The sequence below is a fragment of the Cygnus atratus genome, chromosome 3 (assembly GCF_013377495.2).
Source record: "Cygnus atratus isolate AKBS03 ecotype Queensland, Australia chromosome 3, CAtr_DNAZoo_HiC_assembly, whole genome shotgun sequence".
NCBI lineage: Eukaryota > Metazoa > Chordata > Aves > Anseriformes > Anatidae > Cygnus > Cygnus atratus.
The window spans coordinates 93,759,239-93,816,631 of record NC_066364.1 but is presented as its reverse complement, the minus strand read 5'-3'; the positions used below and the strand labels follow the sequence as shown (position 1 = coordinate 93,816,631).

At 37.1% G+C, this 57,393-nt stretch overlaps 1 protein-coding gene across 2 annotated transcripts; it reads left to right on the top strand.

The window, feature by feature from the left end:
* Positions 1-299: 299 nt before the first annotated feature.
* PLEKHH2 (pleckstrin homology, MyTH4 and FERM domain containing H2) lies at positions 300-56,061 on the top strand. 2 transcript variants are annotated; one of them, XM_050709984.1, is made up of 30 exons: positions 300-378; positions 4,551-4,680; positions 19,964-20,026; positions 20,614-20,763; positions 21,196-21,279; positions 22,727-22,808; positions 23,263-23,445; positions 24,991-25,979; positions 26,990-27,065; positions 27,533-27,627; positions 28,269-28,413; positions 30,738-30,874; positions 31,976-32,086; positions 32,339-32,425; positions 32,949-33,107; positions 33,814-33,894; positions 37,070-37,249; positions 38,166-38,274; positions 40,767-40,879; positions 42,472-42,651; positions 44,488-44,585; positions 45,049-45,226; positions 46,233-46,388; positions 47,769-47,866; positions 48,262-48,403; positions 49,144-49,289; positions 50,881-51,010; positions 51,865-51,951; positions 53,672-53,809; positions 54,867-56,053. In XM_050709984.1, the coding sequence occupies exons 1-30, from the start codon at positions 308-310 to the stop codon at positions 55,047-55,049; spliced, it is 4,581 nt and encodes a 1,526-aa protein (XP_050565941.1). In that variant the 5' UTR covers positions 300-307; the 3' UTR covers positions 55,050-56,053. The 2 variants fall into 2 exon arrangements, with proteins under 2 accessions (XP_050565941.1, XP_050565942.1); XM_050709985.1 differs by lacking the exon at positions 19,964-20,026 and having other exon boundaries at positions 309-378; positions 54,867-56,061.
* The last annotated feature ends 1,332 nt before the right edge of the window (positions 56,062-57,393 follow it).

The following is a 57,393-nucleotide window of genomic DNA, read 5'->3' as shown; positions in this document are numbered from 1 at the left end:
TCTGGGCAGCCTGTCCCAGCTCTGTCACCTCACAGTACAGAAGTGCCCCCTCATATTGCGCCGGAACCTCCTGGGCTTCAGTGTGTGCCCGGTGCTTCTCGTCCCCGGTGCCCGCCCGGGACACGCCGCCCTCCAAACCCTCGCCCCCGCTGCCCCTTCAGCGCCCCTTCCCCGCCCGGAGCCGCCGGGCTCCCCCCGCCGGGCTCCCCCCGCCGCTCAGGCCCCGCCCGGGCTCCCCGCCGGGGGCGGCCCCGGCTCCTCAGTGGCCGCGGCGGCCGTCGCTCAGGCGGTCTGCCTGGCCGCGGGGATGGTGGGGCGGGCAGCCGGCGGCGCCCACAGCCCGGACGGCGCCCGGCGCGGCGAGGCGAGGCCGGCCAGGTGGGAGCTCGCTTCTCCGGCCCCTTCCCTCCCTCCCTGGGCGGCCGGGCGGGCAGCGGGGCGGGAGGCGCGGAGCCCGCGGGCAGCTCCGGGGGGCGGTGGGGGGTGGGGGGTGGCGTCGTGTGAGGGCATGGCGGGGGGTGACGACATGGTGGGGGGGGGGGGGGTGACGTTGTGTGAGGTCATGGTTGTGGGTGACATCTCGTGTGCTCATGGTGTGGAGCCCATGGGGGCAGTGGGCTGTAGGCTGGCGGGAGGAGGGTGCTGGAGGTCCCTGCTCGTGTGGGGCGGCTGGCAGAGCGAGCCCCCTGAAAAGGGGAAAGTGGGAAGAACGCAGCTTCCCGTTGTACTTAATAAAACCCAATATTTTTAAAAAGTCCTCCTCATCCAGCCTTCCAAGTCTCATCCAAAAGTTGCTCCTTGGCGTCATGCCGTGACCTATCAAAATTGCAGCCACCGAAATGGTGACATGAGGTGGTTTTGCATGGCGCGGTGACAGTGACCACATACATCCAAGCGTGCTCCATGGGCCGTGCCACCTGGCCACCCCCCTGAGACCCGCAGTGAGGGGATCAGAAGGGCCAGAGCGGGGTCCCGCAGCACACTCCTTCAGGGGGACTGGCCCCACAGCATTGAGCAAGCAGCAGGAGAATCTGTCCTAAATCAGGGTTTGAAGGCCGTTTTCCATAGCTTAGGGTACAGTTCGTCTGGGCACGGAATTATGCAAAATGAGTCGAATGGAAAATAAAGTTCCCAGTGTTTTAGGTGAGTTTTGCCTGGACAGTGACAAACCTGAAAATGGCTTCCGTGATTCCCAAACAGGTCCACTTTGTGTCTCATCATTTCCTTTCTCCAGCCCAACCTTTATGGCTCCAAAAATAATTTGGAAGTGCTGCGTTTGGGTGGAGGAAGGGCCTGCAGTCCGGGGCCCTTGGGCTGTAATGCTGTAGGATGGTGCTAGTCATGGTAGGCAAGCCAACAAGTACAGCACAAACCCACTCCTGGTGAAGCAGGAGGATTTATCAAGCTTTCTCCAGCAGAGAAAGGACGTATGGAGCATATGGACAGAATATGAAATGTTTAGTTAAACACAGCATTTTGTTAAAAACAGAGCAAAACACTGACAGCATGATAAGGAATATGTAAATTTTTAACATGCTTCAAAAAGCTGGAACATCGTTCCCTCCTTCCCCCTCAGATGTATTTTGATAATTTCCAAGAAGACAGCAAAAAAAAAAAAAAAAGGAAATTATTTCCATCCCTTTGGGGAGAATGTGACATTCTGGCTTCTCGAAGCCTATGAAGAGGTTTATAAACTTAAAAAATGAAAAAGACAAATTTAATCTTTCCAGACTTGTCAAACTTGTCTCAATTAATTTTTGATGACATAATTAGAACTTACCACTTTAATGTGTGCTTTTTTAGTTTACTTTTCAAAAGATTTTATTTTTAAAGACTGCGAAGAACGGAGGGCTTTGCAGTGGGAACTGGAGCAGGAAGAAGGGGAGGACTCTGTAGGTTAGAGTGCTGATTCAGAGCACTCTCTTAAGCCAAAAGAGATGAACTCATTTTTTTTTCCTCCCTTGGGGAATCAAACACGAAACAGGAAGTCATTGATTCAAAGCAAGATCATTCACTCCACAATTGTAAACAGTGTATTATGTGTCTGTAAATATTTCCAGAACCCATTGGCTTTTTGGAAAATATGAAGTAAATTATAAGAATCTCTAACAAACATCCCACAATAAAAAGAGTTATTCTCGAACTTTTTATCTGCAATGTTTATACAGTGGAATATTAATTAGCTTGGACATTGAGAAACTACTTGGCTGAACGCATTGTTCACTGCCAGAAATCCATCTACTCAAATGTTTTGTCTGTTGAAACACAAACATTTTTAGCTCCACCCTGTAATATTGCGCCCTACGAAAAAGCAAAAATTCTTTCCCAACTTTATCCATTTGTGTTTGTGGTGGTGAAAACACTGAAATGTCCTACTGTTAACCAGATGTTGGCTGAGTTCGTCTCTGTCTTACGTAGCTGTGATTAGTCAACAAGGAAGAACACTAAAAAAAGTCATAAATAGACAATCTAATAGGAAATTGTCACTTCTTATTACTTAGGAGACCAGACTGTCTGCCCAAATCAGTCCATGCTTGAAGCCACTGCTTCCGTCGCGAAGTAGAAGAAGCTGCTGCTTGGAAGTGTCCCGGTGCATGTGGGGACTCCGCACAAGGAGAGGGGATCAGGGATGGGACAAGGGGAGGAACCTGCTTCCCTGACAGTCCTGGGAATCTTCTGGCAAGCTTAACACCGTAGGGGAAATGGTAAAAGATGCCAATCACCTAGAAGGCTTGCAGTTGAAGAAATGCTTTTGTGCTTAAAGTTGAGAATTTGAGTGTTGCAGGATCCATTCAGGAAACTATTTTAATAACATGCTTAAATCTCAGCAGTTCCACAGGGATTCCTGAGCTCCTGAGTAGAGGATTCCTGAATAGGGATGGTTGTAACCTCATGCTTAACAGATTGAACCACAGCCTGAGAGACCAAGAGAAAGAGAGGGTCAGGAGTGGAGCAGCTACCTTCAGGCAAACAATTATGGCAAAAATACTTTCCTCTTTTTACTTCTAACTTAGATATGGAATGAAAGTAACAAAGAAGTTAGGGTGTGGGAAAGGAAAGAAGTCGTGACAGTTTTTCACCTGTTTAGCTATTGTAAACTTGAGAGTAATCTGAGATGTTGAAAATTCAGGAAAGAACTAAAAAATACTACTGGGTGTATTGCAAAAATAGTTAAGGACTTTTTGGAATCCTCCTCGTGGCTTTGATTTCTCTTGCAGTGCTTTGCCTTTTTTCTTCTTTTTTTACTTCTTTTTCTTTTTTTTTCATTTTTTCTTCTGCAGCTGGTGAGCGCTGTGCAGGGGGGACCTGGGGCTCGCTCCTGTGACAGCAGGAGGTGGGGAGAGATGGAGATGCACGTTCTCCATCTTGGCTCTTCTGTGCTGGTCTCTTCTGTGACGCTGAGTTGTGGCCACGTGCCTGTGTTAGCATCGCCTTGTCTGTGGTATAGGTGACCGACACGCAGCATGGCTGATATTCTTGTGTTTGTTCTGGTCTTTCAGCTGCCTTCCACTGAATGGTGCTTGCTGTCCGGTTTTTATGTGTGAGATAAATTGAATTCCCCTGGGGAATTCAAGCATTATTTCACAGCCAAACCTACGTGTTCGGATCCCTGTAAAGGCCGGGGCCCTCACTCACAAGGAAACGTCTTGAACTGAGTGATTACATTCAGCCCTCCGCTTACTCTCTGTTAAGCTGTCTACAAATAGCTGGAATACAACAGAGCCCAGTCCTTCTGCTTACACACAGATGATTTTCTTGGCTTCTCAGACTCTAACCATGACGAGCCAGCTCTCATCCTGAATAATTTTTCCAGCAGTGCTTGTCCAAAAGGGCACAGAGCTTAATTTTCAGAAGGCATGAGCAGTTAAATGTAGATAAGAGCACAGGTTTCAGTGGACTTGAAACACAGATGAACCAGGATGTTCTGAGATCTCCTACAGCTGATACAAGGGGATTGTTTTCCCTGGGGGGACCTATTAGGGGCCATTTGCTCACCTAGCTTTACACCTGAAACCATAAGCTCCAGCTTGCATCTCATTAAGGAGACTACATTTTCAAGGCAATCTGATTAAGCATATTTTAAAACACTTTACTGAATCACCTGCCAATCAGTAAACCAGCATAAAACCAAATGTGCTGCTAACTTACGTGGAGTTACACATATATAAGGCATTTTCTTAACAAGAGCTCAGTTCTCCAGAAAGCCTCTCTATGCAGGAAGGGATATACACAGGAACTGCAGGTTAAAATACTTGACTTTTCACTGCTTATGATGAAAAACACATTGCAGACCTGAAATAACTGAAGAAATTAAATTAAGGTACACCTAAATATTATCAGCACAGATATCAGAAATAACCCCTTTACAATAAGGGCCTTTGTAGGCTCATTTATTTTCTTTCACTAAGTTTTATGGAGTTGTGCATGTACTGAAGCTGGGGATATTCTTGAGATTTATATAAAACAGGTTAGTAGTGCATATGTTAAGAAGTCAGACATTTAAAACAGATTCAATTTGAGGTATTTTTTTTTCTTCTTCCTTTTTCCAGCATAAATATGGCTGATCTGTCAGAGCCAGAAGGTACTGTAAACTGGAAGGAAAGATGTTTAACTCTGGAGTCACAGTTAATGAAATTTCGTCTCCAAGCAAGCAAGATCAGAGAATTATTAGCAGAAAAGGTAGGTCTCATGGTATGAATTTTAATACTGTACAAATTATTTTATTAGATGATGGGGGCTCATCACAGTTCGTGATTTAAGACTACTACCACTAAGATTTTTTTTTTCCAGGAGGAGAAAAGAGCATTTTAAAACAAAAAAAAAAATGCAAAACAGATCTGTTTTAATGCTGTAAAAGAATTTCACACAACAGATTTGCTAGCAAAAATGTTTACTTTCAAATGAAAACACCCAGGCAAATCTCATGCAGAGAAAAATATGTATCCAGTAGTCAAGTTTATGACATTACTTAGGGAAATGTGTTAAGTATTGACAATATTTAAGATCTGATTTAAGACATAAAAACTGTTGGAGAAAAAGATCCAGAAGTATTATTTTCGTTAGTGTTCCTTATCAAATCATATAGTTCAGCAGACTCGTGTATCCTGTAAGACATCTCCAACTGTGGAGAGTCTAGGGACCTTGGAAGTTGAAAAGTATTATATAATTTAATTTGGAGAATATTGTTTAAATATATACTTTATTTTGCAAGAGAGAAACATTTCACGTGACATGTTTAAATACGTGGATCCCAACAGACAACTGCAAATGAACCCAAATTTGAAATACTTAAAACAAAAAAAACAACAACAACAAAAAAAAACCACCACTGTTGTATTTACCAGGTTTAACACTTCCAACAGAACAAGGCAATTAAAAATAGAAGGGACAAAACATTTTAGAGAATCTTTGGATTCTCTATGTCATCATTATTACTGACTTCAGTGAATTCCTAGTTAAAAAGTTACTTTGTGGAAACTGCTCTATTTTTCCTTGAGCTAAATCTTCCACCAATTGCTTCCCCCCCAAATAAAATTCATGTCCTTTTATATTATGTTAGAGGGAAGACAATTTTATTTTGAATAGATTTCTACATTTAAGTTAGCGCTTCTCTTTTGTAAACTTATCTGTTCTCACTTTGAAGCCATGCATGCATTTAGCATCCACACTCAGTCTTCTCTGAATCGTTCCCATTTTACTGTATTTTGGTGGCAACCAGAACTAAATAGTATTCCAGCAGGAAAAATATGTATTGTTCATTTATGAAAAAAAAAACCACACATGGATGGTGTACACAGTTATGTGCTCTGTTCCTTTCCTAATAATGCTTAAGGTTTTGTTTACTTTGCTAAACAAATTGACCATCGTGTACGTTTTCATGGAGGTATCTATAACAATTCCAAGATCTAGTCAAAGTCCTTTAGATTTCTATGTTATGCTTCATTTGTTTTTATCTTATTGACTGGTCACTGAAACTTGTAAAGACCTTTTTGTAAGTCTTTCTAGTCAGAAAGATTCCATTATCCTGAATAACAAAATGCCATCAAAAAACCTTGTTGCTGCACTGTGCAGTGCCCATTACAAAATGTGTACAATTGTGCAGGCATCATAAGCCATGAAAAAATCTCTGCAGATCTCCCCTGTTAGTCTCCCATCACTGTGTGAAGTAGCCAACCCTATTGTCTTTGTTGCTGAGCCAATTCATGGAGGAACATTCCTTTCTACCCTGTGGCTGTTTGGTTCCTTTAAACAGTTTCCAAAATATGAATTATATAAACCAGATCTCTCTTATCTGCAGTCTGGGTGATTCCCTCAAAGAACTTCAATAGCTTTGTGACCTAACAGTCCTCTGTAGAAGGGCCACTTTGACTCTTGCCTAGCCTACCACCATTTATCCACATGCCCCCTAATTCTGCTCTTACAGTTTCCACTGAGTTGCCAACTACAGATTACAGATCAATAGGTGGTTCAACTGTCTCATCCAGTTATTGACTGGATATCCTTTGGTCCTGGCAGGTCGTTACTGTTGATTTTATCTGTTCATGCCCTTCTCCCTTCTAAGGAGGTAGAAAACTTAAACTTAAGATGGAAAAAATGGGGAAAAAAATACTTTCTGGATCAGACTTTTTTTCATTACTTAGGTCTTTTTATTAAAGTTAGCATTAAAATTTACAACAATGTAAAACTTTTGTGTAATAATATCGAGTTCTGTTGGCACTGAATTTTTAGAGTTAATACTCCAAATATCTTTGCCCTGGCGTGACCGAAGATATTGCTGTTAGAAATCACTGTAATTGAAAACTCTATTTTTTTAACCTAATGGTAAATTCTTATTGAACAGTTATTGCAGAGTATAGGGTTTTGAAAGAATGTCCAGTTGCACAAATGCCATCCTTTGATATCTCATCTTAAAAAGAAAAGGGAAAACTTACTGTGTCCTGCATTCCAGTTCGCAAGACCCAGTCATGTCCATCAGTCTTGGAGGAGAACATCCATCAGAGTATAATGCCCTCTGTCGTAACACTCAACAGATTATTGGCTGCTTACACAGTCAGGGCTGTTAGGTGTCTATATATGTCTTCTGCCACTTTACCCCATTTAGATCACTACTGTTTGGAATGGAATTCAAGCGGCAAAACGCTAGACGTGACTTTCCTAGGGACTTTCCAGCCTCCATAACTACCATTTCTTATGCAGCTGCTGATGATTATAATTTTGGCAACCAAAAAGTTAAAATGCATCAACAGCATTTCACAAAACCATCTGTGTTAAAAAATAAAAATGGAGATTTTAGAAGTAACCTCTGAATTCCTTCTTTTTGACTTTTCACTTTGTTCCTTTACAGTTTGCATTCCCAAGCTCTTAGCTGCTAGAAACATCCTCTTAAATTCATAGAAATGCATGCATTATTGTATCAATTTCAAAGTCAGCATTAAAAAAAAATACACAGAGTGCAGGGATAAAATCAAGAATTTTCAGCACTGTGCCTGAATCAAAGTAGCCAAAGGAAAATTACTGATTTGCTCTCAGCTGTGAAAAACATTACTCCAAAGTTGAAAAGAAGAGTCTTAAGAACTTGTCATGTTAGTGCCCTCTTGTTTTAGTTTTCCTTAACTTTCTGGGAATGTTTACAAAAAGCAAAGTGTTTACAGGAGTTGAAAATAGGAGAAATATTTTCATTTGAAGAGCATGGGTCCAACAAGTATTCAGTTGGGAAAATTTGATATATTGCTCTCTAGAGAAGAGCATTAATAGCCTTCATTAAAAAATGATCTTTCTCTTCACTTTGTCACTTTGACTTTTTAATGTGAATCTTTCATTCATAAACTGGAAGTCATTTAGGACATGCATCAAAAAGGCTGGTCAGAGCTTGACAAATTTAGACTGTATCCATCTCTAGATTTATCAATGTTGCACGACTGAATACCAGCTGTTTGCACTAAACCCTTAGTGGTATTTGTTTCCACGTCGGTTTCATTTGTAATGATCCAGTGGCTATTTTTCACATATTTCTATTTTAAAAATTCTAAGGTACACAAACAGCTCTCAGTATTTGTAAAGGGAAAGATACGTACACACAATTATGACATTAAACTGCATGGAATTGTTACTCAAAAATATATTTGGAAAACAGCAAAGGAAATACTGAAAAATTGCTTGGCCGGTACTTGATCCTGGTGTTAATGATAAGAGAAGAGCACAGCCTGTGTCAGTCCTTACAGCTACTCCCGAGACTTATTACCTGTTGTAGAATGAAAAAAGTTGTAATTTGCAAGGCACACAAATATTCACACTCTTACTTTGTTTAGTGTGGGCCTTTCTTTGTGGTTTTGTTTACAATCATCTCTGTGCTATGAAGTGTGTAGTAAAACATTGAACAATAGCACTAGAGAGTGTTCTACTTCAAAATAGAATGAGAAATCTCAGTCCTATAGCATGACAGATCTAAAGCCCTCATGGGTATTAAATTATGTAATTTATGTAATTGTCGCAGAAAACAGAGCGAGAGTGGTATTGTGACTAAATAGGAGGTCTCTGCAGAAAGGTAATATAAATGAATTACTGTGGTAATTCTCCAGCCTTCTTCCTCTGCGTGTAATTGAGACATCTTCTCAAGGCAATGAATCAGGAAAAGAAGTTTACATCCTGTTGCAGTATGTGTGTGACTTGTCATAAACTGCCATTGCTTTTTTTCATTGTGTGTTCTATAATTCAGTCTAAAACCAGATTTTCATAAGGGTTTGTTTAAGTTTATCCTTTTCTAATAGTTGTGTCTGCAATCTTTGTGCTTTTGGAAATATATGTGGGCATTGAATTAATTGAAAAACTTTTCTTATACACCCAAAATCAAATACCTTTGCAAAGTTGTTTTCTTTAATAGTGGTTTTGCAAATAAATGATCTATTAACATGGAAATCTTCAGTACATTTTTTCTAATAGATTTGTTCTAATTTAGAAAAACAAACTACTTAATGTTTTTTTTGTTTGTATGTTTGATTGATTTTTTTTTTTTTTTTTAAGTCCATCAAGCACTCTTCCTTGAACCTCAGTGGCTGAGAAGTTTGAGAAATTTGCATTATAATTACATTTCAGCAGTATGGCTACCAGTACTATAATTCTGTAGTGAACTCAGGGGAAAGGAAGAGAGAGGAGCAGAGGAATATACAATGTTTTCAAAGAACTAATCCATTCACTGTTGTTTATCTGTTTGGGTTTTTTATTTGTTTTCATTTTGCCAAGAAAGAGTCTGTATTTATAAATCTAACATGCAAAGAAAGAGACCTTGTTAGAGTTTTAAGCAGAAGCTGCTGCTGTAAATGGGAGAGGTCTTTAAAGGAATTTAAGGAATGATGTAGAAAGTATCCCTAGTACGCCAAATTTAGGATGTGTGTGGAACTGAGTTTTAAGTAGATGCCTTTATTTTAGTGCAGCTTGAATCCTATGCATATGAAGAGTTTACTAAAAACCTTCACTGGTTAAAAGATTACAGTATTTGACTGCAAGTTTAACTCCTAGCTAGCATTTCTTGTCAGAGCAAAATTCGGTGCTCTCATTCTTTTCATGACAAGTACATTTTTCACCTTAACTATGCGTGTAACGTGAGGTGTAAAGTTAATGTTTTTCCTATCACTAAAATCACGTTGGTTACAGAGCTGTGTTAAACTTGCTCTTGGGCAGCCTGTACTGAATTTCATTTTCATCAGACCCTGTAAGGGTTTGAATATGGCACTATCCCAAATGTTGCATTATGGGCCATCCAGTAACACTCAGCATTTGCATGAATGTCTCCAAATTTGATTCCTTGCTGAGGATCATTATTTTGTAGTTTGAATGACTTGCAACAAATATAAATGATCAAGATAGAGAATTATTTTCATATATGTATTGATTTGCTCACTTTTAATCTGTCCATTTGAGTACTCTCTGTATAAATGCTCAGCTGGCAACTGAGTATGTGACAAATACAATAATATTAATACGTTCTGGACAGATTATGCAAATTGAATGACACTTGATTTTTAGGCCAAGTACTGTTTCCAATATATTCCAAAACAGAACACATTCATGACTTCAAGGTTTACAAACCAGCAGCGAAATCCACATCCTTCTGTATTTGTATTCATTTTGGAGACCTATTTATGTTATTTAACATTTCAAAATGAAACAGATGGAGTGTGCTTTGTTATCTGTGGTGGGACAGTCTAAAGGTTTATGTTTTCAGAGGTGAAGTCCGTAATGCATTTAACTTGTGCAGTGATTGCCAATGTGAAAATTGTGAAAAAGCACAATGAGTAGTTGCATTAGGATTCAAAGGATTATGAAGAGTGAAGTAAAAGGGAGCAAAATACTGAAAAAAAAATAAAATGAAGGTTATTTTTCAGTATTTCAGTTGGCTCTTCAAAAAACTCTCTTTTCATGGAAGATAATTCAGACAGACAACACCTAAATGAATTAATAAACTCCCTACTGGTCCCTGTGTCCCAGTTTTCACTGCTGATGGCTTAAACCAGCGTATAAAGAGAGTACAAGAGTGCTTCCTAGGCCTCTGGTCGTGCACTAGACTCCATTCGGGTAAGCCCCTGCTCATATCTGTGCACCAGGGAATGGAGCTTTGCAGAACGTTCACACAGGGAGGACTTCATGTTCATTTGTATGATTTAATAATTAAATCTATTGTAAGCTAATGTGCAACTGGGAAGATAGAATCAGGAGAAAGCAAGGAGAGTTGAAGAGAATAAAAGTTTAAATTTTTGTGGTTAGAGTTGTAGGTTTGTTTACACCTTTTCAATACCCAAACCTTTTCCACTGTAACTCTATTTTTGTCCTTTGTCTATTATTAACTTTATGCCATGCCTTTTTATGGCAGCGAGAGGGTTTTTTTGTTTCACTATTTTTGTATGTCTTAAACCTATATTCTTTCTAAGGAGGGTGAAGATGGAAAAAAAAAGAATAAAAGCGAACTCAGGAAGCAATAAATCAGCTGCTGTCTTAGGAGCCAAGCTGTGTAATGAGAAAGAGCACAGCCAGAGGATGAAAACCTTCCCGCTGCTGGTGTGGAGATGGGGGCATCAGTTCTGTTCCAGCCACCTGAGATGGGGAAATTGATGGATGTTGTGGAAGCTGAGATAGGAGGCAGGCGCTGTGCAGACCCTTGCCCTTTCAAAGATTTCTTTAGTGTTTCACTTCAAGAAGCTACAAGATGTTTTTTCTCTGTTTTTCCTGGAAGCAACTCTTTCTGTACTTGCCATTTATGCATTTAATTTTCATTCCCTCAGAGAGTATTTTCAAGCTTTAAATATCTGTTGTCATGTCTTCAAACTGCATCATGCTGCCTTACTTACATTTCTAGAATTTTGCTTGCTCCTGTAGCATCCATGCTCCCTATGTGTCCTACATACTTCAATTTCATCAGTTTCAATCAAGTCAAGTTGTCAATTTTTTTGACTTTGGCAAGTACTTCTGTACTTTGGCAAGCAGACTTTTGACTGGTACCTTAGATCCGTAAGCTGTCACCTCAGACAGTGACATGAAAAAAGGCCTCCTATTTTAGATATTCATGTTCATGCTCTCATCAGAACTTATAATTCAGCAAGAGAAAAGTAGCAGGATTTCAACAGTCGTAGTACAACCATCAAAACAAAAGGAAGCAGGTAGCTGCCTTGTCACAGAGATGAAAAACCAGGTGTTGGTACATTTCTGTTAGAATTTTAAGCACCCTATAAGACTTCTTTTTCCCAGTTTGCCACCATGTGCCTTGGTACATTCTTCCACCTTGTTAAAACACTATCTCCACTCCTTTCAAGATTTCGAATGTTATGGTAACAGCTGCTTCTGCTAGAGTGGAGGTCAACGTAATTTGCATTTGATTGTGTCTACAACTTAACTATCAGGATAAGATCTGAGTTGGAAAAGAAGACAGCCAGAGTGAAATTTCCTGGTATTTCACCAGGCTTAGGAAAGTCCTGAAAAGTCCTTAGGAAAGACTGAAGCTGGGAAAAGCACAAACTATTCAGCCAGCATTACATGCTGCTCATTTGACCTTCACTACTCTGCCTCCCCAAATCCCACTGCTGAATTTCGCTTTTCTAAGTCTGTATGTTTACTGGCAGCTGTCCTAGACTACTAGTTCTGTAAGAGTTCCCTGCCTGGGCTTTTCTGTTCCATATTTTGAATGTATATATTTTCCAGAAGAAAACATTAATTTTACTATAATGAAGTCAGCTGAAATGTAAAAGATTGTTTTCCATGTGTACTTTTCACATATTCAGCAAACACTAGGAAAGACTTTTGTGCTAAATAATTTTTTTTAAAGTTTTGTTCAAATATAGGCAAAAACTTACAAGAAAACATAGAACTTAGTGGTTATAGTCATTTTGTGATGGATACGGATAAAAATTTTGAGACATCATTTTGGGGACTGAACAGATGGAGAATGATAATTTTTGTCTAAGGATAATTTTGTCATTTTGTTCCAAGGAAAGGCTTTTGAGCTAAACATAGGTCATGAGAGCTAGCTAAAGAGCAGGGTTAAGTGAGACTTGCAATTAAGATTAAAGTGCCTTTTGCCTACCTACGAGAGCAGTGCCAGAATTTCCTGTAGTTAGAAACGGACTGGACTGTGAGTGGGGACAGAAGACTGCAAAATTATTAGCAGTCTTCAGAAAAAAGTATGTGTGTATACGTGTGTATGTATATGTGTATACATACGTGTATGCATACATATATATATATGTATGAAACTCAATTGTTTTTACACTCTAATTCTGAACGCAGATAAAATGAATAGGAGGAGTTGGTGAGATAGAAAGTCTGCAGAGGACCAGCTGGCGCTGCTTTGTTCATGAGAATTCTCGCCTTTTACCTCTTCATTGGTATTAAAAATAGCTAAGACGGAAGGAGGAAAAAACAGGGCTGCACTGAGAAGTGGTAGGTTGTGAGCACCAAGATGAGTTTTGCAGTAGTCATAACCTACGTGAGCGTTCAGGTGGGATCTGAAGGAAGAATAAGGCTGTGGCTTCCGGAATTTAATCTAAATAACTAATTCTTTCATCTAAATATATATTTCCTTCATGTAGGAAATATATATAGGAAATGTAGGAAATATATAGGAAATATATATATAATATATATCATGTAGGAAATATATATTTCCTTCATGTAGGAAATAATGTCAAACAGTAAAATTGCAGTAAAATAGTGAAGAAAATTCACTGTGCTTGATCCAAGTAGCCCAAGGAGCATTTGAGCCACCGTAAGATGTGTGTTACCCTATTTGGGGAGATGTGTAACAAAAAGATTGGGTTCAGAAAGTGGTTCTTCATGACTAAATCTACACCTTTGAGAAACATTTTTAGGTTTCATCTTATTCTAAGGAAAGGCTTTTGTGCCAAAGTACTCAGTTTCATTTTTTACTGACGTAGTTCATTTTGTGCATATAGGTAGGTAAGTATCACTTCCAGCTTTTGTGAGACAAGACAGACTTCTCTTAATCGGTTAAAAGCAAAGCTGTTATACGAAAGATCTCTTTCTAATTATTGTGTTGCTTTTGGGATAAAAAGTCAACCAGTAAAGAACAAAGTGTACCTTACCGAATGTATGTGCCAATTCCTTCTTACAAATTCTCCTCTTGTTATTTTTCCTGTGAAATATTCATATCGTGGTTTCACACCTTTATGTTTTGCCTGTGTGGCTTAATTGATCCATTCCTACTTTAAAGTCTGTTGTAGCGTATAAATATTTGGCATCAGCCTTATGGAAGTTACTTGACACACAGGAGAGAAATCAGTGCCGAGACAGAAAGCAGAGCGTTTGAAAATACGGGTGGGACATACCCACCCAGTCAGCTCTCTGGTAAATGGAAGGAGGAGGAACACGGCAGCATTTTCTTAAGCTAAACCACCAGAAGAGAGGCCTTTTCCTCAAAAGGCCGCGCTTCAGAAACTATCACTTCTAACTAATAAATGTACGCAAGGCTTTATACCTCTATAGATTGGGCTAAGCATATCTGTAAACATGAAAACTGATGGTGATCAAAGCCACTGATGGACAGGTGATCAGTCTTAAGCAGTACTTAATCTTTGCTTAAGGAAATGCAGAGATTTGTTTAAATATGTGAGTTTAAACATACAAATGCAGAACCAAAAGGTGAAATTTTGGTCACATGCAGTGCTCTGGAATAGCCGGCACGCATATTCAAACCATTTATAAACTTAGCAAGCACCAAATAAAAAGTCAGATTTTTTGTATCTGTAGCTCTACTGCAAGGCAGCTGCAAAATCTTTTTTATCCAAACTGGAAAATTTCCAGCCTATGTTTCTTCATCACCTGTTTATATCTTAGTGCTCCTTTGAAAGGCAGGTGTAGGTGTGTTTATTCCTCACTTGTTTCCCCTATTTGCTTATTTATAGAAGCAGCCATCTCCCCCTATGAGCTCAGGGAATTACAGACGTCATTGCTGGTATGAATGTGGCTATGTAGGAAGGCACAATGCTGCTAAGGTTCACGGTGAGAATTTACTCTATCAAATCTCCTTACCTTTAGTCTAAGTTTTAAAAGAGCTATTCTGTACAACATTACTGATTCCCTCCAGTCTAAAGGCTGCATCTTTCTTCAGTTTTGGTAAGCCCTGTATGGTATGAAGACTGATAGTTCAATAAATCTTAAATTGGACAGGTGCGAAGCACAGTTTTCAGCCACAGGTGGTTTAGGCCTTTTTTCAGATGAGAGTGAATGGAAAAATTGAAATGTAAGAAAAAAAGAGGACTGACACAAACACACTGATCCCAAGTCACTGAAAGTTCTGCACTTAATTGACAGGCTGCATTTTGGGTTCAGAAACATTAGTTTTAACTGATACTTTGTTCTTGAAAACTGACCTGTTATCAGCATGCTTTGAAAGACTTACAGAGAACTGATGCTTTTTTTTCCCTCTTCATTTATTGTTTTATTCCCGTATTTATTCCAAAATGCCGTACACTGAGATTTCCAAAAAATTTACATGATACAACTCTATTGTTCATAATATTAAAAATGAGGAGACAGACACTGTATTATGCACTGATTATAATATAATCTTTAAATGTGAATGAGACAAGTTACTACATTGAAAAATGACCTGGGTAAAAAATTACTTTTTTTATTCCTATCAATAACAGAAATTTCCAGAGCTCAAAAAGGAAAGAATTCCAACAACTTTTTTTTTCTTTTATGAGGTTTTTAAAATAAAAAACGTCTGTTTGAATTACCAAATAATGTTTGGAAATATCAGGGGTATATTATCAATGTAGTGCTGTAATTCTTCTATAATGCACATCCCAGCAATAATAATCTATATATATAAAACTGAAAATATGTATACACATATATGCATACAAATGGAGTATTTATAGTGCAAAAATAGATGCAAAAATATTTTAGTGCAAAAATAGGAAGTTGTTTCTTGCAATAGATGTTCTAATAAAATAGAAATCCCTTTACTTGCATAAAAATGTGTGTTGGACATTTATGAATACAGTCAAGAAACTTCCAGGTGAGCTTTGAAAAACGGTCACTCTGTGATTTGCTTTTGTATTGTAACAAACTCCCAGTGACTGCGTGTTGAGCTTCAATGACCAGACCTCCAAGGCATTACACCTCTTCGTTTTTATACTGCTATGTTTCTTCAAAGCATCCAGTATTTATTCACTTGTGGCATTTCTCTGTTCGTTGCTTGAACAAAAATAGCTCAATTTGATGAGTGTCAGATGTAGAGTGGTTATTTCTTTACTAAGTTTAAAACCAAATCTGTTTCTAACAATAGATATTATTTTCCAAAGTTCAGATAATTAATGCAGCATGCACTAACATGTTTTCTGAAAAATACAGGATTTTTACACCTACAGAAAGAAGGAAAAAGTGCAGGTTAAAGTGGCAATCCATGCTTCCATACCTGTGTTGCTCCTGTTTTTCAGTCCAAATGCGTGTATTTTTTGTTCCTGTGCTGAAGACATTTAGTCTTTAAGAGTATAAAACCCAAACCAGTATAAATTATCATGGGAGACCTCGGAGTCCTTTATGAATTTTGGAAAGACCCTGAAACAATCATAGATGTACGTGACAAATATTCTTTATCAGAGGTTTGTTGAACTGGAGCACTATTTCAGGTTTTCCTGTTCAGGACATAGAAAATTAAGCTTAAGTATACTCTACGTGCCAAATGTTACCAACGTCATGTTGGCCCTCCATGTTTCTGCTAGCAAGCCAACTCTGTTTCTGTTGAGACTCTATAGACTTTATTTTTTTGAAGAAAAGTCTAGCCTAACACCTGATACATATCATTTAATTCTATTGATACTGGTGATTTTCATAGTTGTACATTAAAAGAACTTGGTGAGACAGAGGTCTAATTCAATAGATTTTTGTTTTTTTCTAATCACTTTCTCGATAAACACGGAGTTGGTCATCAGTATTCAAGGTGCAGCCATATGTAGGAGTTCTTTCTTCTCCATCCGTAAAACGTATCAACCTTTGCTTTCAAATGTCTTATGGCTACAGTTACCTACCTGCCTTTTTCATCTTGAGGTCAAATTAAGATAGTGTTGTAGTATTTACCTCCTTTATTTTTGTTTTAATTTGAGGATCTTAAGCTGTCTCTTCATGGTCTGAAATTGTCTTCAAACTTACTGGGTAAAGAGAATTTACCACTGCATCTTATTCTGGAGGAGTTCAAAGCTTGGCTTTTGATTTAAATGAGCTATTGGTCCACTCGGGTATTCTCACCATCCCTCTCTCCCCCCCTTCCCTCCCTCTCACACACACAGTAGCACTGTGATCGTTGTTATGAAATCTCCTGCTAACTTAAAAAGAAAGGTTTAAGGCTAGGTTTTCTTTGTGAAGAGAAAGCCTTTCACTGGGAACTAGTTCCAGTCTTTTGTCCAGCAAGTTTGATAACCTTTAGAGTATCCTAAGGCAGTGCTTTTATTATCTGCAATCTCACAGGCCTGTAGAGTAGCAGAAAAGTTAGAGTACAGACTTTGAATATCATCTTTTTTTTTCCCATAAAACTATTTTGGAGAATGGTTAGAGATTACTTTTGCTAATGGAAAAAAAAATAATAGGCTCTGCAAAACAAACCTAAATAAAACCCAAGTGAAGGGAGAATCAGGACTTACTAAGTAATTGCTAAGTAGCGTCAACTTATTGAAAAGTTAGTCAATTTAACCGTTATACCAAGTGCTCATGTTTGGTAACTATGGTATTCCACACTTGCTGAATAATACAGCTTGCTTTGTTTTGTTTTTTATTTTATTTTATTTCATAGGAGACTCCTAAGACAAATTGAGGACCCTTAAGAAATTTTCCCAATAACAGCTCCCGTTTAACTGTTGCCAGGAAGCTGACTGACGCATCCCTCTTGTGAGATCATGCAAAGCTTCTTAGCATATCTTCTTGAAATAGTTAGCTCTTAAAGAAGCAAAACCAAACTTGCTCTTCCATTTTTAATCTCTGAATGCTAGTTTTCTTGGTAATTATTCTCTCAGCTACTCTGACTCCTAGCTTTACGCCCATTTTAGCAACAGCTTTATTCCACTTATATCCTCTGTCCCAGCAGACTAGGCGAACATATTACTATGTTCCAGGGCCAGTGCAACACTATATAGTCCTAGGAAAGGTGCATCCCACAGTTTCGGTGTAGAAACATGGAAGGACCGTGGAAGGACATGGAAGGTCTGTCTTGCACTGTACTATCCCAAACTCCAGCTCTTGTGTAGAAGGGCAGTGCTGCTGCTCCGTGCTGCTACAGTGGTTCAGGGATCATCAGGTAGTGCCAGAGACACTTCTTTTCAACATTAAGCAGAGTCTGAGCAAGCCGAGATGCACTGGCTGCTGAGTGGGCCTGGCAAGCAGCATTTCCACATTTTATTTCCATTCAGATCTGCCAGGTTTCTTATATGACCTTACAGCTGGAATTAATTGTACTTACTGGACATAACTGAATTGCCAGTTCTGCCCATGGCAGTCACCTGCATTTACAAATTGTTTGCCTGTGAAAATTGGTGAACTACTTACTACTCAGCAACAATGAATTTCACGTTATAAATACCTGAAGGAAGTTTCTGTCATAACATTATCATTATGAAAAATTATTATTAACTATTACAGAGTATTGACAGTGTTCATTATTGATACAATGTCTGCACTTCTACTTGGTTTAGCATGGTGCTTTTACTACAGCAGAACATTAGCTCTCCAAATACTCAGAAATAACCTGAACAACTCGCTAAAAAGAAATGTCATAAAAGTGATGTTAAAGTGACTTTTGTGAACTAAGCCTACATTTTTACATAAAACCAAAATAGATGGAAAGTAACCTTACAATTCAAAATCCTACAAATTAAACTCATTAAAATCTCAAAATGAAGTTGTACAAATAGGGAATTAAATACACGTGAGCAGAGAGAAAGAAGGCAGGCTCGTCTCCCTGTCCGTCTGTCCAGACTTAGTACAGGAGTGACTGGGATGATCATCTCCTTAGTGCTGTTCCTTCAAAACAACTCTTCAGGGACCATGTGCATCATGTAATGTTTATTGCTCTTGTATCAGTAGAGTGTTGTGGTATTATGAGGTAGACTTCGGGTTCTTGTGTCCTATGAGAAAGTCGTAGAAGGTCAGTCACAGCTTTTCTTACGGTAATGAAAACTCATTTTATTCTTTTTCACTTTTTGATTGATAGAGAGTGATGACTCTGTGTCCTCTGTGTCTTTTTGAGGTGCTAAAAGTACACAAAACTGTTTTGTTTGATTGACAACATAATTGGGGAGAGAAAAAAAATAGAGAAAAAAAGAAACTGAAAGATGCCAGAAATGGCGAACAAACAGGACAGAATGAAACTGATTATTTTAAAACCAAGCAGTAAACAGGAGACAGAACAAATGGTTTTCATTTTCATTATTTGTATCATATGCTTTTCTATGAACAAGTTTGAAGCTGAATACTGAGTATACCAATGTAAAGTATTGGGTGTTTCATCCTCCTGAGGTAAACAGAGAGATTTATAGCTAGGTGTTTCCTGAGAACCAATCTCCAGCCCGTAAATTACGGAATAATATATTCATTTCCTTAGGTACTTTGTAATATGATTTAAGTACTCAGTTTTCTTCTTTTAAAAGTCATAATTCTGTTGTTCACCTAAATCAGACTAGAGAGCTCTTAACGAAACTTTTAACAAAGCATTTCTTTCTGGCCTACTCTGCTCCACATTGTTGGAAACCCCTTCAAAATGAATTATATAAAACGCAGGGGTTTTCAGAGGCCTGGGGCAAAGGCTGAGACAATGATTTATTAGGCATCATTATAATGTAACAGATCAGGGTTTCTTGCCTTTGAAAAGGAACCTGCACTCCTCCATGCAGTGCAGGTGTCTGTCTTCATCCATTTCTGCTATGGCTTTTTACATCTTGTTCTTTGCAGCACCTGAGTCCGCAGTGTATCTTCAGCTACATACCATCTTCTTTCACTCAAAGGGTGGAGGAGACTGGGACAGTCCTCATAGCAGAAAAAAAGATAAATTTGTCAATTTCAGAAGAATTAACAGACAAATTGTAGAATGTGCTAAGTACCCTTTACTCTTAACAGTTTTGGAAGGACATGAGGGAGCTTAGGAGTTATAAGACCATAGCCTTCCCTGCAAGGGAAAGGTTCTGGGGTTATTATCAAACATATTTCTACTCTTGGTAACAGGTAAAAATAGCAGTATTAATTATTTTTCTTTAGAAGAATCTTAACAGTGTTTTAATGTGGTCATAATCATGAATCATCTCCCCAGTCTGACACACAGCTTATCTACTTATTTATTTTTATGCTCCTATTCAGAACCCATCTTTTCCTTTTTCAGAACAGACCATGAAAATATGTTTCACTGTGGTATTTCTGGCAGCAGGCAGAAGGCATGGCGGTTTTACTATATGTTTTTATGTATCTACAGATGCAGCAGCTTGAGAGACAAGTTATAGATGCTGACCGTCAAGCAGAGAGGGCTTTTCAGCAGGTATATCTAAATTGAAAAATGCCTCCACTAGCTATGTGCATGTTAAGGTACTGTTAACAGGGGAAATTCAGAAAATTGCTTTCTGTCTTAAGGATTGCTCAAAAGGGAGAAGACAGCTTCGTTTTACATCTACTGATTTGTCTTAGTAGAGATGTCCTAACACCTTTCTTTGCTCAATGTCCAATTCAGTTCAGTAAAATCAGAGCTAACAGAGCAAATCCAGAACAGATGCATGTAATGGACTTCTTCATTGATTGATAGAAATAAAAGGGAGAGGAAACAGTGACCTGTTTTAGAAAAACCTTACAAAAATAAAGCAAGGCTAACCAATACAGTCTCTAAATAGAACTATTCTGTGCTGCTTGTTATTCTTTAAAAAAAAAAAAAGTGTTTTGCCAGTCCTGCTGACATTAGATGCAGAGGGTGATATAACAAACTGTGGCATTTTTTCTCAAATAAGGTTTGGAGTTTTGCAGGATTACCTTGAATCAAAAGTGTGGGGGCAATTTTAACAATCGACTTTGTGATTAAATTATTACCTTTATCGTGGAATATTGTTTCTTAAAGTTTTATGTTTGACCAAATAGGTGCAAGTTATGGAAGAAAAATTAAAAGCAGCTAACGTTCAAACGAGCGAATCAGAAAACAGGTTGTATAAGAGATGTCAAGATCTGGAGATCCTGATTCAAGATAAAAATGACATAATACAAAAATTGGAGCAACAACTTGAAGAACAGGTCAGAAATAACTCTGTTACAAGAGAGGAGCATCAGTTCCATTCTTAATTATGCAAAAGAAAAATAAAAGAATTAAGATCAATAGAGGACAGAAAAGTTTAGAATTATTTCTGTCGTTTGATTGGAAAGTTTCCCATTAGGAGTGTGCTTTGAATAACATTTATTCACTTGCAAATTATGCTCTCACTTCCTTTGAAAGAAATCTAATTTTTAAGAGGGCCAAGACATTCTTCCTTATCTCTGTCTCCTCTGCTTTCCAGTGGAATAGCAGCCTCTCTGAAGGGCCTATTTGTCATTTATTTAAAAATCACCATGTGTCACCCAGGAGATTGAATTTCTTGAAGGAAACTTTAGGATTTGTTTCTGACGGTACTACTGTGGCAAGCTAGAATGTTAAGTGAAGTGTATGCTTGTGTCAATTTTTTTTTCCAGAAGCAAATACGACTTCAAGAAGCAAAACTGATAGAAGAAAAAGCAGCTAAAATAAAAGAATGGGTGACCGTCAAGCTCCATGAGGTATAACTCTTGCTACAATGCTTGTCATACAGAAAATTGACGATAGTCAAAAAAAACGCTTCCCAGTTTGATTGGTTGGTATGGTTACTTCACTGAAAGATGAAAACTGGAAACAACAGCATAGAGGGCAAAAGTGTCCATATTGCTTAACTTCTGGTGTCTGATTTGCTTAACTTGTATCTCTTTGTCCTCTTCATGGAGAGAACCCCCAGGAACTGCTCTCTGGCAGATATTCTCATCTCCACCAATTGAGAAAGATTAGCTGGCAAATTTAGCTTGATCCAGCAGGTGCTTGAAGTGGGAACAATCCCCCAAAAGCTGAACAAGTCTACTGGGGTCTGGCAGAAAAAGGATGTACCATTTCTTGTTTTCCAGTGCCCACTGTACTCTTAGTCATGAATAGTTTCAGGGGCACTGGCTCTATTCCCGTAGGAGACCAGCTGTCTCCCTTGTTTCTCTGCTGTGGTGAGATAACCATCTGTACCCTGTCTAAGGCTGCCGGTTTTGGTATGCAGCAGTGCTTTCTCCTCCTTCCATTTAGAGAATTTGAAATTGTCTGTAAATGTTACAGTCCTACAGTCCCGTGGTTAACTGGAAAGTGCACACTCCAGTTTAAAAAAAAAAAAAACATAATTTTTTAAATAGGAAACTAAAAATAACGTTTATGATTAGTCTGCAAGGGAAGTTTTAAAAATCATTTAATAAAAATATAGTTAAGTTTAGCTAAAATCATCTCAAAATAGTTTGCACGAAATGAAATATGACTGAAACTATGTACTTAGTTTGGAATGTGCAGGATCTCAAGCTAGTTTCACAGTGGCGGCTAGGTGTCACTCACAGGGAAGTGGAACTGATGGCTCCCTTCTCCATGATACTGGACACTCAGATTCACATCTTTTTTCATAATTCAGAGCTGGTGTTTGAACCAATGTCTCTTAATTCCTAGTAGTGAGCTATAGCAATGGCTTGGTGGGGTCTTTTTCTTCCTGTAGATTTGTTCTGTGTAAGCTTTTCAGTACCCATTTATTTAATACTTGCTGTGGGATGTCAGGATGTTTTAGTGCCATCATTGTCTTCAATTCTTCTGCCTTCTCTTGGGTTTGCCAAATGGTACAAGAGTTTGTTTGTAACTCTAGCCCTTCGCTTTTATTAAAAGCGACAACAGAGATTTCTCTTTTTATTAATTATTTGGGCTTTTTAAAGGAGTCTTAGGTTTGCTTGGTGGGGGAATGATTTTAACAGAGTAAACAGTTATGCAGGTAATCATTGCAGGGAATTCTATTGTTCAGAAAATACAAATGCATAGACTGTCATTAAGCAAAGTAAATTGGAGATTAGCATTTGAAATAGCTTCACCTTAAGAAAACAAATTCAGAGAAAATGTTAAGTGATATAATGACTTTTAAAAATGTTTCACCAATGGATGAGGTTAAATTTGTGTTTTTAGTTAGAGGTGGAAAATCAGAACCTTCGCTTGATTAACCAAAAGCAAACCAAAGAGATGAAAACAGTACAATCCAAACTGCAAGGTAAATGTACAAGTTTTTGAAACATTTCTCTATATACAGCATAATTCTTATTATACCCTATTAATTTGTGCATCCATATAATTGAAATATTCCATAATGCTCATTGAAATCTTTGTGATTTTAATTACCTGACTTTAGAGTGACTGTACATAAAGTTGTTAGCTAAGCAATAATTTAATTTTTATCAAAAAGACATTCAAACAAAGCACAACTCTTTTTTGCTGGCTGAACTGGTATGTTTGTGTTATGTAAAAGGTTTTGCAAGTAGTAAGATTTGAGAGGGTTTGTGTCAGGTGTTTGCTTTCGTTTCTTCATTTTATCACTGTTATTCTAGCACTGTTAAGGAACCAGTCTGCAGGGAATAAGAATTCTGATCAGATTTTTGTAGCTATTACATTTGACTACAGTCATCCAAAACCTATTAACACATAATTGCTGAATTACTATTCTTCAGAAGCTACAGGCAAGAAATCTGTTACTTCAACACAAAAACCTGGAGAATGTCAGCGACTAAGCAGTTTGACTTTTGGATGCTTTTCAAACAGAGCAAGAAGTCCTCAACCATCTCCTAAATTTGAAGAAATAAGCAAATCTTCATCAAAAGAGTCAGACTACACTGAAGGCAGAAACACACTAGGTACAGAGTCACACATACTGTCATTTTATTCTAACACAGGTGGGAAACCAAAATCGAAGTGTGATGTAAGTGGATCCAAACCAGCTGTTTTCCAAGTATGTAGCAGTACTCTCTCCTTCTTTAATGCCAGTCTCTACTACTAGGAAGAAATCCTTTTGAGCATTAGTATCTCAGTAATACCACTGATACTTTGCTTGGCAGCATGCAGTGGCTAATGGGTGCTCTGGCTGCCCAGGAAAGAAGCTGTTGTGGTTCAGGTTTGCTCCACAGTAGCATATGGAGTTCAGGTGTGCCAGTCCCCCAGAGACTGCTGTTAGGTTTTTATGCCTCTGTACAGTCTCATTTAAGTCTGGTTTCTGTATATTTTATCTATGCTACTACTGGTGTCCCAGTGTTAGTTTTATGTCCTAATTCAAGAAGATACTATTTTGATCAAGGTCAGAAATAATAGAAAAGAGTCTCAGGCATCTTTTTGCACTATTGTTTCCTATCCAAATAAGTAAAAAGCTCCCTCAACAGTTTGTACAATTGCCCTACAAGTCCTGTAATGCTAGCAAATTGATGTGCTGTTATGTTGTTATAAGCATAAGCAACTCCATTGCAGCTTGCTGCTTTCCTTAAGCAGTGAAAAGCTCAGGAAGGAGACTGTTACTCCTGCTCTGGTCCTTCATTTGAGTCCCATAGTGCTATTTACGGCCTCAGAATTTTATTCACAGTTCGTCATGGTATCCAACATTACAAGTTGAATTCTGTGGAAAAGCAGAAATTGACACAGATCCCGTTAATATTTTGTATACTTATTTATCCAATCCACTTTAACTTCGTATAGCTATTTAACTTTCCCAAGTGTCTGTGTAGAAAAGTCCTAGTTCTAGCATCTGTTTTAACTCGGGGGAACACGTAGGCCTCACTGACATGCTTCAAGCTCTTGCAAAACCAGGTAAAAGTGAAAAGCATAAGCAAGGCTATTTTTAACACGTCTTTCCCTGAGCATTTTTATGAGCCACTCTTGTATATCTTAAGCATGCTCCACTGAGAATATGGTAATAGCTTGCAGAATAAATTTCTGTAAATAAACACTGTAGATATCCTCAGAATATTTGATTTGTTAGCGTAAATCTTTTCTGTCAAGCTTTTACTCCGCTTTAATTTTCTCTAGATTTAATAAAGCAGCTAAATGCGTATGCCCTCTTAAACCATTGTTTTGTCTTTTTTCTAGTTTTTATTTTCATACATATCTGGTTTACTTTAACATTTACTTTAACATCCACTCTGCTCATCTGTACATTTATTGCCATATTTAGTTTGGCTAAAACTTGGAGTATTGTCTATTACATTTTTTTCTTAAATACTGTTGCAACTTCAGTTGCATTCAAAAATTTGTAATATTTTTCTTACAGATTATTATGTACAATATTCAGAAAAAAATAAATGTGCTTACTTGAAATGATTACCTACTTACTATTTGCAGACATAATGACAAAATCCTTTAGCAGTCAAATTTGCTAAAGTAATTTTCTCCTGTTCATTGTATTTGTCTTCTAGAGAAGGATATCCTGGAAACTACCTTTGCTGGTCCTGCACATGAAAGCAATAAAGGTCAGAAGTCATTGCAGCAAAGTTCCTCAGGATCAGAGCAGAAGAAAAATGTGAGAACAAGTTGTTCATCCAAAGATATAGACAGTGACATGTCAAAGAACTCCTGCACTACAGGGAGTGACTGGAGCTCAGATGAGGATGGAGGAGATAATAAAGGACTGAAATCCAGGTGTGCATCCACTCTCTCAAGCCACACATCCGAAGAGAACGCTAGGTACAGTAGAATGGGAAGTGAAATGTATTTGACAGCTTCTGATGACAGTAGTTCTCTATTTGAAGAAGAGAGTTTGGGTGTTCAGAAGACGCAGCACAAAAAGTTGTACTCCTGGCAGCAAGGGTCCCAAAGAAAAGGCCAGAACAATCCAGGTGGAAAGTGCAACTCAGACTTCACAAGTAAGAAGAAAGACCAAGATAGTTCTTCAGATGAACTGAACAAGAAATTTCAGTCTCAGAGGCTAGATTATTCATCCTCATCCAGTGAGGCAAATACCCCAAGTCCCATTTTAACCCCTGCTCTAACCCCTAAACACCCAATCCTAGCAACTTCTGCAGGCTCTCAGTACCCGACACCATCAGACTCTCCCTCAAATTTGCCACCTCCAAAGTTACGGACTCCTAATGTGTTTAGTATAAATTCAGCTTTGGCAAAAAAACATTTAAGCCAGCCCCAGCTGAGCTCTGATAGAATGTTTGGTAAAAATAGAAATGCTATAAGCATGATACGTCCGTGGAGACCTCAGGAAACAGACATTGATCTGGTGGATGGAGAAGATACAGGTATTTTAGAGAAAATGGAGATGGGCTGTGATGAAGGAGTGTTTACCTATGACTGCACTGAAGCACAAAATGCTGAAGCCCAGGAACCCTGTGATACGACAAAAAGAGCTGCTAGCAACAAACCTCCAACCCCACCATTACATCGATTTCCTTCCTGGGTAAGAGTAATTCTAGATACTTTTCCTGACAGTGAAACTAACTTATCTTCGTACTTCTATGTTTTTTGTTGCCTGTACCTTTCCCATTCTGTTTGATGACAAGACAGGGTGTTACCTTAATTGAAGTTAAGAGGAGAAATCCAGAAGCAAGTTTGATTTGAAGCACAGCATTTAAGCCATTGAAAAACATATTTTTTGTAGAGAAGACCTTTTTTTTTAATGTCACATCTAAGTTGCATATGTCTTTTTGTGTATAACCAACAAGGTAATGCTTGTGAATGTGTTTGTTTATTTATTTCAATACGAACAGAGACTTAAAAGTGCTGGTGTCAATGCTGTTACTATAACCATTGTACCACTCACAATCTAAACAATAAGTTGACAAACAACAACTACTGATTACAGAAGTTACTGATTATTTTTTTCCAGAAAAAATTTAAAGCCATCATTCGGGGAATTAAAGTAGATACTAATTTTTCTAACACAAAATCCAAAACTAGCTCCATCTATACTTACTGATTCTGCAGTTCCACAGTCCCATTTAGTGATTCAGAGGTGAGTAATGCGTTAATATAACACATTATTTCTGCTGATATATTTTAGTACATAATTTTTTCATTGTAGATTTTCATATTCTAGCTTTCTAACACAAAACTGTTGAAAAGTTGTCTCCATAATGTCATGTTTCTGTTCTTAACTATACAATCTTCCATTAAAAAATATTCTCACTTTACCTTCTTTGGCCACTGATAATAGTATATTTAAAAAGAAGTTAAATGACTGAAAATAAGTTTTTCATTTTGAGAAAAAAAGATTGAATCATGCAGTGGGTATGGTGGGTATGGCATATAAAACAAGGATGCATTTTTCAGCCACCACTGATGACGCCATTTTATCAACCATATTATCAATTGAATGTATTAACACAAAGACTAGGAGGATATGGGGAAGCTGAACAAAAGTAATTGTGTTTTAATTGTCTACCATCAAATCCATTCTGTTTATGTTAGGAAAGCAGAATTTATGCTGTAGCCAAATCTGGCTTAAGGATGTCTGAAGCTTTCACCATGGAATCTCTTAACAAAAGTAAGTGGTTTAGTTGTTCATTGTCTCATGAACAAAAATTCTCTTCTTACGATTACTGGTAAGAGAAAGGACCAAATGTCCCATGTTCCTCTAAGATTCAATTACCTGCTATTTAAAACCCTGAAAATCATTGTTTATCTTTCCATTGCCTTCTATTACTTTGCCTCTTGACTTTGTGCTGAATTTGTACTTTGTTCACACCAGATTTCTTTCCAGTTCATTTTGAAGATTCTGTACCAAATATCAGGGTGAAAGATTGTACTTTCAGTTTAAAAAGGGTTAATGGTCATGATTACAATTTATGTATTGTAAATTTCAAAAAACTATAAATCTCACATCCAGAAGAATCAGGAGTTAGTTCAATTTTTATAGCTGAGCTATACAGTGCAAAAAAATGACATCAGAATTTGGTAAATTGAGGGGGTGTAACTTAGGAAGGTCATTTATACAATGTGTTGCTTTTTTAGGTGCTGTTTCATTAACTTCATACTCCATATCTGGATTATACACATCTCTGATATATAAGAACATGACCACTCCTGTCTACACCACTTTGAAAGGGGTAACTGCATTACTGTTTAAAGGACATGTTTAAATACCATTAGGCTTCACATCCAAAAACTTGCTTTTTCACATTTGAGGCTACCATGCCAAATGTGTCATAAGATCATGGTTAGAGGTTATAGAACCCCAGAAGTAATGGAAATGTCAAATAGCTGGGAAAAAAACAAAACCACTGCTCCTTATAAAATGTTACCAGCCCAGGTCAGTCTTTCTCAGGTCCCTTGCTGATTTTTTCCAAAGACTTGTTAATTATTAAACAGAGCCACATGGTGTTCAGTGTCGTAATTAAAAGCGCGTGTGTGTATAGAAATGTCTTTGTGTCAGTGCCAAAACTATTTTTATTCAGATAGCCAGCAGTAACTAATCACAGCTTTTTTTTTTCTGGCAGCTTTTTGTGATTGGAAAGACCCATCCCTTAAGTTTGCCTCAGTTTTCTGTTTCAAAGTGTGGGGGTGGTTGAGGATACAGAGGACAGAGGGAATTCAGTTTTATGTTGATATTTGTGTGCCAAAACTCACAGCCCAAGCAAAAACAGCTTTGAATGTTACAAAGCCAGCAGAGCTCTGCCACAGTGTGAAGGAAACGACTGATACTTTTTACGCAAGATGATACCAAAGAATGTTGTGTTAATTTCTGCAGAAAGCAACTCAAATAAGCAACAGCCCATTTATAGATGAGTCGTCAGGATCTGAGGAAGAAGACAGCTCTCGGTCCAGCTCAAGGACTTCTGAGTCCGATTCTCGAAGCAGAAGTGGACCGAGTAGTCCTCGGGCTATGAAACGAGGTAGGCGAAAAACAGAAGAAGAATGAACTCCTTGAGAGCTTGGAACACTGAACAGTTCGCTTTATCTTCTTAGAAATTGATTTCTTAGTTAAATTGCATGGACATCTCAAATCGAGGCTTCTATCTAAGCTATCAAAGCCTAGATCTATTCAAGCAGGAGAAAGGACAGTTGTGTGTGGCTTTCTTTTTATTGCTGTTATTGAAGATGGATGTTTAAGGCATTAGTCTAACTGTTGTCATGAGGGAAAAGTGACTTTTACATTTAAAGGAAGAAACTCCATTTTACTTGTGCTCTGTCACACCAATTATTCCCTATAACCTTTAACTGCATGTACATAAAATGACCTAGAAGAAAGTAACTGCTAGCGGCAAAAAAAATACATACTCTTTTTATAAAACAAAGTAATAGTTTAACATGATTAGAAAGCAGGTGTGAAAGTTCCCCCAACAGAGTATTTGGTTCTGTCATCTCATGCAGTGGTGGACTTCTTTCCTTTTTATAGTGACTGTTTTATGCAAAGATGTAGTTAAAACACTTGCATCCAGTAATGTTCTTTTTTCAGAGGTAAATCTCACAGCAGTACATAACCGTGTGTTTTCCATCTGCGAAATGAAAATAACATGCTTCACTACATGGCGAGATACAACGCTTCTTCATTAGGTGACAGTATCACTGTTAACTCCCTGAGGTTTCTTCACTGGGTAAAGCAAAGGAGTTTACAATCTAGCATCCTAGTACTTACGTCCTCTGTTATGTATTGCTTAGCAATGCAAAATAGCATTATTTGGTTGTTCCTGTTATATATGTTAAAATCCCAGTGAGCTAGAGTTCCACTCACATCACCCTTGAGCAGGCAAAAACAGCTGCTGATTTGCTATGAGTGTTTCAGTGCCAGCCAGACATGCCATCGAGGCTGTTTCATTTCCCAGGTCTGCCTGCTGCCCTGCAAGGAAGGAACAACTTTCTTTGACCTTCAGAGCTCTCTCAGCCAGCTTTCTTAGGGCCAGGACATGCAACCTTCCCTGCCTGGGTCTTGTCCTTCACTGGATTTCTCCTGCAACTCTTGTTTTTTATGTAATGCCAACTGAAAAGACCAAAGTGCTTGTCTGTGGTGGTCCCGTTTCCAGTGCAGTAGTTACAGTTCTGCCACGCTAATGTGATAAGGACCCATAGTTCCTGCGTATGCATCTCATCATGTTTGCACGATAGGAAAGGTAAATCAGCTAATTACATAGCTGATTTCACCCACAGTTTACATCACCACTGTAAAATTGAGCCATTACCTTTGTCTGTACTTCCTTCTTCAAAACTAGCCCTTGCATTACTTCATGCATGGAAAGTTTTCTTAACCACAGAACACATATATACATATGAGATCACATTGTTTAAAAATCTAGGCAGTCACAGATTTGTCTAGGAGCATAATTAGCTTGCTGCAAGATCTTACATGAAGAGAACAACCGACCTGAAAGCCCAGGTGGCTTGCCAAAACAATAAATGAGAAAAGCATTTTTTTAAATCAAATCAGCTAATAAGTTTGGAAATCAATGAAACAAAGGAAACATGACATCTTCATTTCAGTCTTGGAGAGTTACCTTTCAGAACAGAACACTGGTCAGAAAGTAAAACTTTACAAAAGGACATGTTTGAAAATCGTTATTTCTATGATGAATTTGGAACAGTTTGAATTTTTATTGCTCATTCACTAGAATTTAAAACAGGGTGCATTTTTTTCTAGGAGTAAAGCTAATAAACTTTTTTTAAAATCCTGAAATCTGGAATTCAGACTTTCAAAAAATCTCCATATAAAAAATAATACTAATTGCAAAAAAAGACAGTAACCTACAACTTCAACGTAAAGCAGATGTTGAGCCTAGCTTTTTAGTACCTATGCACATGCATTGGAAATCTAGATACTAGAGAAAATGACAGAAAGAGGAAGGAGCAAGTTACTTAGTTGAATTAAAGATCCTATATTTGTTTTGTACAGAATAAATGGGATATAGGGCACTGACTTCCTCCTCTAAAAAAGGTGTAGTAATATAACAGAAGGTCATAATATATAGAAGACAATTACTTCTTGTTTCATTCATAAGTAAACAATTAATTATGAAGAAAATGGGATTCTAGTTATTAGCATTGTACTAATAGTTAGATATGCTGATATTTTTATAAAAAATGCTTGGTTCCTAATGGATTTACGCAGATACTTGTGTTTGCCTGTATATCCTACTCAGATATTCTTTCTGCATGGATGTTCTGACCTCATTTGGTTGTTACATAAAAAATAAAAATACAGAGAAATATCTCTCTTTTAACTCAGGTGTGTCTCTGTCTTCTATGACCTCAGAAAGTGACTATGCTATTCCTCCTGATGCATATTCAGTAGATACAGACTATTCAGAGCCGGAGCAGAAACTTCCTAAAACCTCTTCCTCATCTACTGATAATGGAAAAAATGTAAGTACTGAAGTTCTTTAAAGAAGAAGTGTACCTGTGGTGCTGCGTGTATATTTGTGTTCAAAGAATACTACCAAATTCCTGTATTCAGTCTTGCCAACTCACAGACTGCCTTATGAGTACAAATAGCAAAATATATCAGCAATAAAGTAACCATATAAGACTGCAATAATTGAAACAAGGTGGAGGATAATTCTGAGCTTTCTGTATAGTTCATGGAAGTAGGTAGACAACTCCCTAAGACAATTCAAAGCACTTAAGTTTCTTTCTTGGAACCAGATCTGGTATCAGATTGCATAAAAATACTAAAATCAGCTTAAAATTATTATTTGAATATTCAAAAAAAATAGGAAGGCTTTCCACTGAAGGAGCTGGAGGCATCAGTAGAAATCTGTGCTCAGTAATTTGTTTCTGTAGCTTCCTCATACTGGGAAAATGACTTCAGGCAAACTAGAGAAATCCTAAGCAAAACAGCATAGTAGGATCAGACAAAGAAACCAAACCATTACAGGGTATGGGTCTGTCTCTGTGAGCTTTTTAACGGTCTGCGTTAGTAGTGTCTTGGCATAAAAGTGGATTGAATGACTGATGACAAAAATAATTTCTTTTAAGCTTTCTTCACAGAGTAAAACTGTGAACTCTGTTCTACCGGTGTACACAATGAACGTATGTCTTTGCAGAGCTCTAAATTACACTGTGTTATATCTGTTCTGTAGGTCAGGCCCTAAAGTTTGGGAAACACGATGTATTTAGATCATATTAATTTTGTTCTTTGTTTAATATAAATAATTAGAGTAAAATCAGGAATCATTATGTTCTTCATTCCTTTGTATAGTTCTGGGCAAATCACTTACTCTCCTTCATGTACTATAACTGTAAGTAGGGATATTAATTAGTTATCACACATGCATGGCATTTGTCTTAATGCTTGTAAAAATGCTGTCCTTGGAACAAAAATCTCATAAAATTTTATAATTGTTATTTAGCATGCTTATAAGTCATTCAAATGTCTGTGTGCGTGGTGTAATTATACGATATCTCTGGGGCATATAGGTATATTGTTGTACTTAACTACTTCTTACATAACTTCTAAATAATCAGGAACCTTTGGAAAAATCTGGATATCTGTTAAAAATGGGTGGTAAAGTGAAGACCTGGAAACGACGATGGTTTGTGCTTAAAGGAGGCGAATTACTATACTACAAATCTCCAGTAAGTACATATAGCTATTTGCTGTTTAGTATTAGATTCTTTTTCTACTGAGAATTTAGGGCTGCTGGAATGAAAATAAATGTATTCCTGGTGTTTGAGCTGTAAGAGGACTCAGTTCCTCAACAGGCATACAAGGTACTCAATGTGTAAATAGGAAGTATTTATCAAGATTAATGCTTAAATGAGTTCTATGATTATTTATTACCATTTGTCGATGGATTTAAAATACTCTCTTCCATTCTTTCCATACAGAGTGATGTAATTCGAAAACCTCAAGGTCAAATTGAGTTAAATGCATCTAGCCACATTGAAAGGGGTGATGGAAAACAAACAATTCAGGTGCCGGCTTTTCTCTCTCTGTTTTTCAGTGGGTCTTTATTTTGTGCATCGCCAAAACATCCCAGTCACTCTTGGACTGGAAGTCCAATGTGGTCTTGGAATTAATCAGTGCCCTTTGCTTAAAACCAAAGGGTCATTTCAACAATAAAAATGAGGGTTAGAAAGGCCTAAACATAGTCTTGTCTGTGTCGCTACAAAGGTCAGATTATAGCAATATGAGACAGATACAAAAAAAAGAGAGTGGTCTTGGGACTAGACATTAGGGTTGAGTGAAGTTGTTTCAGATAAGATAAATTAGGTTTTATCAATTCTGCTGTACTAGAATCTTTCAGAAGGAGTCTCAGAAACTGTGGTTCTGTCTGGTCTGCTTGGCCATTGAACATTTTGTTAATGCACAATTATTTGGGATAAATAAACCCCCCAAAGTGTGAAACTACATTGGGTAGTGTATGTTAAAACCCTCAAATTGTGGGGTGGAATGTGTAATGTTTTTAAAGCTCAAAACTCTTCTGCCACTTCGTAGCTGACCACAGAAAAACGGACATACTACCTGACTGCAGATTCTCCAAACATCTTAGAAGAATGGATCAAAGTACTACAGAATGTTCTTAAAATACAGGCTGCTAGTCCGCTTTTTATACAGCCTGAAATCAAGCCAACCATGAAAGGGTTACTTACAAAGGTAGGAACACTTTTCTTCCCCCAAATGTGCCTTATTCCATATTTATTAAGAATAATATCTAGATGAAAATGGTTCTACAATGAAATAAATGCAAGCAAAACAGACTTGTATTAGCTTTCCCAGCACTTTTCAAAGTGAACAGTTGAGGAGGACTACCAACTAGCTTACTTTTCCAAAAGCTTTTCTTCTGGTCATTTGAGTTTGGCTTTGTTTTTTCTTTTCAGCTTTTTAATTCATTAAAAGTTGTTGAGTTCTCCATTTGCATTTAAGAGGTGCCCTGGTTTCTCATGGCGCTTTGAGACATGCATAAGTTGCAGTAGCTAATTGATCTAATTTATTTCAATTGAGTGATCCCTTTTAAGTGTTATTCATTGGAACAGGTTATTTCAAGATAATAAGAATACTGTAAAAAGGATTTTTTCTCTTTCAGTTCTTTCATTTCCTTAGCTTTCATTACCTTAGGCCTGATCCAAAGCCAAGTGAAAACCTCATACTGTCTTTCCTGGGCTTTAGGTCATTATCTGGACTTTAGATGCCCTAAATCTGATACCTTTAACAGAGTTACGCAGTTTTAATTATTTGTTTAGTAATGTGGAAAGGAATTTGAACTAAGTCATTTATTCACAGAATCATTAAAGTCTAGAGATGGTGAAAGGTAGTCGGTATTTTTCTGACCGTGCTTGTTCCTAATATTCTGTAATTTCAGGTGAAACATGGATACTCCAAAAGAGTATGGTGTACCCTAGTTGGAAAAATTCTGTATTACTTCCGTAACCAAGAAGATAAGGTAGGTCCCTTACTTGTTTCCTCAGTGAGGGAAGAATACATACTGGAGTGAGCAGACTTTGAAAACTAAGTTTTGGCTTTATTAAGATACAGGTTGGCCTGGGTAGTATAAACCCATTTTATCGTGATAACCAGACATTTAGACTTAACAGATTCTTAACTTGGAAGGTTCCTATGTAATAGACAGTGTAGACTAGAATAGACATAATGATGGGCACACCCATAAGTCTACTTCTCCTATGGGACCTGATACGTATCCTGCATCTTCTTATCCTTAGCCAAAGTGAGTGTCGGCACTGATTTGCCGACAGTTCAGGACTCCCTTTCTGTCAGGCTTGAGATTCATTGGAAAAGATCTGGTTGCCATTTACTTCCAGAAGTTGACCCTTTTTAATATATGTTTACAGTGGGCAGTGACTGCAAGATTCAAGAAACGACTGGTTTTTTTATCCCTTGATTGTCTTCCGATCTTGTTCTTTGGTATGTCACTGTGCCTCTACAGTGCTACAAGAAAGACAGAGAGGACTAGCAGGGTGCATAGAGTTTGCTGCTCTGCAGATGCACGTCACATGGGGGGATCCTTTCCAATTCCCCATCAGAAAAGGGAAAGGAGCTCATGGTCTACAACTGATGAGATGGTTAGAAACAGAGATGGAAGAAAGCAGGAGAAAGGGAAGAGAAAATGATTTCTGAAACTTATGGAAAATACTTTTTAAGGAAGAAAAGAAAGAAATGGAGTTCAGTCAGCTTTAGGTTACCCTCACAACACCACCTAACTCCTTCACGTAGAGCCTGGTATTCAGTTCTCTACCTGCACTTCTGAATGTTGTCAGACCCTAGTATTTCCAGTCATAATTACCTGCTGAGTCAGGACAAAAGACACCAGTCATAGTTTTGACTTGTTCTTTTGCTCCCAGGCCATTGTGTTTTGTCATCAAGAAACACATTTTCATGGAATTGGGTCAGGAACAAGATTTTGAGAAAGCCTACAAGAATTCTTTTGAATATCCCTGAGGTTATGAATATTTGATACATGCCCTTATTACCTAGCTCTATCAGAAGGACTGCTGGCACTGACAAAAATATTAACGCTCCACTGAGCCATTAAAACTCATAAGAGTTCAAAAAATACAGAAAATCTCCTTTGTTACTTCTGATCTATGCAAATATTCATACTGGACCCATTAGTTTGTAGTCTCTCTATAAAGCTAGTTATACCCTTTGTTGTCTTTCCCTTTTTTTATCCATTTTTAAACATTCAGCTAAAGCTTATTTCTATATCAATAAGATGGCCGTAAACATCCATCAGAATATTTTATTTTAATTACTATTTAAAAATGTAGTACAGAGCTAGGGAATCAAATGACTAGAGTATTGACCTCTAGCTCATTTTACACTTACTTAATTTAAGTTACATTTTTCTCCAATGAAGAAATCTCTATGTTTAAAGTACCTGAATTTACACACATTTACCTTTGAAGATATGTGGTTTTTAGCAAGCCCTTAGAAGCATCCAAGAAGTTTGCTGATTCCTTATGAGTATATCCCTAACATTTGGAACAAGTTTTGCTATCTCTCCTAAGGCAAAATTGAAACTAATTTACTAGCTTGCAACAGAATAAGCATTTAGCTTTTGTAAGCAGAATGTGTTTTTAAAATACTATGTATGAAAAGTTTCCCAGAGCTAGTTCATTTGTAATGTTGAACAATTGGCTAATTAAAAACATATTTGTTGTAGCTGAATGTGAGTGTGCATGAAAAAATTACACAATCTGCAGTAGTTAATACAGTAATGGAGTCCTTTTAAGTGGCCTTTCAAAATGGAATGCAAATAAAAAAATCAGCCAATTGTATTTTAGTTAAACTTAGTGAACAAATCGGTTGTGACTATTTTTATATGCCATGGCATCTCACGATTCTCAGAATCTACCTTGTTCAGAAAGTTAAATGCTTCAGAAGTGCCACAGAAAACACAGATCACACCATGCATCTTCAATCCCTGCTAGGGAGTACACTGAAATATAGAGCCACCATTGTGTGATGTTTACTTCAAATGATTATATTAACTGCTCACTTTATAAAATCACGATTCAAGAAACCCACTTGAGATTGAGTCAGGCTTGGCAGCTACTCTCCACTATCAGGTTTTCATTTTTTAAACAGTTTTACTGCGAAGCTAAGAGTCAGCCTCATCTGCTTTTCACTGTTGTTAATATGTTAAGACCACTTACTCCAGGCTTGTACGAGAATATGGCACAGATAAGATGAGCTGCTAGTTGCTCTGGAGCCCAACCATCATTTTGCCAAAGGGAAACATCTCTTTCTTTCTGCTGAATCTCTAAACATTACTAGACATCACAAACAATACAGAAACAATAGTCAAGGCTTCTCTACAACATTAAATACCAGACTTATTTGAACATCATGATGTATGAATGGCCAGAGGAAGAGCAGTGGTGCTATGGAAAGGGAGGGACCTTTACATAAAATAGCCAGAAAGGACTGTCAGCCTCTGTCAGTCCTTTCACCCTGTTATGAAGATGGATGTTTGTTATGGTTTCCTGTTGATAATGAGTATGAAATACTTCTAGGAAAATTTCCTTTTGAATGGCATTTCATACAAAATATTGCATGATAAATGATCATAACTATACATACAACTTAAGCCTCAAATATTTTGGTCGATAGGACTGCAGAATGAAAGAAATTAATAAGGTCTGCTACACAAAACATTTACCTTTTGAATTTATAGCATGAACAAAATAGATACTTCAACACTGCTGTCCTCTGAAATGACAAGACTATTATTAAGGCTCTAGTCTTGACCCAAGGAATTTTTACTTGGAAGCAGGTCTGGAAACTCTGAAAACTTACTTCTCTCACCCTAACAGACATTTATTACATTAATTAGATACAGAAGGAGACCTGGAAAAGAATTTTAAAAATTCTCGCTTTCAGACTTTAGCACATATCATTCACATATCATTTGTTTGTCTGCAACAGCTCATTTATCTGGCGTTACTTGGCAGGAGTGAAAATGAATAAATATAAATGAGTATTGATGGCAGTTTTATGTTTTGTTTTGGTTTGTTTCTGTTTGTAGAATAAGAAATATAACATTAGTATGCACTGAAATAAACATGTGCTCTCTGACCACTTCTGATATTTACTTTTAGTTTCCTCTTGGTCAAATCAAGCTTTTTGAGGCCAAGGTTGAAGAAGTTGATAGATCCTGTGACTCTGATGAAGATTATGAAGCTAGTGGTCGCAGTTTATTATCAACACATTACACTGTTGTTATCCACCCCAAAGATCAAGGACCAACTTACCTTCTTATAGGATCCAAGCATGAGAAGGTAATGAAAGGACTTTTTAATTGAGTTTCAGTAACATGTCTATGACTGTGGTGCTGTGATATGAACATTTCCTAAAGATGAAGGGAAAGGGGATCTGCAAGTCATGTGTCTTGTAGTTTGATGTAATAAACAAAGAGAAGTACCTATTTCATGAACATTGATCAGTCTGTGAACCAGTGCTATCATTGATAATCCCTTTTGAAATAGCCAAAAATATTTAGGCTTGCCTACATAAGGTGGTGGTGTAGAATACTAAATATGCTATAAATTGAGAATTTTTTCTCACATTGCAATAACTTGTAGACAGACCTCTAGCAGATCTTCCGGAGAGGTTCTGGTATACTGTTACCTGTTTTCATTGTTAGGAGTAACAGTAGGGAAGACTGACATAAGGGAAGTGATAGATGTGGTTAAAAGCATTATTATTGCTTAGTTGCTATTGCTAATATTGCTTACATTATTATGTACTGACTAATCCTGTAGGCCTCATTTTGCTTTTTGGCCTAACTCCTCAGCTTAGCAGGATCTGGCAGTGATAAAAAGGCACTTACATTAGCTTTCTGAAGAAGAAAGGAAGAAGTCGCTGATAATTAGGCATGATTTCTGATGGTAAAAGGCTTCAGAAGAGAGCCCTGTCCAATTTTCCTTACTTAATACTTGCAACATAGAGTGGCCATGAGTACAGGTGTGAAAGTGAAACAAAGGCCAACTCCTTTGTGCTTCAACAGGAGAGTATGGCAGTTGGTTTAAAGTTGAGAGAAAAATCTTCGTGAAAAAGCTACTTCCAACAAAGCTGAATCCTTCAAAACCAATTCAACTTCTGACTTAATTCCTTTAAAACTTGATGTTCAGTATATTTTAATGCTCTTAAAAGTCTGGTGGAGTGAATGAGTTGCTGTGTATTTTTCTACTTTAGGACACATGGCTTTATCATCTGACGGTTGCTGCTGGAAGTACCAACGTAAATGTTGGGTCTGAGTTTGAACAACTTATTTGCAAATTACTAAATATGGAAGGTGATACCAGTAAGTTTCTTTTTGTTTCAACACACTAATATTGTCATACTTACCAGTTATAGTGAGAAAATAATTATCCTAACATTGTAAAAAAAAAAAAAAAAAAAAAAAAAAAAGTAATAAAAAATAGACAAATTTAAGTTTTAGGCATAATTCTAAAAGTTTTTAATAAATGCTTACATGCATTATGAGATTTTTTTGGTCTATACAAGGCAGGTGAGTTAACCTTTTGTTAAGTTTACATTTGTGCTAACTTCCCAGCAGAGCTATCTGCTCTGTGAAACAGTATTACAGACACAGACTCTAACGTGCTCTGTAAAACACTCTGAACAAGCCTGACAGGGCTTTGAATCTCTTATCTAAAATACCATTAATAAAATCATTAACAAAACTATTCCTATTCAATAAAAAATGCAACTACCAAGGCCTTGTTTCTATAATGTATTGAAATCAGTCGGAATGGAATTTGTACTTTAGGTCAAAATTTAGAACAGTATTTGTAGAACAGATGATAATTATTTAGAAGTTAACAGATACCCAACTCCCACTCGATATAGTGGGGGCTTTAGATGCAACTAGGTATAGAACTGCATTTCAAAATCCTGATCTCTTAGGTTACATGAAAAAAGTGTTTCCTAAAAGAAGACCATAGACCTCGTATTTCAAAGTTTTCCTTAAAAAAATATTTTTATTTAATGGTTTTATTTAGTGAAGTTTCAGAATTCGTGTTTCTGGTATAATCCATTTAGCTAGAGCAACTGTTCCAGTTCTGAATGCAAAAGTCTGTTCAGTGGGAAATACCCCTCAATCTGCCTGTGCTATAGAAGCAAGATTCCAGCATCTTTGTAATTCATCTCTGGGGACAGTTCACCTTGATGTCACACCAATTCCCAAAACGGTGGCTATCCATCACATCCTGTGCTGCTGTGAACAGATGAAGTAGTAGCTGTAAAAGGAGAACAGCACATACTGTTGCCTTGTGCTTGCTGGACCCGCAAGAAGCTGGTTTTCAAATTCTGAATATTCAAGCAGAAGTCTCAGACAGACTCATTGACGTTCTGTGCCAGCAAATTTAGGATTCATCTTGCAAACTCCTACTCATGTAATTATTCTCGCATAAAACCTCATAAAGAATCTGGTCCTGAGAAGTTTTATGATTTTATGTAGTCTCACAGTTTGTAGCAAAAGCCAGCAGTCCTACAGACTCATTATCATGATTTGAGATAAGCTACTAGAACTTAGAAGCCAGGTCCCACTACCAACATGAGGTGGAGCTGTGAATTTCAGCAGAAGGAAACTGATGTAGTATCTTAAAAGCTTCACCTCACTGAGACTCTTTCTTGGCCCCACTGTATAGATAAGCACAAAGAAGTCATAGATTGTGGGGAGAGGAAGATGACTAATTCAACAATTTATCTTCTTGAAATTGATATACTCAGTCCAGCTAGTCTAAGGCATATGTGCAGTACGGAGGGATGCAGCAGTTCTGAATGAGGGAACTTTGCTTAAAAACAAAAACAAACAAAGAGTACACCGAGAAACATAATTTTTGCTCTGGTTTCTTAAGACAACAAAGTTCATTTGATTGCATTTTTCATGTGTCTGTCTCTGCCACCCACAGTAAGTTTTGAACATTGGGCCATTAGTACAACTAATTGAAATTAATCAAAGATAGTTAAATTCTTACAAGTGTTGTGAAAAGAGGTACCCAAGTAGGCAAGTGATTCAACGAATGCCATAACTGTGGAAAATACTGCACTAGATCCCAAAGAATCCAGAAGATACTTACAAAATACATGATAGAGTATCCTTTTCTTGGGTTATAAATAATGATGAACCAAGCAAATTGAATTTATTCTAAATTTATGTTCTTTAAATGTGTTGTTATTTTCTTACAGACTCAATCTAGTAATTCTGTTGAAATGGCCTGCCTGCTTCATTTCAAGCACCTATGTCAGAACATCATGAAATAGTTCAGTGTACAGATGTGAAAAACATAGCAAGGAAGAATCCATGTTCTCAGAAATTGATAAGTGTTTTAGTAGATTCAGCTTTTCTTTAGTTTAGAACTATTAAGTGTCAGAGTCTAGAAGAACAAAAAAGTAATCTGCAGAAAGATATTGTGCTGACAAGAAAACAAAGATCATTTGTGAAAAGAATAAACACTTGATAGAATATACAGTTAGATTGGTATTTGCTTTCTTTCTGAGTCTGTTTAATAAGGTTTTAGGAGACGTTCAGCTATTACAGATTCAGGACATATCTTCATGTTGAGTCACTATTTAATGAGGTGTTAAGGGGTTCTCGTGTTGAAGACAATGCCTTTTAAATTATAAATCTGATGCTTGCAGTCTTTTAAGATAAGAAAGCTTTTTTTTAAAAAAAAAGCAAATAGAATTTAAGTTGATTGTTTGACATTTTGTTTCTCATTAAATGATGAGTAAAAAATTGAACTTGCTGTACTGAGTTAATTGCAGAAAGCACATATTTTATCTGTTCAGCTTCTCAGATTTGGAGACATCCTACCCTTTGCCACAGCAAAGAAGGAATCGCTTCTCCTCTTACAACATTGCCATCAGAAGCTTTGCAAACTGAAGCAATTAAATTATTTAAGGTAAAACCGCAGTAAATGCCTTTTTATCAACTGTCTAGCTTCAGCTTGTTTCTTGAAAATTTTTGTGTGCTGGTAAGACCTTGTATCTTTCCCACTGAAGGGCCAGAAAGGTGGCTGATACCTATGAGACAGAATGTGCTGCAATTCCATTAACCTTCTTTCTCCTCTCTCCTACCCTCACCCAGGTGAGCTGCTCTTGAGCATTAACTAATTGCCAGGATGTAAATAAAGTCTATTACAGAGACAAAATAGGTTCTTGCTGTTCTGTACACAGTGAAAGAAATTACAGTTTGGTAAGCATGGTGCTTGGATAAATGAGCATTCTCCACAGAGACTGCACAAGTCCAAAGACCAAATTCCCTAGAGCATTAGCAGTCTTGAAAATTTGGATGTAAGGGTTAGGATCTAGAAAGGAATTTATCTCAAGTACTGTATGTTCAGTTACAGCCACACTTCAAAGAAGTAGATCCACCTTAGTTCCAGCAGTACTGCAGCATGGAAATGTAAAAGGGAATGTACTTCCCTGACAAAAATGAGTTGATAACTATTTGGCAATCACTTTCTGAAATACATTTCAGACCTATGTCAAACCACAGACACCTAAAATAAATAAATAAGAGATTACTTGTATGACTTTTATTAAAATGTTGTATAAATCAGTTTAAAAGTCAGGTAGGGAACTCATTTAGAAACAGGAAGTTATGTTTCAGATATTGCATTGGTGATAAAGATTATTTCTGTGCATCCACACGCAGAATCACAGAATGGCTTGGGATGGAATGGACCTTAAAGATCACCTAGTTCCAACACCCCTGCCATGGGCAGGGATGCCACCCGTGTGCCCCATCCAGCCTGGCCTTGAACACTTCCACATTTTAAGATAGATGAGAAAGATTAGGCTTCCATTCATATCTTCTATTTTGCCTGTATACTTTGAAAATTCATCTTCAAGGAAGTGTTTTAACAAATGAATTTAGTTATCGTGATCAAGAGAACTATCATGTAGACTAAATAGAGTGAATGATGAGGAAGTTTTTTGCTAATACAGCATAACAAATGACTGACACCTGGCTTCCCTAAGACAGCAGCGGTGGTAGGAAAGTTTATATGTACCCACTTGTAAAAACACCAGGGAAAGCCAAGAAGTAGAACAAGTGGCTCTGAGTCATAGAATCATAGAATCTTGTTTTCTAATCTGTGCATGTCCCACCACACTGTGCTCACTCCTAGCATAAGTTTTTTGCACTGGCTGCCATTGCGAGTTGTCCACCTTGCATTTTAAAGACCTGCACGGGGTAAGCTGTGCACATTCAGCGTGTCCATAAACTTTCCTAATGCCACAACTGTTGCAATTCCTGCTAGTGTTCCCTCCATTAGACACAGAGTGAAAAGTTGTTTTTTTTTTAAGAGGTATATTTGTCTTAAGTCTCTCTATAGCTTTTCATCCATTCCAGTTCCTTTTCACCTCCCTTTCGCAGGTAAACTGACTGATTGTGACTTAAATTGTAGCACATTTTTGATACGCAGAACGTCTAAAAGATTTGTTGGAGCTTTTTGTATGTAAACTCACTTGCTTATTATTTTATTTCTAGACCTGCCAGTTGTTTATAAATGCTGCAGTTGACTCTCCTGCCATTGACTACCATGTATCTTTGGCCCAGAGCGCTTTGCAGATCTGCCTCACGCATCCTGAACTTCAAAATGAGATCTGTTGCCAGCTCATTAAACAGACTAGACGTCGGCATCCACAAAACCAGACAGGACCAATACAGGTAACCCGGTATTTGTTTTAATGGTACTTATTTCAACAGCCATGAAAGAACTACAGACTGTTTAGAATGGCCAAGAGTCTCTGTACGTACATAGCTTCTGCTTACTTAAAAGCAGATAAGTTCTGAAATAACATCTTATTACTGCTGGGTCTTCCTGAAACAAAGCTGATGTTATCCTCCATCAAAGTACTCACATCAGATGACAGGTTATGTCTGTGCCTGTGCTTTTTTTAAAGGCTTGACATACAGTGGGGTATCCTCAAGTAAAAAGCGTTCAGACATGATATGTGGAGCCTAATTCTCCTTTACTGCATCTTTCCTAAGATAGGTGCTGCATCAGGAACCTTGGTGGGCAAAACCATATGACAGATGTCTCTGTAGCATAAGCGTGAAGAAAACCTGTAGCGCAATGCTGTGGAATTTCAGATGTGCTTGGCTTTTCTGATAGATGTCACCTCTTACTTTCTTGTGCTGTTCTGCATGCATCCTGCATGCTAGATTATGAATATATACTTAAAATTCTTCACCCTTGTCCACTGCCAGCGTTTCAGTGGTATCTAAATATACAACAAATCAATGAATTGAAATTATAAGGAAGGGCAATACTTATAATCCATGTGGAACTAACAGAACTGGAATAACAGTGCACGTGATATAGTCATACCTACAGAACTAGGAGATCAATCAGAAAATGAGAAAGGAAATTACCGCTTTAAGGCTTTAATGGACACAGTTTTCTCCGGATTTCCTGTAGAAAGTAGAACATGACCAGCAGGCATACCTGTTACCTAGAAATGGCCCTTATTTGGAGAATGGACAGCATGTAAGCACTGCTAAAATATCTACTAAGCTTTTATAAAAGACATAGCATATCCACGTGAATTAGCACACACTGAAGTTACATACATCTTACGGAATTTAAACTAACCATAATCCATGTTTGGTACTTGCAACCACTGCTGACGCCTTCCCTCCAATACGGATAAATAAACTGTAGCCACCATAATCCACTGACATGATATTTAAGGGTTAACCTGTTCTGTAAAACATTTGTAGCCTCACGCATGTTTTTTTTTAAGTCTTAAATTATTAACTCAGTCATGCTGTAGTCTCCCACACTTACTTCTGCTACAGTTTCTTCCTGAAACAGAGTTGATGCTATCCTCCATCAAAGTACTGCTCTTTGATGAAAAGGAGTATCTCTGGCTGTGCTGTCAAATTTTGATTTACTACCAGGCAAGTCAGATAAACCAAGGTAGAGAAACCCTGTTTTCTGAATTTCAGTATGAAGCATTGCTACAGTTGTGAGAAAAGAAAGAAAAATAAGCCTGAATCCAGAGTACACGAGAGCAGTGTGCATTAAGTGAAGGCTATGGATACGTATTGAACAATGAAAATACACCAAAATAATGAATAATTGTATTTTCAGTAGTTCCTGACTATTTTGTAGGAGGAAAATGTCTTATGGGTTACTTCATTATGTATATGAACAGGGGAACTGAATGAAAATTGCACAGGCTGCTCCTTACATCTTAGTGCTTGGGTTGCAGCTGTAGCATATTTTTCCTGTATATTAACTGCATTTTGTGCAAACTGATCTACTTCCACATTTCTGGCCCTAAAAGAAACATGTTGTACACAAGTAAATAGAGAGCATTTTGGCCTTCCAGAGGTGACATGCTCATTTACTCAGCTTTTTCTCTTTGTTTTTTCTTCCTGTTTACAATCATCAGTTACTCAGCTTGGCACAGTAAGCTTCACTGCTGGCCAGCAGCCACAGCAGGAAGTTTTACTTTGTAAGATGTTTAAAACAGTGAATGTCTTCCTTTTGTCCAGGGCTTGCAGCTCTTGGCTCTCTGCGTTGGACTCTTTCTGCCCCAGCACCCATTCCTTTGGCTTCTTAAACTTCATTTAAAGAAGAATGCAGATTCCAGGTGTGCCTGAATATTGTTAGCCAGCTAATTGACTAGTCTTTCTTAAAGTACCTTATTTCCAATCTTTCATTTAATATTTCATTTTTTGGACATACATTTTAAAATGCATTTGAATAGAATTGTGTTTCGGTGCCATGAAAAGGTCATACATGCTGCTTCTGTGCATCACTTGGAAAAGTTATCCTTTGTTTTGAAAAATAGTCTGCAATGGAATTCTGACTGCATGTTGCAAAAGCATGAAGACCAAAGTGTAGCAGTTGCACAAAACGCTCTGAGCCATGTTCATTTTTGGCACAATTCTGTTCGTCTCAGTAGACTTACTCTCCTTATAACATGGAAAAATGTTGGAAATCTGGCTGTGAAATCTGAATGCTCTTCGCATCTCTCTCCAGAGAGTTTTACTCACAGTTTACTATCCTTTCAATCAGTCCCAAGAATTGCCTTATTTCTTTTTTTGTCACAGAACTGAATTTGGGAAATACGCAATATATTGTCAGCGATGTGTAGAGCGTACCCAGCAGAATGGAGACCGAGAAGCCAGACCTTCCAGAATGGAAATTCTTTCAACTCTTCTAAGAAACCCCTACCACCATTCACTACCCTTTAGTATTCCAGTTCATTTCATGAATGGCATATATCAGGTAATGTTAAATAGACCGTGAAATCTAAGCGCTCCCTAACCTGTGCTTTCAGCATATATGTGAAGTATATCAGAAACAGAATTTTAAGTGTTAAGGTAAACATTGTTCAGCTTTCATCCTGTGCCAGTCCTAGCAATGGTGGGCACAAGGTATTTGAGTTTGATTTGATCAATGAAGAGTAAATGTTTGGGAAAAAACACTTAAGTGTGAGAAATATGAATGACATTTCTTATTTAACCTGGCCACCAGATGAATGAATTAGACTGAAGGAAGAAGAAAGGTATTAAATTCCATTTCCTTTCTTAAGATACCTTTAAAGTTAAATATCTCACTGATGGCATTGAAACACAGCTATAACTTCCATTATCAGCCACGAAGGATAACCCTATTTGTTACAGAACAAACACAGCTTCATTCTTAACCTTTCAGACTTCATCAGTCAAAGCCTGTAGAAAACTTTCCATGGGCATAGGGGTGCAAGTCCTGTTTTTTGTTTCTAGTGGTGAGAGCTTGCAAAAAGAGTTTTTTAACAATTCACAGTATTACAAGATATAAAGTGATTTTTTATATGAAGTCAAAACTGTATTGAATAATCTTTTTATTTCAGATAACAGAAGAACTCTGGTTTTTTTCCCCTCTAAGTTTCTTAATTGCTTACTGCATGCCAAGTAAAAGAGAAAAATCAGCATGTACTTAAGTCACCCTAAAAAGTTTCAAAAATGAAGTCTGAAGAAGAAAAGGAATAACTGCTCATTTATTTATATATTGCTCAAAATACATCTCCTAAGGGCTATGAAAATTGTAATTAAATAAATAAATTACTTCCGTGGGATCAGTAAATAACCAATTTGTAAGTTCCACTGATGGTAAGTTATCCACAGAGGATGGAATGGATCTTAAGTTCCCATTGTTATTCTAGAGGTACTATCCTTCTTCAAAATTTTAGCTTTAATTCTTTTTTTTTCCAAGTGCTTGATAGCAAAAAACATTTTGGGTGCTTTTTTAGGTTGTTGGGTTTGATGCTTCTACCACAGTGGAAGAATTTCTGAACACCCTGAACCAGGATACAGGAATGAGGAAACCAGCTCAGTCAGGATTTGCACTGTTTTCTGATGATCCCTCTGGCAAGGATATAGAGCACTGTCTTCAAGGGAACATCAAGGTAAATAAAAGCCTTTAATGAGCTGTGCATATAAAACAGCAAAATATCTTCATTTTACAGAGCTCTCTTCAGACGACGTAAAGGAAAATATTTTCAGGCTGAAAACTGTCTTTTTTTTCCTCATAATGTGAAAGATGAAAAAATCACTTTTTCAATTAATGAAATTCATTCAGTGAACTATATTTAAAAGCATTGTCTGGGAGACTGATATTAATCATGGAAGTAACAGCTGGGCTAAAAAAAAAAAAAGAAAGCTGTTACTAATCACAGTCCTTTAAAACCAAAAAGTGATTGGAATCCAATGTTCACTTAGAGATTTCAGTTAGCATTTCTGGTATAGCCCCAAAAGGTCCAAAAAGTCATTGATACTAGCACGGGAATCTTGGGGAATTAAAATAAAGAATGGATTCCTTATCTAAATACAGAATGATTAGGGTTCAGGAAATTTCCAGTTTTTGGCTTATCATTGTTCTGGATCTTAGTTCCATCTATTACTAATAATAAATTATTTGCAGCCAAGATTGGCAAAATGCAATATAATCTATGTTTTAGTAGAATATTCTTCAAGCCTTTTAGCAAATAATGAATGATATTTTTTTTTGTGCTTCTATCAAGTAGTCTTTTTGCACTCTTTGGCCAACGCTCACAGCTGCACTTTGAGTTACAAAGGAAGTTACTGCTAGCTCTTCATGACAAACAAGCAGGGTCATCTGATTAGCTCTGCTTCCCCACCATAATAACTACCATATGGAAAGCAAAACATATTTTTAAAAATACTTATTTCCTTGGTAAATGCAGCTTTAGAAGCTGTTCACATTACTTCTTCCAGAAAGGATCTTTTGTGAAAGAATGGTGCCCTGAAGTCCAGCAGGACTCACTGGACCTCTGTTCTGCCTCCTCCCAGTCTGCCCGCATGCACCACTTGTCAGAAACCACCCTCAGTGCACTTTGTTAACAAACTTCATACAAACATCAAAACAGACAGTTAGTAGAAGGGGCCTGAAAATCTCCAGCATACAGCAGAAAGAGAAGGCAGAGATCAAAGGCATTTGATTAATTATATAGCAACTCACTTTGTATAATTACATACTCATTGGTTGCTGCTAAATCAAGTACCTGTCCTTTCCACATAAACATATTATGGCTTATTTGCAAAGTTAGGGTGCGTGTTCCAGGATAAACAAACAGAAAAGCTGATTATTAAATGTTCCAACTAAGAACAGCTAGTAAGCTTATCCTCTAGTTAGTTTAAAGATTCAAGCTATGTAAGTTTCCAATATGTAATAGGTAAATGATATTAAAATACATAGCCAGTTTTTATTCAAATTTTTTGAAAGATGAATACAAATAAAAGTTGCTTTCTTACTGATTTCTTTCTAGATCTGTGACATTATTTCGAAATGGGAGCAAGCCTCCAAAGAACAACATCCTGGGAAATGTGAAGGTACAAGGACTGTCCGCCTTACTTACAAAAACAGGTTTGTATAGCAGTTATAACATCTCTGCCTTGTCTCAGGATTTATATTTTTTTGTTTTTAATTTCTGCAGTTTCTTCATATGAAAAATATTGGCTGACTCAAAACTTGCAATAAAAATAGTAAATGGGTGTAACTAGAGCAATTTTAAAAATATATATATGGTGCGGTGGGTTTTACCTCAAAAAATGGTGAGGAGGGTGCTATAAAAAAGTAAGGGCAACACTGAGTTCAGAAGACTGAAATTAAGTATTTGCCCACTGGTTTAAGTACAAGTGGTGTTCTGCTAATGTGTTCTGACACTGACGTAAACATGTCATATTCAGAATACTACCAGTCCTCAGGACTAACATATGTTCCCATCTTCTTTATTTAATAACTTTCTGTCTTCTCTGCAGGCTTTATTTTTCAGTTCAAGTCCATGGGGAGACGGACAGAGAGAAGCTGCTGCTAGTCTATCAGACGAATGATCAAATAGTCAATGGACTTTTCCCTGTAAACAAAGAACTAGCAATGGAACTGACTGCTCTTCTGGCTCAGGTAATCCTGGTGCATTAATGGCTCACACAGCAGTTTTACAGGTGCAAACCTTAAATTAAGGAGGTGGTCCAGGGTTGCTTGGCAGTCGAATGGCCTTCACCTTTTATATATGATAGCGCAAGAAATAGGCTGGGCTGGAATCTTTGTGTAAAGCTAACTTCTGTACGTCAGTGGAAATGCTCTACAGTGAGCACTAGTGTTGGCACCAGTATGGATAAAGCTTTCTTTACCCTCCTACACAGTCAGGCCCTATTTGATTAAGTATCATCTAATCACGTATCATTTCTTCATTTGCTATTTTTTAAATTATTTCTGCAAGTTAATATACCAAAGTAACAGCTGTTTAATGAAACCCTAAAGCTCCTTTACTAGCAATGGTCTTGATAAAATCTGTTTTATTTATAAAAAAAATAGACTCAAGCAAAGGAAGGTTACTGAGAAAGTTACTTGATGGTGTTACTCAAATCTAAACTGGTTTGTGTAGCTGAAGATGTAGCAAACTCACAGCAGAACTAGATAGTATTATACCCTGTATTTGTACAATTTATATTTGATATTTGTTTTTTCTTGCATGGTAAATATAAAATAAAATTACTTGCATGGCTTCTGTATCAGTGAAAAATACACATTATTGACAAACTGTTTCTAATTTTCCTTGGTAAGACAGAAGAAATAAATACCCAGCAAGAAAATTACCCTGCAGTAACAAATATTTTTCTTCTTTGTGGTCTTACCCTTAGGTAGAAATCGGAGATTTTGAAAGGCCTTTCTCAACGCCAGCAGGGCAAGTCACTTCCCAGTCCAAATCCAATCAAACATTAAAACAAGTTTTGGAGAGATTCTACCCTAAGAGATATAGGCATGGTTGTTCAGAGGAGCAATTAAGGTGAGACATATTTTGCTGTTTACATTCTCTGAAAACTTAGCAGTGAAATGAGGATTTTTTTAATTCTCCTAAGGTACAACTTCCTGTTCTGCCATATTTACCTACACCTGTGATTGAAACTTAGATTCTTGCTGAATTAAAGAAGCCACTTCCTCTCTACATTTCTAATCTAAATAGAGTATCATCATTAAGCATTGCATTCTAGTAAAAGCTTTAGAACAGACAAATTACTACATAGTTTTACAAACCCCAGAGATTTTGAAATTCTTATTTTTCTTACTCAGCAAATGTAAATTTAGGTCCGTGCATAGAACAGAACTAGAAAAGTGCATAGAAAAGAACTACTGAAAATAAAGGGCATGAGGGTCTGATCTGAGTGTTTGCTATTCAAATGTGCAATGTTTCGCAGCCAGTCAAATTGGCAATACAGTAACTTGGTGGACTTGCTATTAATATATCACCTAATATAAAATTAATCATTTGCACGTTACTTTACTCAGCACCTATTCATATAAAGAATATCATAACAGTGTAAAAAATTACCTAAAGTCAATGTCTTAGCAATTTTGAAGTCCAAAACACATTTCTGTAATGTTTTCCTCATTATCCCTACATGGTTGAGAGTTTCAAGCTGTTATCATACACACAAAGCAACACTGTTACATACTCAGAACATAACAGGGACTTTCAAAAGTATATGCTCAACAAATAAAGAGTTATGCAATTAATTTCAGAGAACAAAGTGTAAGAAGCACTAGATCAGACTAATTTGTGGAGGCTAAGCCTGTTAAACTGTTCAATTAGTTCCTAAACTATGAATTCCAGAAGCTGGAAGCGTATAGAAGGGAAAGGACCCCTCTATACCTGTTGTGTTTCCTGTGTTCTTTGCTAAGGGTGCAGTTTGACTTCATAAACTTCCAGTAAGAGTAAGCTGCAAGTGAAGGATCTCACCTTTACAACACATTCCCCCTTCCTTTTCCTGGGCTGGATCTTGTGGTTGCAGGGTGAGTTATTCCTAGAATTCAGAGTGCTAGAAAGATATGCCAAGTTTTTTCTGGAGGATTCATTTTCCATGGGATCATTTTATAGAACCAACTCACCTTGTAGTCACAAAATAAAAGAGCCAGTGTGAATGCATCATGCATTAGGAGCACCCTTTCTGGTAGCAGTGCCCAAATACACTGAGGAAGAGTAACGTTAAGCTCTATTGTCCACATCTGCTACCAGCCACAGGTGCTAATCTGGATGAATTTTTGGAATGACAACTGGCATTGCTGTTGAGTACTGATAAAATTAGATTGATTACCTTAGAGACACATTAAAAGCTGTACTTGATTCTCTTCCTTTATGCTGTTATTGCTACATCAATATTTAATCATAATGTTGCAGAAACGAGAAGAAACTTTGTCATTCTCATGTGCATAAAAATACTAAATGGTGTTTTGGATTTATTTGATACTGTATAAGTGATAGTCGTTGCATTAACTTAAATTATCGTTTTAACAAATGGATTTTTTTTGCTCATTAAGCTTGCTATGGGTAAGCATTTAAATTCCTTTCAATAACTAAATTACATATTTCATTTCAACAGACAGCTTTGTCAGCGATTGTCTACAAGATGGATGGCTCTCCGGGGGCACAGTGCTGCAGACTGCGTGCGCATTTATCTCACTGTAGCCAGAAAATGGTCTTTCTTTGGTGCTAAATTGTTCGCAGCAAAAGTAAGAAACTGTACTGAATTTGAGTGGTGCGGGTTTTTTAATATAAATATGATTTGCAGAGGTTTTGGAAAACTCTTTGGTTGAAAATGAGTGTGATACACATGTGCTGATTTAATCACTTGTCAAATTACTGATTTGTTTAAGCCATATGCTGCTGAAATGTAACAATCATAGTGATAGGTATACCATATTAATAACTTTCCAATACACTTACTGCTTGGTTTACGTTATTAATCTAGGTGGTACCTTTTCTTACATATTCATATCTTCAGAGCCTTTTTGTTTCATACCTTTTTTGCCTGATAACTCTTAGAATATTGAAAGGCATCATTAACTGGTTATGGAAGCGGAACCTTGCAGAAACAGTAAATGTTGTTAAGGGTATTTGGAGCACTCCCTTCTGTGCTGGCCTCTCTCTCTTAAACCACTGGTACCTTTATTCTCTTGATTCAAACAATTGTGTTAAGTAGAATTGTCCTTGCCCCCTTATGTCTCATTAGGTAATCCATATATATATATATTTATTTATTTATATGTAATATATATATAAATTACCTATCAGCACTCTGTTCTTCACATGCATAGACCAGTAAACAAAATTATAAGCTTTTTTTTTTTTAGTTCTATTAGTGAGACTGTACATTTTATTGGACTAAGTACTGGGAGAAGCTTCAGGAGCATTAGGATGCGTTCACAGTTCCACCAGTGGCCTACTACATGGCTTTGTAGTTCCCTCCCAGCGTAAATCTCAGTAAGATCTGTGGATGAGAAGAGCTCTATATTAGCTTATGTTAATAGTTATTTACATATTGTCTCATTTTGAAGTAGTAATTAAAGAACATTTCTCTTTGTAGCCTCTAGCAACCTCCTCACTTGAGAAATCCTTCATATGGTTTGCTGTACATGAGGATGGCATAAGCATCCTCGATTACAGCACTATGGTAAGTGACTTTTTTTTCTTTACTTATTTTGGTCAAAGTAGATTTTAGTACTGAGTATATAGAGAGATTCAGTACACAAAAGATGGCATTAGACTTCCATGCTGGTATCTAGTCTTTCCTCATAAAGCAAAAATTCGTTCTTTTCAAAACACTTTCATGTTACCATTATAGGAGTATTAATAATAGAAATAAGTAACAATTTCTTTGCACTGAATTTATTTTTGTTTATCAGAAATAGTTTTTATATCTTTCAATGAAATGTTAATATTTTAATCATGCAGATGTCAGGAGATCCATAGTTACAGTTCTTACAATAACATTAATTTTCTTTTCCTGAAGACTTCATTTTCCATTATTATTCATAATACATACACTCTGCAAAGTGCAGCTACTTAAAAAGATTGTTATTTTCATTGTATTATTTTTGTTTAATAGTAGGTAATATAACCCAGTGTTATTTAATTATGTCATTTTAGGCTCTGATTTTTCTTTGATTTGCAATAAAAGTTTTCACAGAAAACGACTCATGGTAATCAGTGTAAAAAGGCAGTGCCTGAGAAGATCCCTGCTTTAATTTATATCCTGCAAAGAAATAGAATGGCATGTTGCTATTAGCAAGTGTTAATATTGAATATCAGAAAATTAAAATCTCGACTTCATAATTGCATTGATATAGGCCTTTTCATTACATTTCTTTGTTGTTAAAAAAAAAAAACACAGAACAGTAAAACAAAAAACATGAGAGCAAAGAGCAGCTATACAGTAGCTGTGTACAGAGAATGAGCAAAATGAGCTTGCATCAGACTGCAGAAAGCTCTATAAACACTGCCTGCTCACAGAGCTAGCTGTGGGATTTCTGCAGAGCACTGCCTGTTTACAATGCAGACAGGCCCTGCCTTCCATTTAAGAAATGCTCAGTTTCCAGAGAATATCCTGATTTTCTGCAGAAAGGATCACGGGTATCAGAACTGGTGGTGCAAGGAGCAGCTAATTAAAAACACTGCTTGGAAATAAGGACAAAAGGAGGTTTAGTAATCAAACAAGTAAAGTGAGTTATCATATGGGTATTGTCTCATGATGAATTTTTGAATATCTTAAGCACATTAATATGATGTTAATGATAAACCAAATGCTAATTGTAGACTCAAAGGCCATTAGCGTGGTGTTGAACATTGAACAGTAAGAGCAGAAAGAGCAATGCAGAGGAGCTTTGAAGAGCATTTATGCACCATCGGAGATGTGGGAAAAAAAGAAAATGGAATTTACATTTAATTGTGTGTCTATTAACTATATCACTGCCCAGAAAGAAATCCTGGAGTTAAATCACTTTAGATGTCATACACCTTCCCATTTAACTTACTTAGACACTACTTCAATTTCAAGTGGAACTCCTGAGAAGAGCTTCTCTCAAAGTTAGTCAGGAGTTAAGTAAATTGAATTATAGATTTACGTTGAAACCTGCTCATAATAATCTAATGATCTAATTAATTTGGAATAGAAACAGAAGTCTAACTAAGGAGAGTCTTGTCATATACAGTGGAAGTTCCTCATTGTGAAGGTCTGGATGAATCTATCCCAAAATTTACAATTAATTTCAAGATTCATAAGAGGCTAACAACATTTTGAAAAATACACGTGCAGTTGTATTTTTGAGATGTATTTGTCATAATCTGTTTTTCTTGCATTGACCTGCTTATAGCTTTGGGTTTTCTTTTTTAAGCGATTGACAGTTACATATACATATAAGAGTCTGATGACTTTTGGAGGCTATCAAGATGATTTTATGTTGGTTGTTAATGATGCTCAGATAAAGGACAAAGCAACTGAAAAACTCCTTTTTGCCATGACAAAACCCAAGGTTGGTATATTACCTGAAATAGTTTCCCCACCGTCTGCTACTTTTCTACTTTTTCTAGTGGTGAATCCTTAACAGATGTGAAAGATGAAACACTTTCTTTATTCCTAGCATTCTGAGATTATTGACTTTTGCCAGATGGCTTTAGAGGGAGAAACAGTTACTAATATACGAGCAGTTACTAATATAAGTGACAATACTGATGTATTTTCTTTTCATGTCCCTTTATATAACGTTCCAAATTTTTCATGTAAGTACATAGTCTGTCTGATTGATCAGCACCATAGATTTTTAAGAAACTGTTTCTGTTCTACAGTGGAATTGCAGAATACAAGATCTGAAAGATCTGTCACTTGTTAAAAATTCTAGGATATTTTTGCCTTTGGTGAAGGAGCTGTCAAGCTTTTTAAATCTATATTCTCTCATTCGCTGGTAAGATTGACTATATTTAAAACAAACAAAAAACAGAATGTGAAGTCTCCTGCTGTTATTCAGAACAATCTATAAAACAGAATATGAAATTCTACATATAAATCTGGGTAAAGTCATGACTCTTCATGCAGTTAGACTTAGTAAAATATATCTGTTCAAGTTTCCCTCAGACTGTGCCCTTACAGGCAAAGTTGGGCGGAATGCAAAGAGAAAATACAGTAAGTTCCCAGATGTCTTCATTCCTTTTACCTACTCTGCATCTTGAGTCCTTGAGCTCTGGTTATTTTCTTGGAAAACTGAGGGAACACGTCACGAAAGATTTTTCTAAGAGCATCATCTTTTGGACTTCAAAATGCCTCTCAAAGTTGAATGAAAGGAGTGACCTGTTTGAATCATTTAAGACTGAAGACAAAGTATCCAGCATACTGATAGGAATAACATTATATTACTGGAAAGCAGTGATAGAAGAAAGCTCTAGTAGCGTTTCCTCTCTCCCCATCATTAGGCTGTTTGATAAAGTAGAAGTACTTTTCCAGCTGATTGTCACTAGCCAGAAAGTTAGCTATTTTTTCAGCAGTCAAAACACGTCACTGTATTTTTCAAAGAGACTTGTGTGTTCCTGTTACAGATTCTTGAGATCACTCTACTGATTGCCAGCTATATTAACAACTTTCATCAGCAAAAAGGAGCTGCTCATCACCTCTCTGCTCCAGCATTACTGACACCTCAAAGTGGACAGAAACTCAAGGAAATGGGGAGTCAGACACTGCTCACAAACAACAGACCAACTAAATGTCCAACTTTGTTATGAAAGTGTTACCTGTCATGATAATGCATCTTTGCTACATGGTTTCTACACTGATTGAAAACTTTTTGATGTACAAGACATACTGCATAAGCAGGTTTGTAAATGAAGGAAAGGAGGACGGGTTTATATTCATTTCAGTGGTATATAGCAGGAGGAACCCTTTAATTAAAGCCCTGGCACAAACTGGAATGATGAAGATGAGCCGATTTAAGAATTCTGCTTCACGGGGGTGGCTTGTCCCTATAGCTCAAAAATAAATGTGTCTGTTGATAGTGATGGGGAGGGGTGGCCTTGGGAACAATTGTATACGTTTTAGTCATTTTCCAGATATTTTCTCAGGGACCAAACTGTCTTCACCTCTTCAGTTGCGTTTTAAAAAAATACAAATTCTATGACCTTCATTTTTTAAAGGATTATTTGTTTTAAAAAATGTCAAATAGTATATTTTCCATTTCCATCACCCCACTTTGTTTTGCAATACAAGCACCACGGGGCTAAAAAGAGCAAATTGTTTTAGAATTGTTTCTTCTTAAAAAAAAAAAAAACACACAAACACATCACGTAACTATTACAAATCTAACAAGTATTCTCCCAATACCCTTTTAGCCATTTTTATACAGCTATTCTACTTAGCATATCTCTAGCCTTGGCCTGACACATTTCTAAATAATCCCTCTCAACCCCAGCCTTTTGGAAAAATCTAAATTGAACAGGCACTGTATTTAGTATAGTTTTATTAAACTTCTTTAATCCAGAAATAATAATATAATCCAGATGCAAGAATGACTCGATTCAAAACACAGGAATAACACAGAAAGCCATTGCTTGAATTGTTGAGCTTGGAGACATAAGTGACATATAAAATGCCATGTGTATAATATATACAGTGATACAGAATAATATTTTGTAAAAGGTGTATTTGTTGTGTTTTGTTTGTATCTATACATTTCGTATTATAAAACTAATTACAATGTTCTTGCACACTAAAGGTAAAATGTTGCATCTGCACTATTGGACTTGGGAGTACTTTCTGGTTACCTTTTTCAACTGCAAGCTTCATTACTGTGTAGGGTCAAGTACATAGAAATGACACGCATTTTAAGTTCCAAACCTCACATTTTAGTTTCTGTGCAAAGAAACCACTTCTGCAGGCTCTGAAATAGATCAGCAGCGTAATCTAATAATTTAGGTCCAGCCATAAAGGGGGTAGTTAAACATGAATCGCTGATTTATACACATTTCACAATTTCCACTTTTGCTCATGCTGATGATCATTGATCATTAATCATTTACTGCTAACCTTCATTATTTTAGTCTGCAGTAATTTCATAATGATGAATATTAGTATCTGAAGGTTGAAAAACTCCTTTGTTTTATGACATTTCATATATACACATATACAGATTGAGAGAGGAGTAATTTTCAGCTGTTTGCCCTCTGTAAAAGGTAGGGAGTATCTTCCTGAAGAATTGAAATAGGTTAGTTTGGAGATACAGTTTGCAAAAAAAACATAGCAGTAAAAAGTGGAAAGACAAGTTGGCTGGCTGACTTGATAAATACATTTCTTCTGAAAGCTCTCAAAATCCTGCCACAAGCAAAGTCTGCAAGACACTGCCTCCACTTTATGGCTCAGTGCTTTGTCTTGAAAAGTACAAACATATAACAAACATACTATATCTGGATGCCTTCATGTTTGAAATGCAGAACGAGCTTCTGATAACTTTCAACCTTCACAAGTAGTTATGCCATTTCTCTTTCAATGAGGCAGGGGCAGCAGCAGCAGGTTTACCGCCTAGGGGACGGCAGATCTGCCATCATCAGGGCAAGCACACAGGAAGCTACAAGAGACCCTGGCACTGACTGCAGCATCTTTTTGTGCAGACTCCCCAGGTGAAACGATGCAGGTAGTGTGGTGTAATTGGGTTAGGAATTAACGTCCCTTTGAGATCAGCAGTATAGTTAACTTCTGGATAATTATGGGGTTGGGTGACGGTACTTGCAAATTCAGACAGATAGTACTGCATCAGTTATACTCAGGTTGTAGTGTAAAGCTTCTCAAATATGCTTAGAAAGTTAATTTACAAACAAAAAAGTCATCACAAAATTATGATAGCAATCAACCTAGAATATTCTAGCTAGCAATTATTTCCTAATTGTCCATTAGGACATAGTGTGAGGCATGTCACTAGTGAGTTTCTTCATGTAGTTTTTTTAAATCTTTGAATTAAGTTGGTTAGTTTGGAGACAAAATGATACACATTACACAAAGCTGATGTGCAGATATTGAGTCATTTAAACTGATTTCATTAACAATTGCTGCCTTACAAACAGCTGTTTTATAAAGCAG

Coding starts and splice junctions, on each gene's coding strand:
- PLEKHH2 (XM_050709984.1), top strand. CDS start 308: ATGGTGGGGCGGGCAGCCGGCGGCGCCCACAGCCCGGACGGCGCCCGG. Junction 20,027..20,613: donor CAGAGAGGGCTTTTCAGCAG/GTATATCTAAAT, acceptor TTGACCAAATAG/GTGCAAGTTATGGAAGAAAA. Junction 53,810..54,866: donor TTGCCATGACAAAACCCAAG/GTTGGTATATTA, acceptor TTCCTGTTACAG/ATTCTTGAGATCACTCTACT.